The 72,089-nt window shown below is 43.4% G+C and overlaps 1 long non-coding RNA gene across 1 annotated transcript; it reads left to right on the top strand.

Moving 5' to 3' along the window:
• The first annotated feature begins 43,045 nt into the window (after window positions 1-43,045).
• LOC138258748 (uncharacterized) lies at window positions 43,046-55,310 on the top strand. Its single transcript, XR_011198546.1, has 3 exons — window positions 43,046-43,120; window positions 53,807-54,185; window positions 54,913-55,310. It is a non-coding gene; the product is annotated as an uncharacterized lncRNA (long non-coding RNA).
• Window positions 55,311-72,089: the final 16,779 nt, after the last annotated feature.

Raw genomic sequence — 72,089 nt, 5'->3', positions numbered from 1 at the left:
ATATTCACCACAAACATCTGCAAATTGGCTAAAGCTGTGCAAGCGCAATCATTCCACTCAATTCAACCAAACACCGCTAGAAACATACCCTTCAGCCTAGGGACTCTCCAAGAACCGGGGAAAGTCACTTAAGACAACTAGCAACTCATCTTGTTAAATCCGTATAACATTTTAGGAAAAAACAAAACCCAACATACCAAACAATTTTATTCTCACCGAAAGAACTTCACATTAACCTCACTATGACATCATCAAAACAATGACGTAACCGTAATCTGCTACCAAAAACTGCTGCAGCGCCATGGAATCCCAGCTATTATTTACACTGAATAGTGGATTCTGCGCTAGAGGACGATGAATCGAAGCGACATAGGTTTGAGGGGATGTCATCAATGAGTAATGTGAACATCAATAATAATCAACATAATCGACGATATTAAACCTCAGTCAATAACCACATGTGTTTATTAAGAAGAATTATAAAATTTATTTCCCTAGATTAACAATGCTAATGTTACGAAAATAACTCTCAAACACAAATGGTAAGCATGTAGGATTAATAACGGTTGATTAGAACATCTTATTTATCTCAATTTAATTAAGACAACCAAACAAATAATCTCCAAGAAAATTACACTTATTAAAAATACCAAGACTGGTAATAATGGCAAAGTATACATTAGTAAAACACTCACAAAATGTCCATGTCAGTCATGAGCATTTCAAGTTAATTCCCTCACTAACCACAAATTAGCTTCAACATGTTGGGCTTCATGTGAAAAACTCTTTAACTCGGGTTAATAAAAAAAAAACATTTATATGTAGCAATCAGATCATAAGTTGCAGCTGGTACCTGGAAAGCAAAAGAGACACATATAACATTACAATGACATACATTACCAAATCAATAGCAACAAGCAGTCTACTTCATTAAGGGGACACCATCAGTTATGTCTTCAGAAGAATTGGGCCTAACAACAGCTAAACCCACACTGCTACAGGAACTCTGAAAACTGCAATCTCATCTCGACTCTAATCATCGGAACTCTGATCATCTCTGATCTTTCTCTCTGGTCAATCTGATCTCTAGTCATCCTACCTAGGTTGTTGTACTAAATTCTAAAAAACTTATGATTGGTCAGTCTATGGGGTGGTTACGCTTTAGCCAATCAACAACTAAATTGATAACCTAAAATACGACAATACTACATTAACTAGAACATTTTCTTCAACTGTTTCTTTTCTTTTTCCTTCTTGTCTGTAGCTTCATTGTTCCATCTCTGTCCAAACACGTCTCTTCAGGAAGAAACTTTTACAGTAACGACTTTACTTCCATTCTCGAGGAACAATCACATATTAGTAACATTCTCAAACAATAGAGCATTCAACTTATGCAATGCTCGGTTAAAACGTAACCTTGTAAGACATAATGCAACAACCCACTAGGTGTAGCTGTGGACACATCTAGTAAAGCTCCGAATGCACTTTTGTGTAAGCATTGAATTATGGAAAATAACCACAACATTTAATTAGAGTTTTCTCAGTTAGGAACAGAAAATGAACTCTGTCAACCATTTTCAAATGTCACCCGTTTTACATGTTAATTCATCATACATTTAGTTACACCAAAATCATTAATAAACATATTAGAAAATTCACACTCTCACAGGAGTGACCCTCCAGAGAGGGCCAGTTCCAACAGTAATCTAATAGTTATACCAGGAAATAAGGAGGATCAAATATCACATTAGGATTTTGAAAAAAAATAGCTGAGTTTGATAAATATGTGGTCAGGGTTTTCCATAACATATCCTTTTTGATTGCTAATTGTGTTGACATGGAATATTCTCTATCTACCCGATGGTTATGACATAGTAGGTTCCATATTATCTGTATTGAAAGATCTATAAAGTGACCAAATCATACTTAATCCTCCAGAAAGACATATAAGCCAGCTGTCCAACTTGGGAGATGGTAAGCCCTTGCCTTTCCTTGCAGGACAGCACCCATGTGCACCAGACACTTGCAGCTACCAAGGGTTGTTTGTTCCTCCTCCAAGGGATCTTCAGGCTCTGTGTAGCCCCAGCCTCCAGCCCTCTTCCCTGCAAAGCACAGTCTCCTGCCTGCTGCTCCAGCGACGTGGGACTCCTCTTCAGGTGTGCTGAGTGGGCCTCACTGCGACTCCTGTACCTGCTGCCCGTGAGTCGCCTGTGGGAGCTGCTTCCTCTTCTCGTGGCTCTCCCAGTGGCTGAGGGTCACCTCAGACTCCCCTCCTTGGATTGAGTACCCTGGGCCTTGCTGGTCCTCTCAGCCTTGCAAAACCTTCTTCTCCGACTCTTGCATTTGCCAAGGCTTGTTGATGGATTTCCAGCACCACTGACTTACTGCATCACAACCGCCCAAGTGGGCCTATGTATTCCAAAGAAGCTCCTATGAATAAAAAAAAAAAATCGAAAATAAGCTTAATAATTTTGGCTAAAAAATGTTTTTATAAAAAAACTAAAAAAACAAACATTTTATTTGATTCATAGGAGCTTCTTTGGAATACTTAGGCCCACTTGGGCGTTATTAAGTCTGATGCAATCATGATAGGCTTATTTGATATATATATATGATTTAATCATATGATGAGTATTTGTGTATTTTACACTGTATAAGTTTTTTTAAAATTCAATGATTTATAAGATATGAATTTGATTTGACTCACTTGCATTATAATATTGTATGAATTGTCATCTATTTATGTTAAAATTGAACATCTTAAGATGGCTGCCGTTTTGAATTTCAAATGGTGTGGGAGCTGTAGTTTTGTCCGTTTTTTATGTTTATGGTTGATTTGGGCTATTTATTTGCACTGTTATAGCAACATTCTATCCGTGATAAAGGCTGTTGCCGAAATGCGTTGGATGATTTGCTGAATAAACTGGTTCTTTGTACATCGGAGGTGTCCTGGTTCTCCTGATATTTGAAGGGAGTGTTGGAAGATATATATATATATATATATATATATATACATATATATATATATATATATTTTTTCCGGAAGCCACAATTGGCCCCTCAGGGAAACCACACATATATAAAAGTGATATATATAAATATATATATATATATATATATATATATATGTATATATATATATATATATATATGTATGTATTTTGTCTAGTGGCAGTTTTGATGCCATAAAGTAGCACAGATGGTTTATTGTCCTGCTGCAAAGGATATACATTTATATGTATTTAGCTGAGTGGATTAGTAAAGGCAAGTGTTACCTGTGCTTTAAAACATATGAAATGTATGTGGAGGGGTACTATGGAGATATGAGGGCACTTTTGCTGGGTGGTACTGAGGGAATTAGAAGAGGAGGTCATGGGAGGTAGAGCACCAAAAAATGATTGTCGCACTTGGTGCCACCAGCGCTAAAGGCTGTGATGATGGGTATGTGGTAAGGTGAAGTAATACTGTTTTTTTGTTTTTTTCAGTGTCTTCAGAGACCCTGCCGAATCGGAGAAGAAGCGAAGGTCAGGTGACAACATTTCCTATTGGACACATCAAACATACCCTCGAGCAATTTTGTGATTCTATCTGCCTTCTACGTAGGCTAGTACTTTAGAGGGACAGTTTAGCCAGTAGCAGAGATGGCGTCTCGTTGGATGACTGCTGCTCAAGCACTAACTCGGGTTACAGAGGACAGCTCTGATGTAGGGTCAGAGACTGAGACAGCAGATACTGAGACAGCAGCTGAGAGAGAGGACAATGGGGCTGAATCTGGGAGTCCCATCCGACGACACCTCTTCCAGTGATTCTGAAGGAGACAATGATGAAAGCCGTGCTGTCCCTTCTCAAGCGTAGCCTGTGCAGGGGGACAACATCGGGTTAGCCGAACCCAGAGAGCAGGTGCATACGGCCACAAGCACAGACAGGGTGCTCTCTTGGCAGCCCCCCTGTTTAGTTCAGCCCCAAATTCCACCTTTTACTGGTGACGCTGGATGTAAAGTCGATACAGCTAACTTTTTGCCAGTCAACTACGTCCATCTATTTTTGGATGTTGACTTCCTTCAGGAAATTGTGCAGCAAACAAATTTGCGTGCAGACCAATTTCTGAGGGAGAGTGGAGGCACTCTAGTGCCCCGTTCTAGGGCACGCCAGTGGACTCCAACTTCGCTGGCGAAGTTGAAGAAATTTTTGGGCCTTACGCTCAAAATGGGGTTAGTGCAGAAACCCACCTTGCAGTCCTACTGGATGACTCGCACAGTTTGGGTAACCCCCATCTTCGAACCATACATGAGCAGAGATCGTTTTTTGCTATTGCAGCGCATGCTGCATTTCAATGACAATTCTGCTGCATTGCCCCTGGACCATCCAGACCATGACAGGTTGTTCAAAATTCAGCCTGTCGTAGAACATTTGTCTGCCAGGTTTCCAGATATCCATACTCCTGGAAAGAATATGGCAGTCCTTGATCCAGTACAAATAATGGCTGCTTTTCAGACAGTACATTGAGAGCAAAAGATCTTGCTATGCCCTAAAGCTGTACATGCTGTGTGAGAGCTTTTCTGGCTATGTGTACAGCTTGAGAGTGTATACAGGGAAGGACTCCACCCTAAACCGTGTAGGTTGCCCTTCCTCATTAGAGGTCACAGGTAAGATTGCATGGGAACTTGTCCAGCCACTTCTTCACAAAGGTTATAACCTTTATGTGGAAAATTTCCTTCCAGGAGTAGAGCTGTTCAGTGAGCTCTACAAAGCTGGCACTGTGGCCTGTGGTACAGTTCATTGTAACCACAAAGGATTCCCGCAGGAGCTTGTTTGCAAGAAGCTCCAGAAATCCCCGAGTAATGCATTGAGTTCCAATGAACTGCTCGCAGTCAAGTTCTTGGATAGATGTATATTTGCTCACTACAATTCATGATGAGATCACTTCCCCATCACGGTTTGGGGTCAGATGGCCAAAGTCCACAAGCCCATCTGCATACTTGATTACAATAAATACAAGGGTGGGGTGGACAAGAACGACCAGGTTCTTCAACCATACAATGCGTGTCGTAAAACTGGCACTTGGTACAAAAAACTGTTTACCCACCTGATCCATATGGCAACATACAATGCGTATGTTGTTTACCGTCAGACAACCACAGGAAGACTCATGACTTTCCTTGATTTCCAGTTGTCTGTAATTGAAGCATCACTGTTGTTACAGAAGCAGCAGCAGCCTCCACTTCATATGTTCTGGAGGATGGGGCAAGGCTGCAGGAGCGACACTTTTCTGATCGCATTCCTAAAACACCCAAAAAGGATCATCCATGTCGTCGCTGTAAAGTGTGCTCTAAGCATGGAAATCGGCAGGAGAGTCAGTATTACTGTCCCCAGTGCCCATCCTCTGTGTCCCTACTTGCTTTACATTGTATCATACTAAAGCAAAGTTCTGGGAAATCGACCGAGGTGGAGCTGCCATTGGGTAATCCTTTCAGTGGCAGTGCATGGATACCGAACGTCCATGGGCCACTGCTTCGTTAGGCAAGGAGCCACTGAATTTTACTTCATCTACTTCAGTAGATCATGGACTTCCTTTTGGCCTGCTTGAGACCTAAATCCACCGTCAGCACGTGGTAGGTATTCTGTTCAATAAACGTGCATTATATTCCCCATACTGCATATACTAGTGGACAGAACATATGCCACATTGTCACGGAGTACCCTGTGTGGCAGAATGTTGAAAGCATGACTGAATTTTGAAGTACTTGTTAGGTAACTTAGGTATACTATACAAGGACCACTGTGTTTCACAAAGAGAACCAGAGTAAGTGTAATAAGTCAAACAAATGTCCTGTCGGACATATTCACCAACATTTCTACTTGTTTGAAATTGTGCAAACTCAATTTGTAGCTTCACTTTCAAAGAAAAAGTAGAAGTGTTGGTGAATGAGTCCCACAGGATATTTCTTTGACTTTTTACTTTAGAGAGCTTAGGATTTCTTCAGCAGCATCTCTGCCTTAGTTTCAATGGTAAATATGCTCGCTCATTTTGAGGAATAGGCCTCCCAAGGCATACTTGGACACCCCCAACTTGCATCCACAAACTAGTAGAGGCTCACTTGGCAATTATACAGGATTAGTCAGGACTCTGATGAGAACAGAGACATGAATGAGTAAGGAAAGCTTACGGTAGGTGTGCCTTCACAGGGATATTGCACAAGTAGAAGGCAGATAGTAAAGGTAGTACAGATGTACATCATCTACTCCTATGGATTCAAACCCATTGGTGCCATCCCAGCACTGAAGGACAATGACATGTATAGGTCAGTGTTTGACCTGCTTTTCATGTTCATCTTCCATCAGAACTTAGTAGATGTTCAGTTTGCTATATGATAAGTGCATTCCAGTCACAGCACTGCACATATTGTTGGCTGGGACACATGCTACATTCTCATGGACTCCCCTGTGTACCAAACAATACCCTTCTTCGTAGCCTATGACCTTCTCTTTAGGGAACATCACAAGAATCCCCCCGCATGTCTCCCTTAGTTTCAAAGATAGATATGCTCACTCAGTTCGAGGAATCGCTTTGTACGCATACTCAGACACCCTCCAACTTGCATCCACAAACTGGAAGGAGTTGGATTTAGCACAGTGAGTGCATTAAAGGCGCATGAAAAACATGTCTTCCTGAGTCTCAGGTGGCTGTCATGGGAGTCATTAGTAAAGGTTCATTACTCATGCATTCGGTAATGTTAAGGAAGAAGGAGGCGGTTACTTGACAGGTGGTAAAATGTAGCCATCTTATTCCGTTCTGTGGCTTGTGAATGTGATGGGCCCTTGTCTGGCAGCGGTAAGTTAATGTGAGTACAGTGATTGGTTGGATTGGGCCCGTGGGCGGTGGTATGAAAGGGTTTGTTGTGCGTTAATGGTGTGTGAATGGAGCATAATCAGGTTGGCGTCTGGACGTGGCTTTAAGGCCCACCTTCAGAAGGCTTGGTTTCAATATTAATATAGTTTGATAAGTATTAATGCTTTGAAACCATAATTTCGGGAGGTGCTAAAACCAACCAGTGTGAGAGGTGGGTTAACTTTAACAAACTAGTACCAGGGGATTCCAAGGGTGCAGGGCTCGCGTGGCGCTCACCAGTTTTCCTTTACCCAGAATCCCCTTGAAATCACAAAATGTGCTTAAAAAACACATTTGTCTTGCATTTCAATGAGCAGAAGTCCAGGGACCTGCAGGCAGCCACAAATGTTCTACCACTCAGCGTTCCACTAAGTCTCCAGTGAAAAACTGCCTTGTTTTAGTGAGTGGACTAGCGACCACAACAGGGAAGTACCCAAAACGGATTGTGGAGACATCAAAATTACCTACCACAAAACAGCCTCGTTTTGTAAGACAGTCACCTGAGTATTTGTTCTGGGCTCGCCAGACATATAGGGAAACCTACCAAACCCAGACATTTCTGAAACTAGGTAGTCTACGGAAGTGTGGTGTGTTTGGATTTCACAAATTGTTCTTACCCAGAATACCCTGAAAAAGTGAAACGTTGATTAAAAAACTATTTTTCCTTTCTTTTTCATCACAGAAACTACAGGAATGTGCAGGGATCCTCAAAATTCCTACCACCCAGTATTTTTCCACTTGTCCTGATAAAAACACAACCCCACTTGTGTGCCTGCGCCAAGTGCCTGGGTCAGGAATGGATCACTCCAGGGTTAACAGTATCCTTCATGCAAGGACTACCATTGACCCTTGTGTGATTCTGGGTAACAGAACTTGGTGAGAGCCCCACAAGTCACCCCATCCTGGATTCCCCTAGGTTTCTAGTATTAAAAAATGCAAAGGTTTGGGGAGTTTCCTTAGGTGCCGGCTGAGCTAGAGGCCAAAATACACAGCTAGGCACTTCGCAAAAAACAGGTCAGTTTTCTTTCAGAAAATGTGATGTGTCCATGTTGTGTTTTGGGGCAATTCTTGTTGCGGGCACTAGGCCTACCCACACAAGTGGGATACCATTTTTATCGGGAGACTTGGAGGAATGCCGAGTAGGAGGATATTTGTGGCTACTCTCAGATTCCAGAACTTTCTTTCACTGAAATGTGAGGAAAACGTGTTTTTTTTGGCCAAAGTTTGAGGTTTGCAATGGATTCTAGGTAACAGAACCTGGCAGGAGCCCCACAAGTCACCCCATCTTGGATTCCCCTAGGTGTCTAGTTTTTCAAAAATGCACAGGTTTGGTATGTTTCCCTAGGTGGCGGCTGAGCTAGAGGCCAAACTCCACAGCTAGGCACTTTGCAAAAAACAGGTCAGTTTTCTTTCGGAAAATGTGATGTGTCCACATTGTGTTTCGGTGCCTTTCCTGTCGCGAGCACTAGGCCTACCCACACAAGTGGGATACCATTTTTATTTGGAGACTTGGGGGAACACTAGGCAGGAGGACATTTGTGGCTCCTCTCAGATTCCAGAACTTTCTGTCAACGAAATGTGATGAAAAAGTGTTTTGTGTTTCCAAATTTTAAGGTTTACAAAGGATTCTTGGTAACAGAACATGGTGAGAGCCCCACAAGTCACCCCATCTTGGATTCCCCTAGGTGCCTAGTTTTAAAAAATGCACAGGTTTGGTGGTTTCCGCAGGTGCTGGCCGAGGTAGAGGCCAAAATCCACAGCTAGGCTCTTTGCAAAAAACAGGTCAGTTTTCTTTCGTAAAATGCGGTGTGTCCACGTTGTGTTTTGGGGCATTTCCTGTCACGGGCACTAGGCCTACCCATACAAGTGAGGTACCATTTTTATCGGGAGACTTGGGGGAATGTTGGGTAGGAGGAAATGTGTGGCTCCACTAAGATTCCAAACTTTCTGCCAACGAAATATGAGGAAGAAAGTGTTTTTTTGGCCAAATTTTGAGGTTTTCATAGGATTCTGGGTAACAGAACCCTGTGAGAGCCCCACAAGTAACCTCATCTTGGATTATCCTATTTTCCATTCCATTCCATTTTCAAAAATGTCAGGTTTGGTAGGGTTCCCTAGGTGCCAGCTGAGTTAGATGCCAAAATCTACTGCTAGGCAACTTGCAAAAAACACGTCAGATTTCAACTTAAAAATGTGATGTGTCCAAGTTGCTTTTTGAGACGTTTCTTGTCGGGAACATTAGGCCTACCCACGCAAGTGAGGTACCATTTTTATAGGGAGACTTGGAGGAACACAGAATAGCAAAACAAATGTTATTGCCCCTTTTCTTTCTCTACATTTTTCCCTTCCAAATGTAAAACAGTGTGTAAAAAAATGCATCTATTTGAGAAATGCCCTGTAATTCACATGCTAGTATGGGCACTCCGGAATTCAGAGATGTGCAAATAACCACTGCTTCTCAACACCTTATCTTGTGCCCATTTTGATAATACAAAGGTTTCCTTGATACCTATTTTTCACTCTTTATATTTCAACAAATGAATTGCAGTATACCTGGTATAGACTGAAAACCCATTGCAAGGTGCAGCTCCTTTATTGGCTCTGGGTACCTAGGGCTCTTGATGAACCTACAAGCCCTATATATACCCGCAACCCGAAGAGTCCAGCAGACGTAATGGTATACTGCTTTCAAAAACTGACATCGCAGAAAAAAGTTACAGAGTAAAATGTGGAGAAAAATTGCTGTTTTTCTCACCTCAATGTCAATATTTTGTTATTTCAGCTGTTATTTTCTGTAGGAAAACCTTGTAGGATCTACACAAATGACCCCTTGCTGAATTCAGAATTTTGTTTATGTTTCCGAAATATTTAGCTTTCTGGGATCCAGCATTGGTTTCACACCCATTTCTGTCACTAACTGGAAGGAGGCTGCAAGCACAAAAAATAGTAAAAATGGGATATGTCCCAGTAAAATACCAAAATTGTGTTGAATAATGTGGTTTTCTGATTCAAGTCTGCCGGTTCCTGAAAGCCGGGAAGCTGGTAATTTTAGCACCACAAACCCTTTGGTGATGCCATTTTCAGGGGAAAAAACACAAGCCTTCTTCGGCAGCCCTTTTTTCCAATTTTGTTTTAAAAATGAACTTTTTGCTGTATTTTGGCTAATTTCTTTGTCTCTTCCAGGGGAACCCACAAACTCTGTGTACCTTTAGAATCCCTAGGATGTTGGAAAAAAGGATGCAAATTTGCGTGGATAGCTTTTGTGGACAAAAAGTTATGAAGGCCTAAGCGCAAACTACCCCAGATAGCCACAAAAGGGCTCAGCACTGGGGGAGGGAGGCCAGGCAGCTAAGAGGTTAAGGAGGCTTATGAGTCTGAGGCTTGCTTGACTTTGTAACTTTTGCTCTGCTCACCTGTTTCCAGTCAAGTCAAGTTCCTTGTCCTCCAGCCTGCCTCCAGTGTGCCTCATTCTCCGACCAGCTCCCAGTCGAGTTCCAGCATTTCCCCTCCTCCAGAGAGCCTTCAGTCGAGTTCTGCGATCCTCGTCCTCTGATTGGCTTTTTGCAGAGTTACAGCTCTCCTCTTCCATCTCCTGGTGACAATCCCATATTTTTTGTAAAAGAGAGAAAATAAGAAAGGTGAAAAAACCCAGTTTGGGTTCTTCTGAAATTTTCAAGCAAGTAACTTCATTTCAAGGTAAAGAAAGATTAAACACTTAAATGAAACAAAACAGAGCTCTGTCTTTTAAATAATTTATGACAATAAGAACAACGTGATTTATTCTTCAGGTGGGAATCCAAGGTACCGCTAAACAGACGTTAAGGAAAGATGTATTTCCCGTAACAAGCATTCCCCTGAGAATTAGGAAATAGAAAATAGAGCAAGTTTATCAAAACTATTATTGGCAAGAGATTACGCCAGAACACAAAGAAGCCCTTTAGTCATGTTGATTGTTTTTGAGGTTGGACATTGCTTCAGAGACTCTGAAAGTATTGTAAAAAGAGGAAGAGACTTGTACAGCCTTATAGAAATGTATGCACAGTGTGTCATCAATGCATACTTTTGCAATAGTTTATGCAAGTTCAATGTATTAATGAAGTAATTCTTTTGCAGCCCACAATCCTAAAAACCAATAACCCAGTATTTTGAGAAATCAGAAGTCCTGAGGCTCAACACGGCACGCAGTCCTTGGTCCAGCAGTCCAATTCTGCAGCCCACTAAGCAAAAGCTGGTATTTTCTCTTTTTTTCTTCCCAAAACCCCCTTCCCCTTGAGGACTTGCAAGAGGGCAATGTACTCTTTATCGTGGTCACGGTAGTCCTCACCGGGATTGGGGAATTGTCATTGCTCTATCTGAATGCCTGGAATTCAGGTGAGTGGCTCACAGAGAACAACCTTGAACCTGTGACAACGCCCTGGAACTGCTCAACTGCGTCCGGGTCTAGACCAAAGAACACTTCCCCCAGGAAGAGGGATCCTTTTGTGAGCCAAAGGCAAGGACAGGCTTCCTTGGACTAATGGCACTAGTCTTCTGCACACCGCAGGTACAGAGTACTCACCCAAAACCGAAGACACGCTGGCTATCAGTCCCTCTGAGGGACTGCCCAAAGGCAGGTGATCCAGTGCATTGTTGGAAGTGTAGTCCAGCTCACTGCCAAAGTACAGCTGGCTACCCGTTTCCACTGGACATCCGGAAGGGGAGATAGCTTCTATTCCAGCTTATCAGTACCAAGGCTTGTTGGTGGCCAGCCCGGTCATCACCACCTTTACTCTACACGGCAACTCATGGGCACACCAGAACAACTTCAACCAATGTCACTTGTGGCTCTGTTGTCAAAATTTTGCATCTGTTTCCTCACCCGCACTGTCTCAGTGGTAAAACCTGCAACTGCAGCTCCCGTTCAGCACCAAGGATAGCCAAGCGGACCTTTACACCTGAGATGCTGAGGCTAGATGGAGTTGTTCTGCCTGGTGAATACTGGTCCCACAGCCCCCCCAAATCTTAACCTCCAGTTGACTCTAAGACATTCGCCCTTCAAGTGACCTAGTTTCACAAGTAGCATATTTTAGCACCCGCGGCTCGCTTGTTCAGCACCAAGGACAGCCAAGACACCTCAGAATCTGGGCCACACGAGCCAGGTAAAATTGGTCCGACTGTCGTAGCTTGGACTTGGGACCTGCATAACCCTAACCATTAATGGGTTCCTCTGAACTCCCCTTGAAAGTCACTGAGTATCACTAATGACTTTTCCCATTGACTGCAATGGTGAGATTTGGCATCTTGTAAATGCACTGAATTTATTTCTACTTTAAAATCCATAACTCCGGTTATACATAACTGAATTGCTTAGTTTTGGTGTATAAGAATATATAAAGATTCGCTCTATTTTTATAAATTGGTGTTTGATTTCTTTTGAGCCCTGTCAATTACTTATCGCCCATGCTGGTACTCTGAAATGCTTAAGACACATGTTACTCTAATAAAGCCTGACTCTGTGCCACCTACCTGGACTGAGCTAAGGATTTCTTATTTTGAATCCGAGGGACCATCTTTTTGGTATCGTGAGAGTATTACATAGTGAGGCCTAACAAGCATCACTGCATAATACTCCACTTTCATGTATTCCTTATTCAAAATACCTCTCAGAAAGGGTGTTTGCTTTGTGGCTTATGTCTGCCTTTGGTGTTTCGGCAGCCTCTATCTTTACTAGTTTCTTTTAATACACTTTTATAGTCAATGCCTAAATGGCCTCATGCCATTTTTCATTCCTTATTGTTGTGAGTTTTATTTAAAAAATCCACTTTCTTGTTACCATCTCTCCTATTTTCTCTTGTCGTTTCCCAACCAATAAAGGATATTTCCTTTCCTTTGCCAGAAATTATAATTCATGCTGGGACTGAACTTAATATTTTATTTTTGCTATAATTCCTTATTCATCTGTCAACTATGTTAAGCAATGTGTGTGTTATTACATGAAATGTTAAAGGCCAACACAATCCTATTAAGAGGAAAAAGTTTCTTTAACAATTGTCTAAATTGAATTTTCATGTTGCACTTTGCAGAAGTGTTTGGTTGGGTCAGTTTGCTGTTCCTGTGCAACAGATGATAAAAGTAGAGTTGCCATCTTACTCCATAAAGCATTAAGCATAAGCATAAAGCATTCAATATGGAAATTGTTTCTATGGAATATGATGAAAATGCAAGACTATTGCCCATTGAAGAGATTCCTTTTTGTGCTATAAATGTGTATGGACCTAATGGGGTGAATGCATAGTTTTGGTTTTCTTTATCACAAATATTAATGTCCTTTTCAGCAGAAAATGTGATCTTGGGAGGAAATTGTAATCAGATCCTAGGTACTTAGACAGAAAATCCACTTCACAATATGTACACAATAAGCACAAAAGTCATTCCAGTAAGTGATTTCCCACAAAGGATAAGTTGATGTATGGAGTGTATTCAGCACTTATATTTTCGAATATATTTTTTTATCCTCCTTTTCATTTTTCTGTGTCCTGAATTGATGATCTATGTCTCATTCAAATTTTGGTTAACTCCTTAGTAAATGCCGAAATTGGAGCCATTTTAATTTCATACGTCTATGTTACTATGAATTTAGATCTTCCTACACAGACATCAAAGTTCAATGAGAGGAGATTTTATCATGTAATGCTTCAGGACAAAACTTTAATTGATACATTTTTGCCATTAGCACTACTAAACACTCAACTATGCATACAATATGGGATCCATTCAAGGCAATCACTAGGGGGTTCATTATTTATTACATTGCCTCTAAGGACAAGGAAGCTCTCAAAGATTATGGGGAGCCATTGAAGCAGATCAAACTATTAAAACATATGTATTATTCATCCAAACACAAAGATACTCACTCGCATCTTACTAAAGCTAAGAAAGCAATATTGTATATTTTCTGTATAACAAGCAAGTGGTTATTCACTCAAACATAATGCTAAATATTATGGGGAATCATAAATCAAGGAAACTGCTTGACAATATTTGAAAATCAAGAAACAAAAATCTAATAATTAATATTATTGATACTGCAGGAAATAATTATGATAAAGACTGTGATATGCCAGATTGCTTGGCTGTCTTTTATAAAGATCTATATACTCTTGAAGTAATCCATCAAATGAGTCTCTGGATCTTTATTTTATTCCATTTTTAGTAGTCCAGAACAGCTTTATCTATACTAGAATGGGATCTTCAATTAAATTACGTTTTTTTGTTGCAACCACTAAGCTTCAAAAAGAATAAGCTCCAGGCCCTGGTGGGTTCCCCACTGAATTTTACTTACAATTTTCTAAAATGGTTTTCATAACCTCTTTTACTTTGCTGTAAGATTTTTCCAAAAGGTCCTGGCTATTTGTAATAATTACTTCATGCCACAACTAATTGGCATGGAGCAACCTGGAGTTGTTAAAAAATGTTATATTACTCTGGTCAATCTGGTCTTAAGATTTGTGAAATTAAATACAGCTAACCAAAACACTGCTACAGGGACAAGACACCATCTACATGCTTTAAAATGTATGTCCAATCAACCATGGCAATTGTCACATAGGGGGTCATTATGACCCTGGCGTAAGGCGAAGAAGCGGCGGTAAGACCGCCAACAGGCTAGCGGTCTTTTTTGGGGAATTATGACCATGGCGGTTACCGCCATGGTCATCCGCCGGTTCTCCGTTCCGCCCGCTGGGCTGGAGACCCAGGTCTCCAGCCCAGCGGGCGGAACGGAGAACCGTCACTATACCGCCGGCGGTATTTGGACCCAGCTGACCGCCATGGATTTCATGCGGTTTGGATTCCTTCCCTGACACTCATAGGGGTCTCCAACACCCCCACCCTGACTCCCTCCCCTACACCCCCCACCACCCCTGCCACCCCCCAAAGGTGGCAGGACCCCCCTCCCCACCCCGACCCCCAACATCAGACATCACTCACTCACACACAACATGCACGCAGGCACCACCAACACACATACACGCACACACACCGACATACATGCCAACATCCACACACACAGTCAGACACGCACACCGACATTCAAACATACACGCACACATCCATAGAGACATACCCATAGACATACACGCACTCATTCCCAAACACACAACACCCCCGCAAGCATACACGCACTCACACACCCCCTCTAAATACACACACGCACACCCCCATGCACGCACACAACACACAACACCCCCCCCACCCCCCTCCCCTAACAGACGATCGACTTACCTGGTCCGTCGATCCTCCAGGAGGGGACGGGATCCATGGGGGCTGCTCCGCCGACACCACACCGTCAACAGAACACTGCCACGCCGGATCACAGGACGTGATTTTGTGGGCGGTGTTCTGTTGACGTGGTGGTGGAGGTGGAGCAACCTCCACTTCCCCGCCGCCCGCCAGTATGGCTGTTGGCGGCTCTCCGTCCGAAAAAGGACGGAGAGCTGCCAATAGTCATAATACGCCGAGCGGAAAACCACCACCACTGGCGGTCTTCAGCACGGCGGTCCCTCAGCGGTCTTTCAAAAAGACCGCCGAGGTCAAAATGACCCCATAATCTGCTTACAACTCTTATATATATTTACCAGACTCTTGATATGTCTGTGTGTTATGAATGTGCTTCAAATTTACAAATACGTTCACCTTGGGTCTCAGGTCTACTTTGGCCATGACATATTACTTATCCATTTACTTTGTGCTCTGTAGCTGAATTTTTTAGATTGCTTTCCTTTAAATACCTTTTGACACACCTGTCCTGATGATGGCCCTGGTCAGTTTAACCATAGGTGTTGAAACGTCAATTTATTTATTCTAATTTGGACTGCCCCAATACTTTTTTCATATTTGAATATTTTCAGTTGATTGATACATTTCTATAATTATTGTTATTTAATTGCAGCATATTATCCTTTATCTCATGTTATCCCTTATTGCACCTGAATTTCACCAATTCCTCACTCCATAGTTACACTTTTTTGTACTGCAGCATTGTAATTTATTGTGATTTGTTTATTTACACATATTTCTTGAACCATTCACTGTGTACATCTATTCGTTTAATTATAGCATTTGCTTACTTATTTCTTTCAATTTCTTTTCTTTTTCTTCATTTTCTCCATAGTGAACCGATTATTTGATATGTTTCTACTCTGTAGGGGCATTAGAGGGAGTTTTCTGTCGATGGAGCCAACGAGGACTGCATCAGCAGAAAACGTATGGTTCACACGTCTCTAGTTGAGGTTTTGTGAAACAGTACTTTAATATGTTTGCGATGGAGTAGCACGTCTTTCAACCACTAAATTGGGCCTTGGTAACCATGCAAACGTTGAGATTTCCAAGGTAGACTATGCCAAGAGTTTACACATAGAGACCATTTACTTCCTTACATGCAAACTACAACAAATTCAGAATGCCAACACTTCTTTACCACCTACACCTGGAAGAGCACATGATGCCAGTCCTTCAAGCCCTTTGCTGACTACTTACAACTGGACAATCAATGTACAATGCACTCTCCTTGACCCAAAGAGTCTCTCATGGAAAGAACCTCTATTGAAGCAGCGGAAGCTTAAACAGTACTCACAAAACAGATGTTACATTTGAGATTAGCCTCAAGGATTGTTCTACCCCCTTATAAAAAGACATTTGTAGATGGTGCTGCAGTTTAAGTCCAAGCAGAAACATTTCAGGTTCACCTCAAGGATTGTTCTACCCTCTAAGAAAAATACATTTGTAGATGGCGCTGCAGTTTAAGTCCAATCAGAAACGTCTGGAATTAAAAACTATCAAGTATGTAATGTTACAAGAAATTCAGAAAAGAAGTGAAAACTTTAGACTACCACACACCACAAAACAGCATGGAACAACTACCTACCACCAGCATATGCACAGTCTACAGCTATCAACGTCTGAACCAGAGGCCAATGATGTGATCACAGAAACAGATAACTCCCTATTACCTGACACTACATGGTTAGGAACATATACATTAATGTGATGGATCAGTGTAACTCCCTTACATTTTAGCAGATCTTTGTCCCTCGTCTCACCGTTTTGTTACAGGTTTCCCATCAGATCCATGACATCTCAAAGTGGGTGTTGTTCTGTTACAGTAAGCAACTCAAGTAGGGCTCAGAACATAAAGAAATAATAAACGTATTGATAGGACCAACGCAGCTAATCCCAAAGGCTTGCAAAATACAAATCATGAAAAGTGTACTCTACCTCTCAAGCACCTTTCTTGATCACATCGCTGAGCTCAGTTGCCAAGGGAATTATAAGAGCACCTATGTGGTCACTCACACAGTTCTTAACTTGAGCTGGTGGGTGTCGGTGGGGAACAGTACTTATTTTTATTCATAGGACATTTTCTGAGAGCAAGAGATGGGAAACACACAAAGGGGCAAGAAGGAGTAAGAGAAAGATGGACAAACCATCACAAAAGGAGAAAGCAGTGACCTGCAAGAGTGAGATAAGGGCCAGGAAGAGGCTGGTAGGATTAAGGAGGCAAGAGGTGGATTCCAGGCAGGGGTGTAACTTTTGAGGTGGTGTCTGGGGTGCTACACCACCCCCAACAAATGCATTTTCTGATAAATAGTTGGGTACAGATGATTTCACCAGGAATTTTTAATACATCCAAACAAAAACACAAACACACTCTCTCCCTCTCAGTTTTTAATGTCATTAAAAATATCAGTAGTTTTACAAAATATTTTGTTTTCCCTCACTAGGGGCCACATGTTCAAAAATCAGGTTTTGCGAGTCCCAAAACCTGATGTACAACAGTGTCAATAACATATTCATGGGGTAGGTCGCAATTTGCGACCCCATTGGGAATGGCCGCCCTCACAGGGATGGTGGCCTGCTGGAGACAGCAGACCACCATGTCTGTGACTGCTTTTAAATAAAGCTGTTTTTTTAAAAAAATTTTATTGCAGCCCGTTTTCCTTAAAGGAAAACGAGATGCATTTTAAAATCAAAAATGAAAAGTTTTCTTTTCATTTTTTTCAGAGCAGGCAGTGGTCTGTGAGACCACTGCCTGCTCTAAAAAAATATTTTCGCTCCCATTCACAAAGGGGAAGGGGTCCCATGGGGACCCCTTCCCGTTTGCCAATGGGTTGGTGCTAACTGCGATTGTTTAGCAACCGCATTCGCGGTCACAAAACAATCATACATACCATCTGGATTCGGTATTAGGAAGGGACACCCTTGTCACTCCCCTTCCCAATACCGAATCGCAAAACCCAAACTGCGATTCGGTAACAAGTTGCCGAATCGCTGTTTGGGCTTTGTACATCCCAACTAGCATTTTTCAAGTCGCAAATGGCCCGATTCGCCGTTTGCGACTTGAAAACTGCTTCGTACATCTGGCCCTTAGTACCTCTACCACCCCACATTTCTCTAGTTTTTCACTGCCCCTTAGGCCCCTTCCATGTACCCTGCTTGTGCTATAATGTATTTAAGCATTTTATGCCAGCCTGATTGTCAGAAAATCTGAAGCTCACACCCCCTCAATCTTACTGACAAAGCTATGCCCCTGATTCCAGGCTACACAGCCTTAGTATTCGGCACGCGGGCTTCCAAGCAGAGCTTTGCGCACCTGCACCTGTTTTACAAATTAAGCTCCGCTCACGCACGACATAAAAACGCTTCCCCACCGGCTCAAACCAGACAACTAACTTCCCACTCAAGCACTCCAGGGACCCACACAGGAGAAGTAAAAGCTATAGAAATTTTACAGCATAACAATGTGATGAATGAGCAACACCTGTGCATTGCTTAATTATTTTTGATTTCACCATGTTTAGTGTATTGTCAACTCAGTTCTATGATATTAAACACGTTTTACTGATTTGCTATAGGGCACTTCCATCCATTTAAGCTATATTCGCTCTCAATCAGTACTTAACATAAAAAAATGATTAGGGCCACAGCGTGCATTTTCTCACATAAATTCGATCGTTAGTGATGTTCGTAAGTGGACAGAAAGAAATATAAACATACTGACCACCGCATCTTACCAAAGAGTCTTTGCAGAAATTCAGCTTCAGTAAATCTGCAGGTCATTTTTAACTTTTCAGGGTAAGTTTATTAGTGTTTTTTAAATAAGTTGGTGCAAACATAATTACCTTAGCGGGGTCTTATGGTTAACTTAATTTTAAATTGGCCAAAAATGAGAGAGCAGGCCACGTTTCCATTGGCGGCAGAGACAATTAAAACAGGGCCTGTCTAATAGACTGGCTGGCTACAAATGACTGCCCATGTTTAGAAGCCATAACAGTTAAGTCAATTTCTCCCTTGAGATTGCTCACATGTGCCTTTGCTGTGTAATGAGAACAGGCGGGGCTGCATTTATTGCCGACCTAGAAACTCACTGAGGCCCTGAGCTTTCCACTTTCATCACACACGCCTGCCTCCTGTAAAAATAAAGCACTGATCCCCTCTCCCAGATGTTCAGTTTGAAAAGGTGAAACCTAGACTGAGTACGAGTAGCTGGGCAAAATAATGGCTGATTTTCCATGAATCAACTATCCAACTGTAAAGCAGGCACGTGTGCTTACAACGAAGAATGGCTGGCAACATGGCATAGGTAGCGCACTGGTCAGTCACCGTGCAGGTTGTTCCTGGACACTGTGTGGTGAATGGTCAACCATAGTTCTGTTAGTCATACATGCGCTGAGATCAGGTGACCCAAGTGCATGTGCAAATTATAGTCTGTTCGCGCCAGATTTGCGTAATTTTTGTTACGCAAACCTAACTCCATATTTATATTTTGATGCTAGACATGTCTAGCACCAAAATATTGGAGTTAAGGTTCTTTTTTGCCTGCAGAAAACTACCTTGTGTCAATAAGAAGCAAGGTAGGCATTCCCGGGCAAAAAATGACTGAAAGGCCCTAGCGCCTTATTTATCCTCCCATGCAATAATTATGCACAGGAGGAGGAGGGCCTTAAATAATGGCTCTAAGCCTGCTTAGCACCATTATTTAATGCCTGGGTCAGGGCAGGCATTAGGGGACCTGTGGGCCTTTTTCTATGGTCAGAGACCATGGAAACAGCACACAGGTACTCTTCCCTGCCCCCAGGGGCACCCCCACCCACCCCCACCCACACCTGGAGAGCACCTAAGGATGGGGGACCCATCCCAGGTAAGTCCAGGTAAGTATTTTTATTTTTTTTGCAAAGTGCCATGGGGGGGGGGGGGGGCCTAACGTGGGCGCCCCTACATGGCACTGTGCCCAATGGCCATGCCCAGGGGACTTAAGGGTGGCCCTTGGGGTGGGGGGCATGACTTCTGTCTTTACTTAGACAGAAGTCATGTCCATAGGGGTTGTGTGGAAATAACGCTAATCAGGTTAGAGTAATTTTTTTTACTCTAACCTGACTAGCGCCATTCTTTAACACACAACCTCCAGTTTCCCCTACGCCTCCCCCACCCGGTTAGCGTCAATAATTTTGACACTAACTGGGCCTTACCGCTGGCTAGAGTCATAGCTTAAATATGACACCCGGCTGGTGTCCAGGAATGGCGCTAGCCGGTGGTATACTTTTTGACACAAACCTGCGCTAACGCAGGTTTGCGTCAAAAAGTATAAATCAGGGCCTAGGTGTGAGCGAAATCTGTGTAATGGCCCTTTGTGTAATTTCATTAAATCTCCTAAAAATGACATGAAATTATGCAAACTGCAAATCTAGCATTTAATGCTATAATTTAGCGTAAAATGCGTCTTTGCTTACTAAAAAATACAGCGTTGAGACGCACGTGAACAGCATCTTCCCACTTTTTCTTTGTTCACGTTCTTCCTGTGTGCCTGTAATAGGATTCGGGTGGGAACGCTCTTAATAAGACTCTTGAGACTTGCTTGTCATGGCAAAGGCTGTTTAAATGAGGGAGGTATAACTATTCTGTAACAACCTTGGCAACTCGCCATACATGATAATATAAACCTGTCCTCACTAATACAATGTATAACCTATTCATCCACCTCTGCCCTCCCCTCATAAATCATTTTAACCTTCCGTTGCCACTCAACCTTCACCATTCAGTGTTCACACCAGAAACTTCAGCAATTTAACTTTCATAAGTCAATCACCGCTTGTCTCGCTATATCCTACAGATTGCCCCTCCCTCCTCAGCCCTGTTATCTCTGTAATCGATTAACCTGTCCAATTTTCATACCATAAACATTTCAAACTTTACCAACTACCCACCACCAGAAAAACTCCCTGGAGTTTTTGTGCCACCCCCTCTCATCCACCACTCTGGATCTTTCAACAAAGCAAACAACATTGACCTCCACTGCAACAAGTACAAATCCATCCCTAAGGTGGACAAATGAACTCCATCATCCCGAAAAAATAGCATAGCTTCAAATGGTATACCAGAATGCTCCAAAACCTGGATCTTTTGTGTGTGACAAAACCTCTGAATATCCCTGTTACGCTTCTTCCTGGCCCTGTCAATTGCTCCTGGCTTCCAGGAGCCCCTCCAACATCTCTTGGGTACAACCTTCATCCAAACAATTGTCCTGCCCTACCGCATCCTTTTAATTCCTGCTAAATCTTCTTTAACACTCAGTGTTAGAGCCAATCCTTTTGTCTTCACAATGTCATTCTCACCTAAAGGCAAGGCTAATACATGAGGGCAATGAAAATTCCTTCTCAACTTCTCAAGCCTAGGCAGCAGTTCACTCCATCTCATCCCTCTCGTCCCAAATCATTTTATCTGTAGTCGTGACTCTTTGAAACCCAGGCGTTTTCCAAATGCAGATTTCAATGTATTCCCGTTGTGGCCCATCAATGCAACCTATAACAAACAGAAAGATTACATTAGGAGGATCCTTCTAATGCAAGGACTGCTCTTAAGCAGCATTTATAACAATCAGAGTTCCACCCTCCTACCGATTGAATGTCCTGTTATCTCCAGCCCCTCACCTCCGCATCTGTAACTATTCCTATCTCAAATGAATATTTGCCAAATTCTTGTGCAGGCAACCCCTCATATCCTTCTTTTGAATGCCTCCCACATTTTTGGTCCCAATCACTTCCCTCACTCTGAATGCACCAAAAGACAGCCAATCCATCACTACAGCAAACAATACACTCTCCCGCTCCCTCACACACACCTGCAGAGGCGCCAACTATTTGCTTCAGCAACTGAAGTGTTATCAGCCTCCTTACCCTGTCTGTTGGACCCCGCTGTCTCACCCAAACTTCTAACAGCCTCTTCTCCAATTCACCTGCTGATGGTTCATAGCCCTAATATAATTTCCCCAAAAATGCCAGGCCTGCTAACTTGCCTGCAATTATCACATGCAATAAACTTTTTTCAATCATGGTCATAATGAAGTTCACCACGTCCTCCATGTGCTCTCCATCTTTAAGCTCCTTTTTCGAGCCTCACACTCCCTGAACTCCTTCCATGCTTGTTTGTAAGCTTGCCATGTGGACTCAGCTACCGAACCCTTGATCAGCAGCATCAACCTAGCTTCCCGATGGTCCACAGTTACCGTGGCATCTCCGTCTTCTGTGTATCAGCCCTAGGCACTATTCCACGGAATCTCTGCTACTGAGAACAAGAATGAGCATTGGCAATGCTGTTGCTAACTCCAATGATATGCTTAGTCCTAAAAAACACATTCAGGTGCAAACATTGCAAAACAAAAACTCGCAACAGCTTCAGAACCTGTAAATGTCTCGTGGACTGTCTGTTCATAACATGCATCACTGACATATTGTCCACTTGGAACAACACTTTCTTGCTAAAAAACTCTCTGCCCCATATACACACTGCCACCAATAATGGAAAAAACTCAATACTGTGACCTCCATTCTTCCAATGTTCTGGTGAGTCCTCTGCACACCACTTACAATTCCAAAACAAACCAAAACTGGCACCACCTGCTGAGTCAGAAAAGAGCTCTAAAGACCACTCAACTGTTTCTCCCATACCTTCCGAGCAGACTCTGTTAAATTCTTGCAAAAATGTCTTCTACGCCCTCTTTTACACCTACTTTCATTAAGCTCCTATGATGCGCAAGGGAAGACCAAGCTAAGGACAGGCCCAATCTGCACAAGAAGTGCGCCCTGCTGAAACCGCCTTACAAGCAAAATTGAGATGCTCCAGCAGTGCTTGTATGTCTTTCACTTTAGCTTTCTCTTTTGCCAACATTTCATCAATCACTTTCAACATCACTCTCTTGTCTTCAGGTTATCTCCCCTCCATCTTCACCCCATCCAGCTCAATCCCCAAGTAAGTCAAGACTTCAACTGGTCCACATGTATTTTTTCCCGTTGCCATGGGGATCCCCATATCTTGTAACAGAGCTTGAAATCTTTCCAACATATCTGTGCACTCCAATGAATTTGGTGACCCAATCAAGAAAAAATCATCCAGATAATGTATCATAACATTCCCATCTGTGATACCCACTGTGACCGTGAAGCCAGCAGCGGGCGAATAGTCGAGGATGAAGCAGCAAGCCTGAAGCCTTCCAAGCCGGTCCTCAGGGGCACACCAGAGAGCATCTGACCCGGAAGTTGCTATAACTTCAGGGACGAGATCAGAGAAAAGGACGCCGAAGGAGAAGAGGATGTACTGTAAGCCAGGAGGAGAGCAGAAAGTGGAGAGGACGAGACAAGAGACAAGCAGATGAGCGAAGGAGAGAAGAACCCAGAATAAACTTGCAAGGAGAGGAGGAGAGAAGAAAAAGGATACGGCAGCCGGAGAACAGAGGAGAAGGGCATGAGAAAGGGAGTACCGACCCAAAGGGGACTACAGCCACCAGATCCCAGCCACGTTCCGGGAGGAACGTGGCTACACAAGGTATGCTTCCTTTTCGGGACTGGAAAGAAAAGGGGAGGACCCGAAGCAGGGGCAAAAGGAACAGAGATGGGGGGGGGGAGCGGCAAGGCGGAATACAGAGTATGATTAGTCAAGCCCCGTAAGACAAAAGCCCAAACCAAGAGAGAGCACCAGCATCTATCCCTCCCTTTTTCTTGTGAGCACTATATTGGTGGCCTGGTTGGTGGTTCCTCACTACCCTACCACATTATAAGAAAACAGGAAGAGAACTTACCTGACAGTTCCCCGTCTGTTTATTTTCTTGAGGTGACGTTCTCTAACACACCCTGGGAGACAAGAAAGGGAAACTAGCTATCTCTCAAGAAGTGGTCCAAGGAAGACATGATATTTAGAAGGTTGTGTAAAATGCCATACAAAGAATAACTAAGTGACTCTTACAAGAAGACGTGTTAAGACAGATAAAAGTGTGGAGTCATCTATAGTCGTCACCATTTGAAACCCTGAATCTTACACCCACAAACACTTTCTGTAACATGGTAATGAACACTTCAAACAGTGGACACTGAAAATCCAATTGGCAAAGCTTTGTCTACAAATATACATCCAGCAAACTGAATCCCCAGGAGTTAAAAATCCTCTGGGTGAACGAGCAACAGCCATAAAGCTGATTTGATGTCACACTTTGGCCATCATATCACCTCTGCCAACATTTAACACCAAGGCTATTGCCGAATCCACTGGGGCATAATACAGTCTGCTCCGTTCTGCAGGAATGAAATCATTAATTGAGGAGCCTTCTGGACAGGAAAGATGCTGAATCATCCTGAACTCACCTGGCTCTTTCTTGGGGACCACGCCAATAGCAGATATCACCAATGGTGGCAAAGGCCAATCATAAAAAGGACCAGACATCTGTTCTTTGTCCACCTCCTTCATAAATTTTTTTCTACACAAGCTCTTCCTGCCCCTGGATGGACCACAAATTCTCAGCCCAGCGACGCTCTCTGTCACCCTCATCACCCAACCTAAAGCCAAAGTCGAAACCTCTCAACAAGTCTATCTTCTTCTTTCGGAATTATGGATATATCAATCAGAGATGCTAGAGAAAAGAGAGAACGATTACTTGTAGACATTGAGGCTCTAGAAAAAGAGATTCAGGACACAAATCTCAAGGAAGCAATAGACAAAAATTATAACATCTTAAAAGATGTACTCCAGAAACATCAGGAATATATCAAGGAGAAGAAAATGCGCAAATTAAGACGTGATGCCAATGATTACGTCACAGGCAGGGTTTTTACGTATGCCCATAAATTCGACAATATGAATATGGAGAGACAGGATAATAGGGCATCATTACCAGCAGCATCAACTGCGTCTAACATCACCACTAGTGACACTGATCTATCCAGTTGCTCTAGCATCACCAGCGAGGAAGCTAGTAGCTCCCTACGAGAACAAAGAGCTACCATTAACAACAAATCTACTTTTTTGTTGGAAATGGAAAGGTTCTGCAGAGGCCAAAAACACAACAGAATGGCGCAGACTACACATCTAAGAGAACCAGAAGGGGGAAGAGAAAGAGTGCCAGAACCGGTAACAAACAAGACTGGAGTAACCACAAGATCAGTTACATGCAATAAGAAGAACTAGGTAACCACACAACATACAGTGATGATCTATGTGTAATGAATTTAGCGGATAAAGTACTCGATGACGGACAAATAAACGTCCTCAAGAAGGGTTTGGGCTTTGTACCAATGTCATTTCCGGACTTTACAGGGATGCACATTGATCTCTTTAAATTTGTACGCAAATGCAAATTACATAAACATTTCAATTTTAAACAACAACCCAACCTAGACAACAGGGAGGATTCAGTCCCATTTTCCATTGGGGACGTGAGAGATATACAGACCCTACTCTCCCTGAAGGACTTAGACAACAGCAATGATGTACCTACTTGTGACAACATCCTAGCGGATTTAGGGATCACAACCTTAGCAACATGCAATAGTGGCTCAAACCTCGTTCTAGGTACACACCAATTCTTTCATCAGAAAATTAAATTGATGTTTTTTACAAACTAGTAACCAAAGATCTCTACCAACTGGAAAATCAATATGCACTTGAACGCAAAACATGGTCACACAATATGAGCCCACAAGAGCACAAGGCTTTGCGTTCCTTTGACCACAATAGAGACTTGGTAATAAAAGAGGCTGACAAAGGTGGAAACATCGTTATTATGAACCGAAAAGATTACATTGGGGAAATAGATAGGCAACTTCGAGATCAACAAGCCTATTGTAAGCTTTATAGCTTTATAGCAATCCCATGGAAAAAAGCACCAGGGATATAGAGACCAAACTGGGCCTTTGGAGAGACAGAGGTCTTCTAACAGATCTAGAATATAAATATCTTTTTAATCCTACACCCAGTTTTCCATGTATTTACACTCTCCCTAAGGTACACAAACCTGTGGCTTTTCCGCCTGGTAGACCTATAATTTCTGGCATCAATTCTCCTACTGAAACTTTCTGAATTCATAGATCTTCATTTACAACCCTTTGTTTGTAACCTACCCTCATATATGAAAGACACCACACACCTCCTTAGTCTCATTGCCGACTATGAATGGACTGAAGGGCACATCTTAGCAACACTGGATGTCACTTCCCTGTATACCTGCATACCTAAAGAAGAAGGTATGGTTGCGATACAATACTTTTTGGACAAAAGAAAAGCAAGATTTCTGCAACACTCCAATATGCTAATTTACCTGATTAATCTGGTCATGGATAACAATGTCTATTTACATGAAGGTTCTTGGTACAGACATAAACAAGGGGTTGACATGGGGGCCAAATTTTCACCTTCTTTTGCCAACATGTATATGGGGTACTATGAACATCATCGTATGTGGACTAAAGGTCCTCCAGAGCTCATACAGTACATTCTATATTGGGGCCGGTATATTGACGATGTTCTCCTTTTTTGGTCAGGCTACTCTACCACACTAGAGTTGTTCATTAAATATTTGAATGCCAACTGTTACAACATAGACTTTACTAGCAACTTCAGCACAGAAAGTGTAGACTTTCTAGACCTGACACTGTATACCAAACGGAACCGTATTTGTTCTAAGCTATTCAGAAAACCAACGGCTTCCAACTCGATTCTACATGCCAGTAGTGCACACCCATATTCTCAGATTAAAGCCATCCCCTCTGGGGAAGCGGTCAGGATCAGATACAATTGCCAAGAAGACCAAGAATTTTGCAAACAGCTAGAATCATTAGAACAACGTTTTCTAAATAGAGGTTATCCTAAGAAGCTGTTGAGCAATACACATGAAAGAATAATGAACACTAATAGAGCGTCTTTATTTGTCAAAAAAAACACAGACAGGTTGACAAAAAGAAATCCTTATCGTTTATCACAACATATAGCTGTGCCAGTTCTGATGTGTTTAAGATCCTTAAGAACAACTGGCACATACTATTATCAGACGAGACACTTAGGAAAGGTCTCAGAAACAAACCTGATAAGATTCACCGCAGGGGACGTACTCTGAGGGACCAGTTGTGCCACCGTTTTTTACCAACAGTCACAAACAACAGTTGGTTACCCTCACCACCCTTTGCTTTTTACAAATGCGGCCACTTTAATGTATGCGAATTCGCTTTGGACAAAACAAAGGAATTTTGCTACAACACTAATATGACACACACCATTAAACATTTCATGAACTGCAACACCAAGTTTGTGGTATACTGCATCATTTGTACCTGCAAAAAAATCTATGTTGGTAGTACCATCGGACCGTTTAAAGAAAGACTACAGGAACACATTAGGGCAATCAAAAATAAGAATAACGATTATCCCTTTGCGGTACATTATAACTTGGAACATCCGTTGCAAGAAAGACTAGACATACATACACATGGTATTGCCACTGTGGGCAGCTGACCAAGGGGGGTAACAAGACTCTCCGGCTCAAACAACTTGAAAGTAGATGGATCATTAGATCACGGACATTTGAGGAGGGTCTTAATTCTGATAAAGACCTACACGTTTTTCTGTAGTCCATCTACCCCTAACTGTATAACCTTCCCAGAACTGTTATTATCATTACAACATATGTTTCCCATGTATACAACTTTGAACCTTTTTGCTGCAATTTATTATACGTTATACTGTAACCTCTGTGGCATTCAAATAATATTGTCCATGCCACTTCCATGTTCTATTCTACAGATGTGACCGTTTTTGTTTTGTTTGTCCTTTTTAATTGATCATGAAAATCTTTGTCAATTTACATATTCTGATTTTTACATCAGTATATACTTGATGTGATGCCTTATCCTCTGTCTTCCATTTGTATGGTATTGTCTCTTTTCTTGTAAACACATGCACTACTTTTCTTCTATACTTTTCCACTTTGGGTTTCCTCCCTAAGATAGCGGACATCGGCACCGGCCACTCCTGAGTCCGCTTTCTATCACCACCTTTAATTAAACATAAATAGCAGCTGTTCATCGGCGCACATTTCAGATGCGACGCCGCTAGCAGCTCGAAAAAACATCTTTCGTTTCATAACAAGGTGAGATGTGTTTAGCTTTATCTTTTTTTAACCTTTTTAGAGATACGCTTCATTATATTCAGATATACCGGCATGGCACACATGCGGATAAGCAGCCGTGTGTTTTTTTTGTTGCTTTTTTGATGTTCTTGCCAGTTCTATGCCCCCATTATCTTTTGTTTGCTAATAAGATGCGGTGTTCTTAGTCTAATTTCATTTCCAATATTTGAGAGACATGCTCTACCATGGCAGCGGTCCCCGTTTGCACCAGCACGACACACGCGCATATAAGCGGCCGAGTGTTTTGCCTATCATTATTACTGCCAGTCTCGTTTCATTACTTTCCGTAACGGACTACGCTTTCCTTGCGGGCCGTATATTATTTGTTTCATAAAATTTCTACGTAACATTTTTCCATCTTAGAAGAGTACAAGAACCATGAGGTACACCAAAGGTCGTTCGGATTGAAAGTATACCTAATATGTCTGTCACTTGGAACTCTCTGATTCTAAAAACAAAAAGGGAAAATAATTTGTGTTTGGTTCATCTCCATTTTTCCCTTTGTTATGGCCCATTGTGGAATTGACAGTAGTTGAAGAACTGTCTACAATGGGGACAAACAAACCTATCCCTTTCTTTATTTATAATTACAATTATAGTTTTATTTATTTAATCAGTCTTGACTCTGATATTTTAGTTTTCAGAGCCTAGCCCATAAAATTACATCTTGTTTTATCTTCCTTCCTTCCTATGGCCTATTTTCCTTTTTACAGCTCAGACTTATCACGGTCTTCGGTTACTTTTCTTAATTCATGCCATGTTATCTCGTAAACATCATTGACCATTGGAGTTCAACAACGCAACTTGATACTTCCACAAGTTGGAGGTATGTTTACTTCCCTCTTTTGCATGTATATGTGTCTTCCTTTTTGGACACAATTTTTCATTTACTATTATAACTGTACGCAGAACGTGGTTGAGGAAAAAAAAGTTTTTCTAACATGAGATATGAATCATGGTTTCTTTTTCTTTCTTCTTGTCTCTTTTGATTTTACACTTTCACTGTTTTCTGCCTGCCAACACACATTTTCTTATATTGGCACTGACACTTCTGTAGTTAACTCCATTCACACACGAGTCATTGGAATGTTTTCACTCTCACTGGGGCTATAGAAGAGTTATACTTTTATTCGTGGTCTAACAAAGTACACCATCAAGCTGCGGCATCTGGCCTCTCTCTTTATTCACAATACTTGTTTCTATCTCGGCTCATATTTGGCATTGTAGTATTTGATGATACCAGCAATACGTGTGCCTGATGTATTCCATCCGTATATGTTCACAGCCTTGAAAAAGTCAATTCTGACGAAACACGTGTCGGATGTTGTTTTCCGAACATGAGAATTGTATTGGCCTTTTGACGAGAAACATCCTGAACAACTAGGTCTAAACTACTACTTGCCTGAACCACTACTGCTAAACAACTAAACAGTCTCTACAACTAAGTACTGAACAACTACTGTCTAAACAACAATTGTGTCTGAAGAACAATTGACTGAACAACTAATTTTATGGTAAGGTTTTCTTTTTGGTTTTTATGGTTTATTAGTTGTTTAGAATATATATATATATATATATATATATATATATATATATATATATATATATATATATTAGTTGTTCAGGCAATTGTTATTCAGGCACAATCTTTGTTTAGACAGTAGTTGTTCAGTACTTAGTTTTAGAGACTTTTTAGTTGTTTAGCAGTAGTGGTTTAGGCTATAGTTGTTTAGGACCTAGTTGTTCTGTCACATATTCAAAACTCTACATACCTGTGATGTGCCGTGGTTTTTCTTTGCTTGACCTCTCAACAAGTGTTCACCTACATCTGCCAATGCACAGCAGACCATCCAGTGTCTCAGCCTATTGAATATAACTGCTGTAGGAGCCCTTTCCCAGATTGTTCTGACCACCCCTATCTCTTCCCCTATTGCTGCCTGCCACTGTCCTCCTTCGTTGTTCTGCCACTGACCCCATTGCTGCAATCCTGAAGCACTCCCTCTGTGAGGACCACATTGCAAAACTGTATGCCTCCCTCTGCTTTGTGAACATTCATGCTTAAAGCGGCAATACTCCTTGTTGTATGACCCTTTATTAAAGGCCAACACGTGTTGGCTAAGTTTTCCTGTCTTCTCCCTGTTGTCCCACTTCCACTGTGGGGGGCCCTCTCAAAGGGCTTGTAAAACACCAGCTAACCACTTGCCATGTATGTTGTCGGTGCCTCGCTGGGGTCATTGTTTGCAAGAAATGTTTGTTAACCAACTTTCCCCACACACCCTCTGCATCATCAGCTATGCATGCTCTAAATTCCTCATCATATCTTACCCATGCCCAACCACAAAATGTTACCTGTGCATTGCATAACACATCCAGGTACTTAAATAGGGCAACACACTGTTCTGGGAATATTTCCCACTACAAACTTGCATGTATAGAAAATGCTGCAGTCCCATTTTCTAGATTTATTGGCACTTTCAGTTGCCTTGATAACTCATACTCCTCCTCTTTGGACCCCTCCTTCACCTTTACTTCCCTATTCAAAAGTTTAAACATTTCAATGTACTCCCCTTTCCAAATTCTCTCATTCATCGCCATGGTAAGGTGTGCCCCCTGCAACTTCATAATGCCTATGCACGCTAGATATTTATGCCAGACCTCTTTACTCTCCTTCTTCTTCTCCTGTACTGTTCTCACCTTCTTAACACTCGTGTCCATCCCTGACTCTTTCAACCCTTTGTCCAGCAGTACATCCCTACCTTCCTCACCTGTACCTTGATCTTAGATGTAATTTCTTTTTGCCAACTGTATCCCAGTCTCTCTCCTATACCTACACCTACAGATTGGCACCTAAAGGCTGCATCCAACCTGTCTATACCTGATAGCAACACTATGTGTCTTCCTTCTTTCTATGGTGGTGCATGCATGCCACGACCTATTTGAGCCACGCCTCCATCAATCTCGTATTCCTCTTGGGAGCCTGAAAAACACTAGCTAGTGCATCATTAATCACAATATTTTGGTGCCCATGACACGAATCATTGGGCGCTGACCACCAAGCTGCCTCATCTTCTGCAGTCTCACATAGCTCACCATTTTTCAGCTCCTCCTCATTGTAATCAAAAACTTTCCCAATGCTTTCTTCCATATCACCATTGCCATACCGATCACAACACGTACCTGGTATCACACCAACATCCTCCTCATCCACTTTATTAAGAACTTTGGCACAGATTTATACTTTTTTTTGCACAGCATGTGCGTCATTTTTTGATGCAGAAGTGGGCAAACGTACAAAATACAATTATATTTTGTAAGTTTGAGCTGTTTTTGCATCAAAAATGGCGCAAATGCGGCGCAAAAAAGAATAAATATGGACCTTTGTGTGCACTATCCCGCCGCTCTGCATGCCACAAGGAGGAGCGTTGGAAGTCTACCCCTCACTCCCATGTTGTGGTCCCTCAACAAGCTAGAGAGGACCACATAGGCCAATGCTCTGACTTCGGTGCGGGGCCCTTGAGCCCCAACCAGCTCTCCTTGATCTCCTCTTGCCACAGACAATAAGCCATCAATTTCATCTACCAAAACGGCCCAGTCAGGAGCTACAAACTCTGTCCCTGTCCTGTCCCAGGTACTGACCTCCTCATCTGGAACCCACTGCCACCTACCACCTGTTGACATCCCTGCACCATGTGGGGGCTCCCTCATGTAAACTGTCTGCAAAGTACTAGTCGAACCCAACCCCACCACATTAGCACTCACATTGTCTGCCTAATGACTACTACCATGCCTCACTAGGCCAGACCCTCTGTGCAGACTGGTGTGTCCCAGCCCTAAGGACAGTTCATCAAACTGTGTGGACCTTCCCTTTGCACCCCTTGCCACAAAACCTCGAGCATTATCCTCAACAAAGGCACCTAGCCTAAAGGAAAACCCAGCAGCCCCCCTCAGCACTGTTCTAATCCCTCATGAGCCATACTAAATGCGTCCACACCTGCTCCAATGCCGCTCACTGAGCTAGCCTTGAATTTCCCATCTGTCAAAAGGGGCCTGCGGTCCCCATTCTCCTGCCTCAAGTCAACCTTTTCACTTGTGCCACTTTAGGAATTGCTATTCCCATCATGATGTGAGACCTTAGGGCCTAGTTCGCCCCTCCTCGACAAATGTAGAAGCATGCTCATGTTTTGCACTGCTCCTCCCCCAATCTGCAGGGGCACCGTATTCTGAGGCCGTGCATTTTCCAAAGCTTCTGCTGGAATCCCGGTTGCCACTCTCATCCCCCCCCCGTCAGCAGCCTGTCTGCCCCTTTTTCTTGTGCACCACCTCCTTACCGTCTGAGAGGGGCCCACGCCCCCAAATTTAGGCGGCCCATCCACAGCATCAAAGTGACTCAGTACGCATTGTACGCACTTTATCACTCCCCACCACTGCCGCAGGCTGACAAAGCTTGTCTGACCGCAGTTGCTGCTTTACCACGGGAGCCCCACCGCCCTTGGCTGCCCCGCTCACCTCCATTGCCACAGGTGCCGCCTTCTTCACTTTGTCCTTGGACGCTAACAAGCCATGACACCTGCTGCTGTTATGTAACCATTTTAGCTATAATTTTATACACGTTATTTTAGCATACTAGGCCTTCCAATGTGCACTTTAACCTAGATGTATTTTATTCACCTTTGTTTTTATTATTTTAACAGTAGCCACATTTGTGGTCTTGTTTTATTTTCTCTATCTAGCTGTTTTTTTGCTTGCTCAGCACTACGTTCTTAAACAAGACATTTCTTTTCACTCTGTGCTTTTCTCAAGGCTGCAGTAAGATATGTTGCCGGCAAAAGTGGTATGCTTTGTCTCCGATGTTCACAGAAACATACCCACTCTTACGTGGGGATCCTTTCTTGGAACATTGGCTGTTTTATTACAAAAACACTACTTAGAACCATGTAGGTTAGAGGGAGATTCCAGCCAGATGACCACGACTGTATGCTGATTGCTGATTGCTTCGCTACAGATGTTTATGTAGACTACAGGCCTCTTGCTCAGGTGTGAGGGATGATGTCTTCCCAGGGGGAACCTGAAGGGGAAAATTAGAGCTTAACATGCTGTGCTCTAACATACCTTAGGTAGGAACTATCACCAAAAACCTTCGTGATAACATGGTAGCGTTATTCTTGTGCTTTACTCTCCTTGTCACAATTTTAATCCTGTTATGCTTCATTGTCCTAGTTATTGCAATTCATACGTTATTCTCTAAGATGCAATTACTTCAATAAGACGTTATTGAACTTTACTCTGCCTCTGATTGTCCCTGCATATGTGAGACTCATGTTACTGAGAGAAACGGATGAGATCTGAGTAACCATGATTCCCCTGAGGAGTCATTTATGTCATGCGCCCAGTTGCCCCAATCATCCCTGCTCTTGGGTAGAGATGAGGCACTGCTAGGTAGCCGGAACAAACCTGGATTGGGCCAACAGGTGTCACATGGTGCGGGATCAGACTAAGTCACCAGCAGTACAGGTGATTCTGCCGCCTGAATCCAGTAGTCTCATTAGGAAAATGAGAACCTACGCGACACTGTCACCCCTTTGGATGCTCGTCGCAGTGGCTGTGGCCTCTGCGGCACCCAAGCCTGGTCCAGAAACCACGCTGCAGCAGATTGGCACAGCCCTCCATCTCCAATGTAAGGAGGACCTCAATAACATGCTTACTCTGCACGCTCATATCGCACCCTAAAAGGGGGGCAATTACTTAATGTTTCATCAAACTAGCCTAACTAGAAAACTTCCCCTGCTCTTGAAAAACTTTCCCTGTCCTGCTGTTGTTTCACCAAAAGTGCCCCTCCTTAACTGCTCACCGCCTAATCTAACCCAAAAACCCACCCCCTAGCTAAACTCTCCAATCCTCTCTCTTTCCTTTCTCTGGGGCACACCATTCGCCCGAAACTCCCTGGGATGTCAACCTAAGCCTAACACCCCCAAGACCCCATTTTGCCTCAACAGAGAGAAAAAAAAGAGATGCATAGTAATGGTGTAATTTTGGGCATTCCACATTAAAAAGGATGATGCAAAGTTCTGAATATTAAGGACATTTCACTGGCATTAAGAAAATGTCATTGAGGCCTAATGCAAGTATGTATGTGCAGGCCCATGGATGATGAAAGACTGTAGGTTGCAGCTCTAGCCTCAACAAGCATTGGCAGAGCCAATAGTTCTCGCCTATGCAAGAGCTATTGTCTTTGCCAATGTGTTTTACCCATATTGTATACCAGCATGGCTGCTGTTCTGAATGTCTAAAAGTCAGTGGCATAGAGGATAGAAGCATGGAGTGGTGTAGAGTGGAATTTCGAACAGTGAAGTAGAGTACTGTAGAGTGGAGTGGCAGAGAATGTTGTGTATTGGAGTGGCATAGTGTGGAGTCGCGTAGAGTGGGATACACTGGAGCGGCATGGAGTACAGTGGACTGGTGTAGATTGCATTGCCGTAGAGTGTTGCAGAGTATAGTGGCAAAGAGTGCAGTGGTATAGAGTGCAATGCCATTTAGTGCGGTGGCATTTAATTCAACAGAGTACAATGCAGCATTGTAGAATGCAGTGGTGTAGATTAGAGTGGTGCATAGTAGAGTGCAGTGGTGCAACGTGGAGTGGCACAGAGTGGAGTGGTGCAGAGTATGTTACAGCAGAGTGGCATAGAGTGCAGTGGCATAAAAGGCAGTGGCATAGAGTGTAGTGGCATAGAGTGAGGAAGAGTGGAGTGGTGTAGAGTTGAGTGATACAGATGGCAGTGGTGCAGAATAGAGTCAAGCGGCATAGAGTGGAACGGCATAGAGTGGTGTAGAGAAGAGTATCGTAGAGTGGTGCAGAGTAGAGTATAGAGCCATAGAGTGCAGTGGCACAGAGTGCAGTGTTGTGGAGTGTTGTAAAGTGGAGTAGTGCAGTGTAGAGTGCAGTGGTGTGGAATGGTGCAGGGTAGAGTGGATTGGCATGCAGTGGCATTTAATTCAGCAGTGTACAATGCAGCATTGTAGAATGCAGTGGTGTAGATTAGAGTGGTGCATAGTAGAGTGCAGTGGTGCAACGTGGAGTGGCACAGAGTGGAGTGGTGCAGAGTAGGTTACAGTAGAGTGGCATAGAGTGCAGTGGCATAAAGGGCAGTGGCATAGAGTGTAGTGGCATAGAGTGAGGAAGAGTGGAGTGGTGTAGAGTTGAGTGATACAGATGGAAGTGGTGCAGAATAGAGTCAAGCAGCATAGAGTGGAACGGCATAGAGTGGTGTAGAGAAGAGTATCGTAGAGTGGTGCAGAGTAGAGTATAGAGCCATAGAGTGCAGTGGCATAGAGTGCAGTGTTGTGGAGTGTTGTAAAGTGGAGTAGTGCAGAGTAGAGTGCAGTGGTGTGGAATGGTGCAGGGTAGAGTGGATTGGCATGCTGTGGCATTTAATTCAGCAGTGTACAATGCAGCATTGTAGAATGTAGTGGTGTAGATTAGAGTTGTGCATAGTAGAGTGCAGTGGTGCAACGTGGAGTGGTGCCAGACTGGAGTAGTGTAGAGTGGAGTGGAGTGGTGCAGAGTAGGTTAGAGTAGAGTGGCATAGAGTGCAGTGGCATAAAGTGCAGTGGCATAGAGTAGAGTAGCATGGAATGAGGCAGAGTGGAGTGGTGTAGAGTTGAATGATACAGATGGCAGTGGTGCAGAGTAAAGTCAAGCGGCTTAGAGTTCAACGGCACAGAGTGGAGTAGAGAAGAGTATCATAGAGTGGTGCAGAGTAGAGTACAGAGCCATAGAGTGCTGTGGCATAGAGTGCAGTGTTGTGGAGTGGTGTAAAGTGGAGTGATGCAGAGTAGAGTGCATTGGTGTGGTGGAATGGTGCCGGGTAGAGTGGATTGGCAGAGAGCGGAGTATTCATGGTGTGGTAGCACATTGCCATGACAGACAACACATTTTCAATTGAAATTAACGTTACCTTTGCACAGACTTACAGTTTTACTAATAAAACTATACAGTGCACAGACGAAAGTGTATGGAACTTGCATCACCTACTGTTATTATTTATTTTGATGATAATAAAGTATTTGTTTCCAACATACTTCAGATATAACCAAATATGTGCTTAATTGTGTTCCTAATTCTCCTATATTCTGAAATACTTGCACAGTTCATTTAAATGCTGCTGTGAGCTAGAAGAACACTCTTTCCTACCCTCAGTATCCAGCAACATTGTCATATAAATCCTGTCTTTTTTGTGTCAGAGAAAGAAAAGTAAACAATGGCCCTTGGAAGGCAGTGCCTGACATTTGATTTCAGTCTTTGAATGCACAGTAAATGTGATGAGATAAGAACAAGATTTACAGGCCTGGTTACAGAAAGGGAGCACTCAGAAGAATACTGTAAATAAGGTTTTGGCAAGGGAAGGTACAAACTCAAGCTAGACAGCTTAAAGCAAATAAAGCAAGCAAATGGAAAGCAAGGAAATGTGTTTTACAAATCACAAAGCCAATTGCAATCAATGGGCAGAATGCATCCCTAGGTCAGCTTTCTGTCTGTTTCCAAGCTGTCTTTCGCAAACTAGACAGCTGTGCTGTTTGGTAGTCTGCAACCTAAAAAGAAGCTTAGCAGATAGGTGAGGGTCTTTTTATCTACCAAAAAGGGGTGTTTTTATGTCAAGAGTAGGCAGTAAAAACTAAATTAAAAGTTTGCAGTTGTCTGCTAAGCTTTTTTGTGATGCATAATATGTGAATTGCCCACCAGTGAGACAAATGGTGCGAAAGTGTAATGAATGATGGATTCCAGTTCCGTTCATGCACATCCCAAGTCTATGTTCGCGCCTCCATAAACCAATTCAGTAGTAAAGCAGCAAATACAACATGGAGGCCACTGCTCACCTACAGGACCGTTAACTTTGAACAGTATCACGTGGGGAAAAAACGGGAAAGTGAAACACATGGTAGGTGATGCAGTGTTGAATAATCTATTGGCAAAGATTAATCTGGTAGTTAAGAGACCAGGAACAGGTCCGTCAGATTTGTCCATCTGCTAAAAGCAAGCCATTTCAATAGAAATGCTGCAAATGTAAGGGGGACTTCCAAAAGATCACAAGTACTACTGAGCTACAAAACTGACTACATCTAAAACCAAATTTAGAACAATCTTCTATTATAGTTTAGCACCTACAACATATTTATTGGACTTCAGGGAAAAACAGAAACTTACCTGTTTCCAATTTACCTCTAAGTGTGTGCCATATGTAACTTGTGATGCCGTTCCCTGGCTTTGTGAAAGGGCCATTTCACAGTTTTAAGTGTTAGAGCTTCTTTGTTCCCTACTGACTATAATGATAGGTACTTGGCAATATGGTAGGTGCCGCTACCTACCAAGTTGCCATCTGACATACCAAAGTTTCTTTACATTATGTATGTTCTAGATTGCAGTTTATTTTTTCTAACGGAGAAAATCCAATAACAGTAGAGTCTGGCAGTCTGGCAGCCAAGCCACTGCTTTCATCATACATGTGTGTCCTGTGAACAGGCCCCATCACCCCAGTACTGGCTAAGAAGACAGAGCATGCAAAGTGATATCGGGAAATATAGGTCTGGATAGCAGTTACTTTGTTTTGGTGGTTGATAGTAGGTGACACCAGCATTTATTGGGGGGGTCAGGGTCTTTTAAAAGATAGTCCTTTGGGCAGTCTCTGAGTAAAATGCTCCTGGCTGCCTGGTCTACCCCCAAAGGATGGCCAGCCATGGCCCACGTGTTAATGTTGCCTGAGAGTCTGTTGGCCAGCACTGGCATCAGGGTGATTGTTTGACAGTAATGTCATGCCGCACAGTTACTTTAATAGTCAGGCAGTTACTCTAACACTCCGTACAAAGGCAGCAGAGGAGAGCAGCCCGTCACTGTGCTCCTCTAGTTCATGATTTCTATCTAGGTCAGTTTGCGTAGGGTGGTACATGTGAACCATAGTAGGGACACACTTGGTTTGCAATGTTTGCCTGCAAGCTGTCAAGGGCTGCTGGGTGCTGACCTCTCACAGTCCATCTCACAGAATGCTGTGTGTGCCTCTTGCCCCGGGTATTTGTTAGGTAAACATGTAATAGACTGACGAGTGCATCTGCATGGCACTGTGCATGGACATCAACTAGAATTTCTCCCACCAAAGCTTTCTGCTGCAGCATCTGGTGTCCACCGACCCTTCATTCTACTACCCTATGCCAACTTCAATCTGGCAACTGTAATCCTATGTCTTAATGCATCTTCTGCTGAGACACAGTACAGATACCTCCCATTGTTTAAATGTCTGCCTGTAGAGGGGATTTTACACCTCAGTCTTGGTACCAGAGACAATAGTTCACATTAGCACAAGCGAGGGACTCCGAGAGGTTGAGTGGGAATGATATCTGGGAAATACACTAAACCAGCTTCATTCTGCATAAAGCAATGAAGTAGCCTGGGGCCATAAAATTTGATTTTGAGAATTAAACATTCTCCGGCCTTATTTGTTTTCATAAAGACACAGATAACATTTATTGGTATTGACACACCAAAATAGTTATGATGTATATTGAACATCCATTTCAATACAAGGCTAGACATAAAATTCTCGCCCTGAAATTCTCAAAATCATGGTTACCCACTGGGCTGGCCCTTCAAGCACCACCCCCACGAAAATGTGATTTGGTACCCTGAGATTTCTACTATGACCCCTACTTAGTGCTCGACAAGGTGAACTCAGTCACTCCCTCATACCATGGGACCCCCCTTGGGTCAACCAGTAAGTCAGACCCTAAACCATTCCAGAGCAACACAAAATTGGATACCCCTTCACCCTTTGGAAGATGGACCTGGGTATCCTGGCTATATCATGGGCTCCTTGGTGCTAGACCATCTCCTAAATCACCCCTGGGCATTGTTAAAGAAGCACCTATTGGCAGCCAAAACATTGTTACTGTAGCGCTGAACTGCAGCCGTGTGCAGACCACTGCTCCACTACTCCTCCATGGGATAATAACTAGAGCATAATCTGGAATTCACCTGACCTTATACTGCTGTTGCACGTTCTCTAGATCCTGCTGAAAGTTTGAATTTTCACAGACAATGGCAAGAACTGTCATTGGGCACCAATTCCCTTCTCCCACTAGACCCTGCATAAATGATGGTGGCTCCAAAATAGAGCCCCTTTTGTTCATATTAGTTTTTTGTCCTTCACTTTTCTGCCCAGGTCACTTTTTCTTTCTCATGCACTGTAGTGCATTTTGACTTCTACTACAACATTCATAGACAGTCACTGGCTTCAGCACTGTTTATTCTTTCACACTCCTCTCTGTCCCTGTAGTCACGCTACAACATATACTGTTTAATTTTTAACTGTTCCCAAGAACCTAAAACTGTAGGTGGTTGCACTTCTAGAGGTGCCCAGGAATATCTAGAAAACATAAGTGAACTCCTGCATAGATAAAATTAGTTCCTTCACATGAGAGTAGGACTCTGCCATAAACAGACCCCCTCCTATTGAAGAGTGGAGCTCTTTCATAGATAGTTGACCTTTTTTCATAGTTTCATATAGCACATACTTGATCTGAAGGAAATGGACCACTTTACAGGAACACTAGTGACGTTACACAATCTCATATTTATTTTTCCAGCACATGCAGATAAAGGGACTTGCCCAGAATCAGAGTGTGTTGAGCCAGCACCAAGACTCATCAGTATCTATTCAGGTGAAGCAACATGAGCTCCTTACTGTCTGTTGGTGCAGGTGGTGCCTACCAGCTGGAGCTACAGCTTCCCAGTGTGAGAAGGCCACAGGTTCATGGGCATGCTCGCACCATCTTACATATATGGGTCTTTGCTCAGGTCTTCATCTGGTTATCCTCAAATCTCTCAAGCTAATCTAATATTATTGATGCTCACCATAACCATAACAAAATTAAATCTATTTTTCTACACAGCTTCAGCTCCCTCATAAGCATGTCTGACAAAGTTATTTTTCTTAAAGCATTTCTGGTGCAGCATATGCACATTTAAATATAGGCCTCTTTCGTTCTGAGAAAAAGAAAACGTGACCTAGTGTAAATGTGGCATTGTAAGGTACCTGTATTTTTGTGAAAGATATTTAACCTGAAACTCTCAAACAGAAACTGGCTTTAAAGCTGTAATATGCAATCTTGGTCCTTTTCTATCACCTCAGCACAAAGCTTTTTAAAGAAAGGATTGTAATGCCAAAACCTGAAAAATAATTCATCAACCATTTGTATACTATTTTAAATAATAGAAAATACCCCAATAAAAAAGTGTACTCCTATTTTGGGCCATGATCTGTGTTCCACCCTGATGGGTACAAAGAAGATGCATCACTATTAAGAAATCATTACTTTATTTAAAACTATATAAATATTTATGTGATACATCACATTGTACTTTAACCTATAGTAAATATGCACATAGACAAACCTGAACTTTAAATGAGAGATAACGTAATCAAGGTGTGACCCTATTAAATACCTGCATACCACAATAATTTGCATTCGGCCTACTCATGAGACATCACAAGGAACACAGCATAACGCCTATTGGGAATTATCAAAAGAATATAAGTGTTCACAAGGATTGGTAAATGTGAACTTTGAGCATTTTCAATTGTTAACCTTTTTTTGATTGTTTTATTATATTAACTAAGGAAGAATATGTGGTGTAGTGACGAAGTAAACAAGGGAACCTGGTTTTGAATCCAGCTTGGCATTTGACCTAAAATTGTGCAGCGCTGTGTAAATCACCTAATCTCTGATGATGCTTTAAATGTGTGTAACTGTGTGCAACTCAAAGATTTAACCACTCACTTGATGTATGTAAGCTTGCTTCGCCTACCATTACTTCTCATAATATACAACACTCCATTGCTCCACACCTAAGAATGTGCTTTAACAATATAAACACATATGTGTTACATCGTGATGTTATCCTGCTTTCTTCACTTTATGAATGTTCCTCCCATTTGAGCTCTTTGTGACCCCCTCTTAACTTTGTGACATTCAGGTAGAAGTCCCATATAATTTTCTTTATCCCAGTACACATGTCATACTTTTATTAGGGTTCATGTAAGTTTACCTCTTGATGTCCGTATGAGCACTTTCTTGTGTTTTTTGGGAAATTCCCCATTCACATCTTCTTGTTACATGGAAATATTTGTTTATTATGAGTATTTAGATGCTTTTGGTAAGAGAATACATCTTTCCATTAAGGCTTCAAACCTTTCTTTACGGTGTGTCAGACATGCACACATGCACAAGACTTGCTTGGTACAAACCATTTTACAGACATCCGATGCTCGCAGGTGTAGTGAATACACTTGAAGATCCAGCAGTGCTTAATGTCTGAGTGGAAATTACAGGCAAAGCCAATAGATTTCGCTATAATGTCCTGAAGCATGAAAATACAGACATGCACAATTGCTGTTTGCATGCATTTGCACATTATACCCAGACATATTGGCATGTCTGCTCTCTTATTGGCTCTGATGATGTGTTCACGCACATTGCATGACATCGTAGCCCAACACTGTGGCTTGAAGTACTAGCCCACCCCGAAGTTCAGGTCTAGTTGTACCCCTGGCCCTTTTGTCTTCATATTTTAATATTAGAAATAACTATTTTCAGCAATTTAGAAACTATGGAAGACCGAGTAAACTCTTTTCTTACGTGTCTCCTGAAATTAACTAGCAGCACCTGATATTTACAGCCCTTACACAGAGCAAATGTATGGTATGAAGTAGTATATAAATACTATTATTATTTGTATACCTATTACTGGTAGTAGTAATTATTATTATTACTGCAGAGTAGCCAGAAGATATCCAACCTTATGTGCTAGGCTGCATATTATGCCTTCTACGGCTTGATAAAGGCAAAATATGTTACATTTGAAATTATATTACTTATTTCCTCACAACATGGTCACAGAAACTTGCTCTTTAAACTATTGCATGATTTACTGGACTAGTTCCATTTCCCCCCTTGACACCTTCATGCAGCACTCACAAGGACGATGTGTGCAAAGGGTGGGGCTTGTGCTGGGAGCAAGCAATGGCACCTGTGGTCAGTGCACAATTGCTCTGGGCTCAGTCTACCATGAAATGGCCAGATGCAATGCTGTGAAATAATTACAGCCTGTACGTGTATACTTACAGAATTATTACACCCACAAACAATGTTCGCCACCGTCTGCATGTTCCACTGTTTTCGCACAGGCTGCAGGCATTATGAAGAACATGTGAATTTAAAATGTCAATATTTCACTTTTTTATCTCTTCTGATTTATTATAAATTTCTTTATAGTGGTTCTTATTCTAGAGTGGGAACCAGCGTCGGCTCCTACGCTAAGGCGCAGGAACGTTGCCCCACTGCGTGCAGCACAAAGAAAAATAAAATGATAATAATGTATCGTTATTATCATTTTCTTTTTTGCTGAGCCAGGTTAGGGCGTGCGGGGCTAGAAGGGGGCTGTAGGAGGAGTGGTTCGTGCACCATAAGTACGCATGCTGCATTCCCACATGCACACTTTGCATTTCTCCTGCCGGCTATATTGTACAGCCTGGAGGAGAAAGTGCACAGGCGTTCACTCCCTCTGTGAGCTCCAAAGCAGGCCGCTCACACCAATCATGAGGCTGCTGTCATAGTGGTGAAAGCAGCTTCGTCATTGGCTGGGGTGAGTTTGGGAGCCTCTGTGCTTCCTGCGAGGACGGATGATAGAAACCCATCTCCCGATGGGCAAGGTAAAGGGTTTTCACAATGTTTTTGTAATAATTTTTTTTATCCCCACCTTGACACCCCCATTCTGTGACAGCCACCACTGGTGGGAACTTTAGGAAGCTTTACAGGACTACAGATGGTGGTCACGTGCGTGCACACACACATTCATAGACGGGCAGTGTGTGTAAATAAGGCTGACAGTTTGTCATAGCTCAGCTGTAATGGCTGCCATGTGCAAGAAAGAAATTTGCGTGTGCAAAGCCTGCCCTTTGCAGAGTAGCACACTCTCCCCACCCTCCACAATTAAAGCCCACTTTGCAATGTGTCGAAAGCAACAATGTACTGCATTACACTGCAATCGAAAATGGAAATGAATATTGAAGTGATCACATTGCAACATCTTTTGAGTCACGAGGCAAAGAAATGGAAACTGGACCCGTGCCCATCTTTCTAATGTGCAAATATGCGTATCAATTGTGTGTAATGCTAAAGCTGCTAGTAGGTATTGCTTTGATGTGGCCTTCCTTGATCATGCAATAACTATTCCTAAAGTAAAGTGGTTTAAGTCTAGCCTTAAAGGGTAGCCGCTGCCAGAGCATTTGTCATGAACGTGTTCAATGCGCAGTGGGCTTTAAAGGCGTACACATCTCTCACATCATCTTATTGGCTTTTAGAGGTATCATTCCTCCTCCTAGGATGTAGCTCCATTGCACTGCATGGCTTACATCATTTTTTAGAAATCGAAAACACTATTAGGGAAAATAACTCAAACCAAACATTGGCAAAGATAATAGGTCTGTGTTAATTGGCTAATGCATTTAAAAACAGGTGCCATTTGAGAACGTTCACACATTAATGGAAGACCTGTTGACTTTGCCTATGCTTGTTTATTGAGCAGTTCTTACCACAAATTTACTTTTGTTAAGTGCTGTACATAATATTACAACGGAACACACTACACAACTTATGACCTTTGAGGAATGGAGGTCTGAGTTGATCTTGCTAGGATTGATTCAAAGTCCTGTTCTGCAGGTAACATCAGATATAAGCAGTGAGATTTTTGCTCACTGGGCAGTTTTGAGAGTTTTCAGCAGTGTTAATATATTTCTGTATTTCCCTATATAAAGCCTTTCTGTAGCCAAACCTAAAAGGCACTGTAGAATAATCATATTCAATATAATACAATATACTAGTAATTTTATGTGGCTGTTCATGTCAAATGTGTTTTTCATATGTTGTTAAAGAATTATGTGTGAAATTCCTAATGATAACACAAAATTTCGGTGTCTTCACAATCTGCATTCTCTAATACATTTAGAAGTACTGCAATAATACCACTAACATACTCCAAAATGCTATTCACATGCATACATGCAGAGGTCTCTGTCCCCACTTTTCCTTTCCTTTACGTGTAGGGATCCTTGCCCTTGTGGCAGAGATCTCCACACACATATGCCTGAATTTAATAATAAATGTGGGAGGAACGGGGGGACCAGCTGGCAAATGGGCAATACTTACTTCTAAAGGGGGGCTAGGGGCAAATGAGAGGCTAAAGGAGAGCTAGGTGGGTAATAGCTTTAGGGTGGGACATATTCCCACTCACAAAGGAATAAGTCCCTTCCTCGTTACAAAGCGCACTTCTGTCTGTAGTTACTACAGACAATAAGGACCCAAAACAGCAGTAAATGTACTCCCGCTCAGTGCTAGAGGAAGTCCAGAATAACCCATAGCTACTCAAAGATACCGAAGACTCTCCCATAGAAAATGATGGAGGTAGAGTTTATTATAAAATAAAAATTGGAAATAATGTTAAAATACATTATTTATTAAAACATTAGTAAAAATATTTATATATGTTTATTTTATTGTTAAAAAAATAAAATGTAAATTGTAAATACATTTTAGTTTATTCAACCTACTTTAATTAAAAAAATAAATGTAAAAATAAATGCAACTTTAAACAAATAATTGCAATTAATTTTACACATGACTTCCTGTAAATAGTAATACACATTAAATAAATATAAACATTTTATTCTAGGTGAGTGGCATTTTTAAAAAATAAATACCTAAAAAATCGATGTAATTCAATGAAATATTCCTAAATAATTCCACATTTAAAATACTTACACATAATTATTTAGCCTTAACATTTAACTCACAAAGATTTCAAATAATTGCTTTTAACTTTAGTGAACTTTGTAAAATATCTCTATACTTTACCATAAGGAGATCCCTTGCCCCGAATGCTGAGGTGTCCACTAAGAGTGTGGAACCTAAAATGTAGTCATAAAATCACTTTTAGTAGTAACTTTGCAGTCATATATAACATTTCTATGGACTCTATCGCCTATTTCAGAAGGTGGTATCATGTAAGTCTCCACTTTTGAGTAACTTTACACTCCTAAGTGGTGCGTAGCCAAATGTTACTCAAAAGTGTAAGAGTAAACTTACATATAGATGTACTCAGGTCTAAGCTTACATTTGTGAATAAGTCCCTAAGTCTTCTATTTTATATCACCTCTCGAGTCCAAGAGTAACGAGGATTCAGGATATTCAGCGAGGCTCAGCAAAGGCCCTTACATATCATTTATTGCCTCTTTTTATGCTCAGCAACATCACCTGACCGAAATGTAAAATTAACAAGATAGAAGCAGTTTCTGAAAATGCATAACCTTGCACCCAGTCTGAAACTTCACATGGTCTGTGAGTGAACCCAGCGATGAGAACACATTGGCTCCTGTTGCAGGTAGCCCTACATAGCTGGTGTCGCAGCATGGTGAGGACACGGAGAGCAAAATGGTACGCACTGGCTATGCTGGTGGTGGGACCGCTGCATGGAATCCCAGTCAGCTGCATCACTGCTGCCCAGCTTCAAGCTTGGACTGCGGCGCGAGTAACAACAGTGGGAGGTTGCTTTTAGATGGGTGTTCTTATCCCACTGGAGGCGCTAGTAGAGCAACATGAGTTACCTAGCAGCCAGCTTTTGACTTATGTAGCGCTGGTGCGATCATTTATTGGGTTATGCGGAATGGAAAGGGAGGAGCCCACATAGCACTCTGTGCTTTAACTATTACTTGCCCTAGGCTTGATGCAAGATCAGGTGACATGGCTATTTAATGTGTTGAATGATAGGAGACAGAGACCATTGGCAACTCTTAAGGCCAAATGGGAGGGTATCCCGGGCCGTGAATTCACTAATAGTGTGCTGGACAAGATGCTCGCCTACCATAAGAAAATCTTTTGTAAAACACAAGATTGAAACAAACCCAATTAAACTTCTTACATAAAACATACCTTACCCCACACTTGTTACACGTGATATACGGTGGGGAAGCCTGTGAGTGTTTTGAGATGTCAGACACTAGATGTTGAGTTTAGCCACATGACATTGGAATGCCCAACACTCCAGATTTATTGGAATGTGGTTCTAAACCATCCTCATGCGGCACTTGGACGCACCTTGTCCTGCAAAATAGAAACCTGCCTCTTGGGACACTTTTCTCAACCCAAAGCACTCAGGGTGGGCACTAGATTTTTAGATCTGGCTCTCACATTAGCTAGGTGCAGGATTTCACTGGCGTGGAAGTCAAGGACTGGTCTGGTAGTAAAGCATGGGGGAGAGATGTCCCTACATGGGCTAGGGCTGAAGACAATACACTTCATTAGAGGTTGTCCAGGGAGTCCGGAGGTGTCCTATAGCAGGGCTGTGGGGAGAGATACTGGAGAGCTGGAAACATCTGGACAGACACAGGTACCGAACAGAATGACTTAGAGGACGATGAAGTGGTGAGCAGAAGAGGGAATGCAGGGTTAGATGAAGTCCGTGAGGGTATCCCGCATATGTAATGCTAAGTATCAATGGGGTAGACCCACCTAACTCCATGAAGAGATATGTGCATGGCACATTGAGCCCTGACAAGCGAAAGATTATTGTATAGGTTACACCACTACTCCCTTCACTTGGACATAATACATAAATGTCTGGGTTGGCTGGGCACATTTTAGCTGCGTAGAGACAGCCGGCTAGTGTGTATTGGTCAGTTATAATTAGATCAAACACCATATACATTTAAAGGCAGAGCACTAGCTCTGGGCCTGGTAAGCAGGGCCCAGGGCACTTTCAAAGTCAGTAACCATCACTCAGTCAAACAATGGGGGTGATCAGGGTAAACGGGATAACTTTCCTACACATGCTTTACTTTGGGTTACAATCCAATGCAAATTTCAGTAGTATTATAAATACCAACCCAACATTTTGCATGTTAAAAGAGTAACCCAAACATGATGCAAGGTGTTTGTAAACCAATATCCCTATCTCGTGGTTCACACCCTTTTAGTACATCAATAAAAAGAAAGAAAAATAGTGTACACATCACTGTGTAGGAGTGTGCATGTCCTTATTATAGAAGCATGTTCACATGGACACTTCTGAGAGAATGAATAGCTTCCAGATTGTGGGGGACAGACATTTAACATCCACCCCTCCAAGTCAGGGTTTATGAGAAGGTCGGGTGGGTGTCAATAGGCTTTTCCTATATACCTCCCCTCGCCAGTGGGGGGTGCAACCACCAAAGGCAACATGAGGATTGAGGCAACTTCAGGATTTCATGTTAGTGGAGCAAAGGCTGTGACTATGGTGTCTGCCAACGTGGGTCTCACTCTCGGCACTTAAAGGAGATCTAAATCACCCATTTCAGGGTTGATCAAGTCTGGCACCCCAATGGACACCCTCTAACCCACACAGGAGCTGGGTGGACATGTTCACCTCTTTCTGGAGAAGGAGGTGAGGTTGCAGATCCATGCAGGTCTGTTGCCAAGATTTCCACCTGCACCACCTAACAGCACCGGTTTGCGCACTGCACTGGTATTTGCAGTTGGCTGGTGTGCAAACCTTCTCCATACTCTAGCTGATTCGGTAGGATCCTCCTGTTGCAATTCAGTCAGCTCGCCCCAGGCACTGAAATGGTTACTCTTTCATGCCTCAGTTCTGTTGTAGATGAGTAGCTGGCGCAAAGGAAAAAATATCATCAGGACACAGCGTTTAGTGACAGTTGAGGCAGCTACCGATTTAAATAACACATTTTAACACTGAAAAAAATACTGAGCGTCCTACAAGACAATGCATGCTGCACTTCATTTCATCAGTGCACCGGCTGGTAATTCGAAGCTTTGCAGGCGGTAAAATTAGGCAGTTTAATTACGGGGGTATTAAAATTAAAGACGCAATGTTCTCCGACAAGTTAAGGAATTAGGCATCTGTGTATAGATTTGATTGCGCTTAATTTTGTTTCTGCTTTTACCAGTCTTTTCTCAGAGAAGTTTATAAATAAGAAGCACAGACAGACACAGGTACCGAACAGAATGATTTAGAGGACGATGAAGACCCTCCACCTTCTTTATGCCCCTTCTCTTTGGATCGTTTGCAGATTTTTAGCCAAATTATTTGCGAGTGAAAATTTAACCGCAATGTAAAGGACTGTGAATGATCTTCTTATTACATGAAAGTTATGACATTGAATTACATTTGTAACAAAAAGTATTGTCACTAATTGCGAGTAATATTTTATTACATGTGAGTAAAGATGTCAAGATTATAGCTCCCGGAGCAAGTGTTGTAGATGGTATATCCATTTGAGCACCTTTGTATCTCCTTACCTTCCATACGCGGCTATTGGTATATCCTTCCTCTCAACTCTCACTCTCAGCTCGCAAGGAGACTAAAACCATGACACTGCTAATACGCATGCGTGCCTTTTTCAGCATGCTTGGACCTTGAAGCACCATGATAACACAAATAATGCTGCTTTCCAGTTTCTTTGTCTGCCTTCATGAAGCTGCACAAGGATATGGCATGACTCATATTAAAGTGAAGAAAAAAAATAGATGTAGGTTGTCCAGTTGGCCTTAGCTGTTTATTCCCTCATCAGCATCCTCGCTTTCCTCACAAAAGCAGCACAGCCCGCCTTCCAACCCTCAGCCTTCCGGAAAACATTGCTTATGATGGTGCGTTTCTCAGGAATGTGCAAAAAGTCAAATATGCGTTTGTGAGGTGCCACAGACTCAAAGTGATCCTGGAGCCAGCAGAGAAGACTTCTAAAAAAACTCGACTCAAACAACCTAAAATATTTGTAGCCACTTTTTAAAATTGGTTAAGTGATAGGGGTCCCTTAAAACCAGGCCTGGGTAAAATTTAAATTACATGGGTGTCATTAGCGCAATTTCGCGAATTTTGTGTTTTACTTGGCCAATTGCCTGAAATGATGACATTACACCACTTCACGCAGTTCTCGCCATTCTCGGTAACAGTTAAAACAATTACGTAATTTGTGGCCAAGATACAGGAACAGAACACAAGCTGTTGATCGCGATGGTTTTGTTTTTGCACTATTTTTATTTAGGATGAAATACACCCTTGTGTTAGAATTTAACATAAGGACTCCTTCCACTCTAAAATATAGCACAAAAAAGGAATATTTGCATTTCACGGAATTTCCCAAAACTTTGCAGAAATTTTAGTAATTACACAAAAGCAAATAACGTGAATTCGGCACCACAACCATACTTAAAATAAGAGGGAATTTATTACACCTGTGCAAATCTGAGCCTGCATTATCCTATTTCCCATAGTCTTTAACCACCTCATATCTTATAATTGTAGCATCTACCCTAATTTAAAGGTTTCAAACACCTTTCCTCATTTGTCAAAGCCTTCATCTTGTTTAATTTTATGAACCAAAAACAGAGGTCAAAATTTCAGTCAAAGCTGGGAAGCTAGTACAGCTTCTGAAGGGTAGGACTGATGTTTCCAATGAGGAGGAACATATACTGGCCAAACCGAAGTATTCTGTGTTTTCTATAAGAGCTGCAACCCTTTCTAAGAGGCAACTATGAGGTCTGAAACTTAAACCTATGATGTGAGCTTAGGCTGATCCCTCGCATAACCCAGTACTGTAACAGTCACCATAACCATAGCCCTTTCCGTTCCCATTACTGGGGCCTATTTTAACGAAACATTATAATTTGAGAGTCCTTTACCTTTTGACACTTTTTACAGGCTTGTGGTTAGTTTCTAAACTTTTTTGACTTTCAAATCACATGATGCAAACTTAAGGACATTCAGACCCATCCATTCAAACTTTTGACTTAATACCATTGTTTGCCCTGTAGCATTTACAAGCTGAATATAGCTGTATGTTTGTCCATTTTGTAAATGTGCTTTACTAGCAGGTTAGGGGTTAGTAGCCCAGTGATGAAAGCGATGGAATCGGGGCAACAAGAGTTTGGTCATTTTGATGGGCATTCTTATAAAGGTGTGACTTAGTTGGCAAGTAAAAAAGTTAATACCTTGACCTTGCACGTCTGTGGTGATGTTATGGCCAGTGTGGAATAGGGGGCATGCTTAAAGGGCATGGGCTCATTGGGGACATGGCACCCTGCTCTGTCTCCCACCTATGCCACTGATGCTGCTTACCTGCCCTCCTTGTAAACCAGAGGTGGGCGAGATAACAAATTAACAGGGATGGCTGAGACAGAGCAGAGCCAAGGATCAGGCTCGGATCTTAGGCTCGGATCTTAGAGCCCAGGCAAGAGCAGACCCATGAAAATATTTTCTTTGTAAATCATACAACAAACATCACATAATATATGATAAAGTCTCTTCATGATTTAAAAAAGAACATTTCTTTAACATGTGGAGGCTTTGACAACAACAGGGCACATTATAGGATTGCACTGAGAACTACTAAATAAAAGTGATAGTTTTTTACAACTGCAAGTCTGAACTGACATAGTTGAAAATCCCTTCATGTGCAAAAATGAGGTGAAAAGCATTTGTGTGAAATAACAATTTTGCCTACAATCACACATTTTAAGCAGGGAAGTTGTGATCTATCCAGGGTTTCTGGTTTCACTTTGTAAAAATCAGCCAGTAGATGGGTATTTATGCGTCTTTCCTTTTGTTAAGGCTTTGTTTTTAGTGCATTTTAAAAAATATAGCACAAACTCGTCCCAAAGGTATAGGAGGGCTTTATATAAGCACCAGTGACACTGCACAAAGTCACATGCATGGTTTACAGGCATGGGGGGATTAAGTGATTTGCCCAGAATCACAGGATGTTGAGATGACACCAAGACTTGAATCTGGTTCCCAGTTCTATGATTTGCCCCTCTGACTGTATGTAAAGCCACATCCTAGATAGAGGGAGGGAACAGGGCAGGCAGAAGCCAAACGAAAGGCCAGCTTGTTATGGGCTCCAAGTTCCAACACAAATTCGAGCAGAGCCAATGCCAGGCTTGAACTTTCAGTTTGCTTGCCTACCTCTATTGAAACCCTGTGCTTGCTCCTTTAATCTGCAAGTGCAACTGACAGAAATTATGAGGTAGTAAGAGAGGTACAAGAGTCCTCAGGATGAGAAAGAGGGAAAGTCTCATCCACCCTTACCCTAAAAGTTTTGTCAGGTAAGCTAACTGCAGCTCTGAGACCACTTTGAACAGGAGGAATGGGGAGAGGATGATAAAGGGGCTCAGAGGAGGAATAGAAGGCAAACAAAAAACTGGGTGTTGGCAAGTGGCAGGCTGAAAAGAGGGTCTTTCTGAGTAAAAGGCTTTAACCTCAGAGGCTCAAAGGGTAGCATAAAGCTAGCTGTTGAGCATTGGAAGAGGTCGACTCATGGCTTAGAGAGGCAGGTTACATTTGAGATTTCAGAAGTGGTGGGGTCAGGCTCAAGATATGTTAGATAGAAAGATGAAGGAGGCGGGGTGGAATGACTAAAATACTAGGATGGGAGGGACTAGGGCTGTAGATCTACCAGAAGAGATGGAGACATGCATTTATGTTGCAGCCATTTGTTCTGGATTAGTCCTGTAAAGAGCCCACCATGTGTACCCTCATTTATTGAGAATGACTACTCTAGTTTACTGAGCTATGGAGGACTATCAGTGGGACAGCAATAGATTACAGTGAAGGAGAGGCCTTTTTACTTGCCACTTGCCAGGGGGATTTGCCTACTGACCTCTCCTGTTTTAAATTGGTCTTTTAGTACCCAGTGAGTGGGTCTTTCTCTCCCTCATTCGAGGGCATGGATAGCGCAAGTATGATGGTCAGCTGCTTATGGAGTACAATATATGTGCTGTCATTACTGTGGCAGCCCATAAATCCATTTTGATTTCTTGTGAAACAGTGGTACTTAGGGTGGAGATGAGAAAGAGCTTGCCAGATAACAATGTGAGTTGCATGGCTTTTCCAGCACACTCTCAGTGGTCCTTTATAGTGGGACAGATTCCATGATGGGGAGGGACAGAGTCAGATGATCCCTCTCAAGTGTAGGGACAGCCTTTGAGCCCTTCCTTAGCCATTTTCCTAGGCAGGTATTACCCCCAGTGTGATGAGAGATAGCTTTGTGGGTAAGCTTCTGTCTAATGCCTTTTAGATTTGTTTTCCTTGACAAGAAGATCCGCTGATGGGTGTCAGACTCACTCTAGTTAGCCTGTCACTCATGCTAATGTGTCAACCCCATCTATCTAGATCACAAGGCATGGAGACACAAAAGGAACTAGGGGCTAGTCTTCTCTCCAGTGCTATGCCTTGTGATTGAGACCCTTCAAAGATTGGACTCATCTCAAATTAAGGACTAGGGGCCAGATGTACAAAAGATTTGTGAGTCGCAAATCGGTCACAGCGCAATTTGCGACCTCGAAATAGCGATGCAACCCATTACCGACTTGCAAAAATTCTGACTTGAAATTGCGACTCGCAAGTGAGGAGTCGCAAATTACGAGTCGCAAACCGAATGCACAAGGCAGTCGCAAATTGCGACTAGTCGCAAAAAGGCAGTTTTGCACACCCAGATTAGCCCTGATTCCAAACAGGTGGTAACCAGAACCAAAGTATAAAAGGAGACCCAGAAGGCATCTGGGTTTTTCAAAATGGCTGCACTCTATGTGATTTCATGGAGGAGGAGAGTCCAGGCTGCCCAGCTGAGGAGGAAGACGCAGAGACAAGAGAGGATATACCGAACCAGGCAGACACTATTTCAACAAACTGAGGATGAGATTTATGATAAATACAGACTGAGCAGCTCAGTTATCCTAGAGATCATTGAACTGCTGAAACCTCAACTTGAACGCCAGACAATGCACAGCTGCTCCATCCCCACACATGTGCAAATGCTCTGCTCACTGCACCTCTTGGCCTCGGGTAGCTATCAGGGGGTGATTGCTGTTGCAGGTGGGGTATCCCAAAGTGCCCTCTCACGATTCTTCAGACGGTTCCTAGATGCCATACTCGCACACATGTCCAGATATATATACCTTCCCAGGAATGAGGAGGAACTTAACAGCACCAAGTTGGACTTCTACAGAATTGCCAACTTCCCCCATGTAATAGGGTGTGTGGACGGGACACATATACCAATTTGCCCACCAGCAAATCTAGAATATGTGTTCCGCAATAGGAAATGTGCCCACTCACTAAACATCCAGGTGGTATGTGATGCCCATAATGTCATTACTGACATAGTGGCTAAATTTCCAGGGAGTACACATTATGCATACATATTCAGTCACAGTGGGATACACCGACGCCTAGAACGTGGAGAGTTTGGCGAAGGATATTTATTAGGTACTGTCTAGTACACTGTGAAGTCTTAAATACATGTCACTGCATAACCATGTGATGCCCTGCTAATTTTGGCTCTTTTGTCACACAGGTGGTGCATATGCTCTGAGACCATGGATACTCACCCCATACCTAACATCTGGCAATCAGAATGAGAGGCGATACAACATAGGACATCGGCGGACCAGAGCTGTCATTGAGAGGACCTTCGGCTTGTTGAAGTCACGTTTCCAATGCCTGCACAAAAGTGGAGAGGCACTCCAGTATGCCCCCGAGACTGCATGCAAGATCGTTGCAGCATGTGCCATCCTCCACTACATTGCCACCAGACGTGGGCTATATCTCACCCTTGACGACACAGATTTGGAGGATGAGGAGCAAGAGCTACCTCACCGACAGCCTTGGGATGGTAGAATCGCATTGGAGGGCAGACAGGGATGGGACCACATTGCAACTCACTACTTTGACAGGTACCTGGCAACCGTGACAACACTCACAAATGTAAGACACACATAGCCAGGTTGTGTAGTACAAAAAAATAATCCCTTTTAATGTTAGGAATGTAATGATGAACTTTTGGCATCTCAACTGCAAGAAAAAAGCAAAATGTAATGTCTGACACATTAACATCATGTGCCTCTGGCAAAACACAGAATAGGTAGTTCACACCCTCCTGTGACTAAGGCCACCATGGCACGATCCTGATTCGTCCCCTGATCCTTGGCGGGCACTGCTACTCCGCAGGATGCGTGCATCTGAGGCAGATACACTGCTGGCGCTGGAGATGTCCTCACTATCCTTAGGGGTATCGCCAATGCCCCTTGCTGCCTGGGTGGTCTCTATTAGGTCCACTGCATGGCTGATGCACCCTAGTCCCCTTGCCACATCACCAGCAAAATGGCCAAGTTCTACCTGCAGCTTTACAGTGCGCTTTGACAGGCAGGTCGTAGTGGTTGCAAGGCGCCTAATTGATTGACTCAGGCTGTCCAAACAGGCAGCAGTGTTGCGTTCTCTGCGCCTTGCATGGGCCCTATCTGCCACCATTTCCCTGACCAAGTCATTGATGGAGCTGGTGAGGTTTGCCATGTTGTTGTTCATGGCAGTGAATTGGTTGTCCACATTGGTAAAACCCTGGGAGAGGGTCTGTTGCAGTCTGTGCAGATTCCTGTTCATAACCCGCATGTGTTTATTTTGCAGCCGGTGACTGCTCAGTAAGGATGCCTCCAGTCCTAGGAATTGTTCACCGGTGACATCCTCCTAACTGGCTGACTGTGTTGGACGTTGCCGTCTCCGCCCAAACCCAGCTGACCTATGCGGCCGACTCTCACTCATCAGTGGCCCCGGTGTCATGTTGCCTACCTCAAGATCAATATCTGTGTCGTTGGTGGTCTCTCGTGCATGGTGGACAAGTGGTGTAGTCATGCACTCCCCTGCTGTTACACTGGCTGCATCATCTGCTGTGTTGGTGGCAGGATCTTTTCCCTGCACAGTAGGGTTGTTGGTGGGTCCTTGTGAGAGACCTGTGGGACACAGGGGATACACTGTCAGTGCCTCACATATGCTTGGTGTATCACAATAAATATTTCTCAAAAGTTGGACTACTGTACTACATTGCCCAGAATGCATTGTTTTGTAGGTTGCAATATGGGAATGGAGCATATCTGGAGAATGCATGCTTCTATGTACTGTGGGTGTGTGCATGGTGCATTGAGTGGTGTAAATAAGTGATTTTTGGTACTTTCTTTTGGATGTTCCCGGTGCCAAACTGTCCAGGTCTCCGATTCCTACCACAGCCTCCGGCTCCAGAGTGGTCTCCACCCTGCTCTCAATGGCTGTAGGGGGTGGTACTGTTGATGGTCCTCCTCCAGTTCCATGCATCTCCCTCATCTGCCCTGCCACCCTTTTCTTGGTCCTGGACCTGAGGTCGTACCACCTTTTGCGGACCTCATCAATGGTGCGATGGCTGACTCCGATCGCATTGATCTTACTAAGGATGTCCTGTCAGATCTTCTTCTTTTGGGTGTCAGGGACACTCATTGATGCCTTGCCAAACAAGACATCATGGTGCAGGCAGCACTCCTCAGTCAGGACCCCCTGCTCCTTTTCAGAAAACGTAAGTTTCCTCTTCCTACCAGCAGTGGGTGTCTCCTTGTCCTGAGCTGACTTGGCTGTAGTTGCTCCTCTCAGCTGGGTGTGCCTCTGCTGTCTGTGCTAGGTAGGCTCCTCCCTGTTCCATGGGGGTACTTCCTGGTTCTGATGTCATCACTCAGAAGCAGGAAGTGTGTTTTCACCTATTTTCTTTGCACCTGCATGCAATTTGCGAGTCAGTCGCAATTTGCAACTCTGGACCACACTCTTGTGCAATTTGCGACCTCGCAAATTGCGATTTCGCAAGTAGCGATTTCGCAAATTGCGAGATCGCAAATTACGGTGCGACTCCGCACCGAATCGCAAATTGGTATTGTGATTTTTGCCTGCATCCTGTTTTGCGAGTCGGAAATAGCGATTCGCAAGGAGTTGCTATTTCCGACTCGCAATTCGTTTGCTTCGCACATGTGGCCCCAAATTTGTTTGTAAAGTTGGCCAGATGTTTCCTGAGTGGGATGCAAGGTTTCTTTACCTTAAGTGACCAGGATCGCTGAGACTGGGGTAAAGGTAATCCAGAGTTGGGCAGGGTTGAACAGATCTTATTATGGCCATCTCTTGTGCAGAGACTGGAGTAAGGGTCTTCCAGAGTTGGGCAGGGTCGTACAAACCTTATTATGGCCACCTCTTGTGTGATGAGGGTTTGGAAGGATTATAAGCATTGGCGAAATTTAAGAAGGAAAGCATTCTACATTCTCAGCCATATATGGTGGTTAGGAGGCTGATGAAACATGAGAGATGTGTGTGATATGACTGGAGCAGCAAAAATACATTGGGAGGCCCAGCTCAAAAGCGAGCGGACAGGCACACTCGTTTCATGGAGAAAGTGTGGAGTTGCTCCCTGTGCCACACACTCCTCCTGCAGCTTCTCCTTACATGCAAGTAGTTTTGGGAATGGGCAGGTGATGAGAACTATCTGGATCCAACAGTGATGGGCCATGAAATAAAGTGAAGGCTGGCAGTGAGATAAGATGCCCCTTGCTAACTTGTTAGATTTAAAGAAGAGGGAGCACCTTCTCTGTCTGTCTCTGTCTATCTATACTTCTATCTCTTTCACACATACATTTCTTCTCACCTTCTCTCACTTCAAGATGGATGGCCACTAGGGAGGCTCCACCAGCCGGAACGATAATCCAGGATGAAACTTGCCATCCTGCTGCGGCAATAGGCAGGCCAAGGTGGGGACTACCCACTGAGGCATGGGGTGTCCAATAAGGTCCAACAGTTTCGCCCTGCGATGGACAGACTGCACAAACCCGCTCTGTGGCCTATAGGGAGACGACCATGAGGGATGGTCTGCCGGAGGTGTGACTGAGTGGCTGGCCAGTGAAGGGCCACCAACAGAACCACCAGCGGGTGAGAGGACCAGGAGAAGAGGCACACTTAGACAAGGACTATGCTGCGGCACCCCAGGGGTGAACAACTTGGCCTTCCCCTATGGCCTGGCTGTCCTGTATCATGGCATGGTGCACTATACACTGTGGCTGCGTGCATGGGTCACCGCTGATTGATCACAGGTGGACAGCAGAGTGCTCTCTGTCAACCATATGCCATATGGAGGGGCATTTCACCTCCAGCTGCTACTCTGCTAATGACTGTTTCTAGCCTGTCTGGGCCCACAATATTGAAGGCAGGCATGGTTTGTTTACATACATGCCAACATTTTAGAAGAGTTAAGTGTGAGACTTTAACATAATAATCAGGAGAATGTATTTCCTCCATTTACTTCTATTCCAGCAGAGGCAATTTCAGACTGGAGACAGCTAAAATAAAGGCATTTGTGGCTTCAAAAATTGTTAGTCTCTGGCCTGAATTGAGCCTATTTTGGATGCATGGGTTTCAGAGTGTCACCAGGAGGCACAGGAGTGGGAGAGGTTGCACCCTTCGTTCGAACATCCCCCTGCAAGCCTGGCTGCCCTGGCACCCTGAGGGGCTAGGACTACTTACATTGATTGCAGCGACTGGCACACAGGTTTATGACATTCCCAGCTGACTCTACGCTGCATGGAAGGTACTCAGCCCATTGGATAACCTGCATTTTCAGTGACCGCCGCCTGCTAGCCTGGGCCGATAGAGACTAAGGACTGGCCTCATTGTGGGCTTCATGACTGGCTCAGGCCCAATTCTGCCAGTGGGGTGCAGCCCCTGATTACCCCTGCAGCATTTGGAAGCATTGGGAAAGTCCACACCTGAGGACCTTGGTCTGATCATGCCTCCTTCCCCCGAAAGGTGAACGGGGGACTTTTGGCTCCAAAAGGGCAGCTCCTCTTGGGTATACCACTCTGCACTCGCTACACTCTCCCTCACCCTAAAGCTACATGCTCTTGTTTTATTATCCAGAGACTTTTAGAGCCCTGACACCTATGACCCCCCTGTGAAATGCCTATGGGGCAGCACTGAGCCTTTACTTTATTAGACTGGAGAATCTTAACCACCTGATGGCAGGGGGAAGATAGTAGTCATAGTGAAGCAAGAGTGAAGCCAGCCTAAGATTATGCCCTCTAGGTGGGTGGAGGTGGGGAATGCCCTTCTAGCTGGGGATCTCCCAGGTGCTGACTCAGACCCCAATATGAAATCTCTGCTGGCTGAGGTGTGACAGGGCCTGTGCACAATAGACTCAAAAATAGATTCCTTTACAATCAGGCTCAATCGCATGAATGACAAGCTGAATATACACAACAGTCACCTGGGCCATGATTTAGCAGCAAGTCTCTGAAGCAGAAGACACTGGTGCAGCAGATAATCAACAACTGCTGTGAATGGAAAAGGTCCTGGATGTCTCAGAGGTAAAGAATGAAGATTTATAGGTCTGTTCCCATAGAAACAATTTACAGATTCTAGACCTGCCAGACTCTGCCACCATGGGGAATATTGAACTCTACATTGAGGATATGCTCAAGCCCCTATTTGGTGAGCAATTGCCAGGCCACTTCTCAGTGGGACATGCCCACAATTCGCTAGGCCCTCAGCCCCTGCCAGGGATGCTGGCATGTCCGGTTATCACTCACCTCTTGCACTACGGGATAGGAATACAGTCCAATGCCTCTAAAGGGAGACCACCAATCTAAACTACCAAGGAAGCTAGATCGCCATCTATCCTGATTTTACACTGGCTGTGCAAAATGCACACAAGATTTCCTGCAGACCAGGAAACTGCACATGAAGGCAAGCCTGCCACATGCACTCAAGTACACGGCTAAGTTAAGACAGACTATGCATAAGAAGACCCATTTGTTCACTGACCCTAAGATGGAGCTGAAATTCAGCTGTAAGCACGTAAAAAAAAACGCAAGCAGTGATAAGTCCACCATTGATGGCCCCAGATGCCATCTCAGTGATAATGATCGAACTGCCTTGCCGGTACTACCCTATGCCTCTCTGTCTGTCCTCCCTGTGTTTGATACACATCTACTAGATGCCCCTCCTCCATTGAAACTGAAACCCTGACTTGTGACTCCCTATAGGGGGATACCATGAACCGCTTGATCTATTCCACATTCTGGGTTGCAGAGTCCTACCCTCTTCATGTGAGCTTGCATTGAACATCCCCCTTGGATCCGCTGCAACTGAATATAAGCCTTGGACTTTAGAGAACCCATGCTGTGGGGATGGCTATATTCAGGGGCAGGCTGACGGGCAACATGATGACTACACTGGCAGGCCGGTCATGTACACTACTCTTTTGATTATCCTGACCACCCATCTTCCAATGTGATTGAAGACCCGCCTGGCTTTTGAGGTGCCCCAGGGATGAATCCCATTTGTTACACAAGTTACACCTTGTGGGACCTGTATTGTTTTTTGTTGGGAATCACGGAAAGATATGTCTCTTCACTGAGGTTGGTTCATTGAAGTAGGAGGGGGAGAGAGAGGATGCTGTTTTTTTTATTCTTATCGCACAATTCCTTACTCATTTACATTTCAGGCACTGCACTCTTGATTGTTGCTATTGCCCCGCTGACTATTTAGTGCAGATAGAAGTATATGGCATAACCCTGCTACACTTATTCCATAGGCGCAGAGTACTGTGAGACATCCATGGCTAGCGTAATATTGATGTCGATGGAACATATGGGGTGTTGGTGACCCATGCAAAGTTCTCAGTTATTTGCCTATTTTTGGGGCCATTAAGTAGACATTGCCTTCCTGCAAGAGCTGCACGTTACTGAGCTATCATGCAATAGGCTGAGTACAGGCTGGATCAAGGAAGCTCACCTAGCTATGTACTCAGCTTATTCCAGAGGATTGGCAATAGTGCTTAAGAAAGGGCTGTAATGGCACACACTTGGAGAGAAGGGGGATGTGGGGGATCATTATTTAATTTTGCACAGTATGTTGGAGGGCAAAGTGATCACCCTGGTATGAGTGTACGGTCAAAACATGGGCTTTTTCCTGTTCCCGTGGCATCAGATGATTGGACTGTGCCACTCAATGATAATATGGGGTAGTGATTTCAATGTGATGCAATGTCCAGACAAGGAGAGGTCTCAAGTAGACAGACGTCCTTATCCATGCATGGTTTCACACTATAATCTCTATTGATGACCTGGTCAACATATGGCAGGCTGCGACACGTGTAATGCCTTCAGGGCACATGCATCACAACCTCCGACAATAACTGGTCATGACCTGATTACTGGTTAATATTTAAAGACTTTGCATCTCTGGCCCACAGGGCAGATCACCTACCATGAACATTCTCCAACCATGGCTCAATAGTGCTGAGGTTGCGGCTGGCTGAGGCCAGGGACCTGACCTTCTCATGAAGCCACCGAACAAATTCCCTGGGAGACGAGGTCTTCTGTTTTGAGCTCAGGGACGCCACTGTGGAGTGCTTCATGCATAATGCACACTCAATGCAATCCTTAGGGCATGTAAAGCATATGTCAGGGGATCTGTATGTCTGACCATATGTGAGTAGTGCATGCCCCAAGAGCACCACTGGTATTCCTTGATGCAATCTTTGTGATTTGGAAGATAGCTATTACACAACAAACGACCCACAACTGCTTGCACAAATACAGATTAAGATCTCTGAGTATCAGGATAATATTAAGAGAGGCTTGTTCTTTTCACAAAGAGGCTCCAGCTCAAAGATGTGGAGAAGGCGCTAGAGGTGGAAAAACTCTTGTGTCTCTGCTCCGGGCCTCACATAGTGGCCCGATATTACTGACATCTTAGACGCCGAAGGTTAGCACTGCTACGCCACTAGAAATATAATGCAAATGATGATGCAATATTACACTACTCTGTACCAATCTTTCCTAACATTGGCCCCGGAGGTCATGCAAGAATACTTTGGCACAATACAATTCTTATGGCTTGATGACACACACCAACAGTACCAAGAAGTCTTGTTTGACATGGAAAATTTTGTCTGCATCGTTATAAGCATGCCCAGTGGCAATGCCCTGGGATTGTACAGTCTTACTGTCCAGTTCTACAAAGTACACACAGGGCTTTGGCTCAGTGCCTTTAGGCCATGTACTAGAAAGCCAAAGCCAACGGAGTGTTACCCCAATGGGCTAAGAGGCACTCCTGGTCACGATGCTCAAGCCTGGAAAAGCATCTGACATTTCCAACTTGTATTGAAGCATATCGTTGAATAATGTTGATGATAAGATACTGGCTAAATTTCTTGACGACAGCAAATTACCACTCCTCCCGTACATTGTGCATCCTGATCAGTCTGGATTTGTCCCTCTTCTGTCTACTGTGCACAATATACACATGCTGTTTGTAGTGCTTCACTCTGCGGCACCTGACCTACCTTCTGTGGCTGTTTTCTTATATGCCACCAAGGATTTTGATTCCTTAGAGTGGACTTACCCCTTCTCATTTTTGCAATGCATAAGGACCAGTCTGAGCTTTCTGATGTGGATTAACCTAATCTAAGCATTCTCCACAGCTTGGATTCAGGTAAACAGCTTTGTCTCACCTGCTTTCTCGATCAGCAGAGGCACACTTCAGGGCTGTACATCAGGGCGATTGCCATGAAGTCCCCAGCAGCCTGACTTTTGCAGCACCATGCAAAGCACAAGCTGCATTTTATGCCCAGAAGCTCATCGTCTTTATGTATGCTGATGATGTCTCGATCTATTTCCAAGATCCTACCCACAATAGAACTGCTGTCTTGCAGGAATTCATTTGTTTCGGGTGACTAACCAACATCATGGTCAAGTGACCCAAGTCTGTGATCTTCCCCGACTCCTGTAACCTCTAGCTTTGTCATGGACTTCCCTCTGATGTTTAAGGACTTTGTTGTCCGATACCTGGGTGCTTAGGTAAGCAGAGATGCTATGGCAAGACAATTATGGTAGGACCATCACATGGATGGAAGACAGGCTCCCACACTGGTCCAGGCTTTCTATCTCACTGGTCGGGTAAGTTGCCATAACCAAAATGGTGGGTTTGCCCTAATTCCCTTACCTCTTTGTGAATATCTCAAAGCCACTGACAAGAGCATTTCTTGATTGTCTCAGATCCCTCTAAATAACACTAGTTTGGAGTGGAAAGCAGCTCAGACTGGCATGGGAAGTGCTGCCACTTTCATTTGAACAAGGATGCATCGCCTCTGCTGAACCTCAGATGTAATACCAGTGATCACAAACACAGTTTGCATACTCGTAGATCCACCTGTGCCCACACGCCCCACACACACCTATAGTATCTGATAGCACAGCCCCTTTCCCCTTAGCAGCATTTTATACATGCCTGTAAGATGGTCGAGGGCCTATTTGGACACCATCTCACAATGAGCTTGTAGGGTGGACAACGCTGTAGGGCACGTCTGCCTCTCCTTTAGTCAGTGGAGATGCCTCTGGCCAGAAACCCGGATTTAGCCCCCCACCATGGATGGATGTGGCTGCGAACAGTTGAACCACATGCAGATATGGGTGATGGGGGGCCTCTACCCTGATGGCTCCTTCACCCAGCTGCAAGACATACAAGCACCCACCCCATGCACTCCTCTAGATGTTTTCCTATACCATAGGTCGCATAGCGCCTGCAGACAAGCGCACCCCACCTTTTACTTGGAGCTTGGCAGCCACCAGTCTCTTGATCTGATCCTCACATCCTTTATCCCTAGGTGACTAATCACTTGGCTATATGCTACTATGCAGACTATAGCCCCATTCACTGTGCCTCAGGGTGGGAGAACTGGCAATGAGAGCTCGGTTTAGGCATCACTAATCAGCATTGGTGATCCTGCTGTTCACAGATGAGAGTGCTCTTTTCCAACTACAAGCTTAACTACCTACACCGGTTCTACTGCTCACCTCTCCATTTACACTGGTTGGGCATCCACGAGAACACTAAAAGTACACATTGCATGGAGGAGGCCAGTTTTTTACACCTAGCCAGGCGATGCCCACGTATAGCAAAGTACTGGGACCGAGTGTATGAAGTATTTGCAGATGTCACAGCGCATGTGTGATACCAGGACTACAAATAGTGGCTCTGCTTGACTTTGTGAAAGATATCTCCTCTGCTGTCTGCAAACTCACTACAATGTTACTATTGATATCAAAGAGGCGGGTTGCCATGAGTTGGGGCCGCCACGCTGCTGTACTCACCACTCGAAACTAGCTTGGTGACACTGCCTTCTACAAGGAGCGTCTTGAAGCCTTTTGGTCCTCATACTGGCAACTAGCAATCCAAAGGACATATGGACTACATTTACACTGTGCATGGCAGCCAGGGTCTGAGGGTGAGGGCAGAATGGGGGATCAAGCACTGCAGCATGACGTAGTGGGGAACTCTCCTGTACATCACTCCACCCAGATTAAGCATTGCTATTTTCTAACATATTAAGACCCACTACCTGAACCTGCTCTCTACCAACAAGTGCACACTGCATTCACTCCGCAGTGCTCCTGAATGTCTTCTCTGAAATTATATCTGTATTTCCTATTGCAATTTATATGTGCAATGTGCATATTTTCTCTTCTGATGTACTTGAAATACCAATTTAAAAACCTTTCTGTTGTGTTCTCCTCTGCTTCTCTCTTTATCCATTTCCCTTCTTCTTCTCCACTTTGGTTAGCTCCTGCTCCAACTCTCTAGCTGTCTCTCCATCTTGATTTTCCTCTAATTAACTCACTTTCCACTTGACTCAGTGTTTTTCCATATATATATGCATTTGTTTAGGATATTTAAATAAATGACTTGCTATGTTAGTAGGAGTCTGTTGCATTCATACATCCCCATGTCTTTTTACTCACCTATGTTCCGTTCTTGTACAGGGTTGGACTGGTCTATAAGGCAATCAGGCAGTGCCCAAGGGGCTGGTCTGATAGATCAGTGGGTGGGTTTATTTTTTAGCAATTTGTGGGCCTGTTCTACGGCCAGGTGGAGCTTTTTTACAGTGGATTACCCTGATATTACCAGAAGCATTACCTGCAACAAACACATACCTTGCAAAATACCCATACAGCGTCTCTTCACAAGTCTGAAACTGGTCTAATTTGCGAACTCAGGGGCATATTTACGAGCCTCTTGGGCTGCTAATGCATCACTTTTTGTGATGCAATGGCGGTGCAACCCACCAAATCATATTTATGAAGTCACCTAAAGCCACTTTGCGTGGCTTTGCATGGCCTCATAAATATGAAGTAAGGCAAAACAGCGCAAATCACTGTGTTGCCTTACTCTGCGACAGGGAAGCGTTCTATGGACATTGCGATAGATATTCCAATGCAATATCCATGGTTTTTCACGCATCTCCACATTAACACAAGCTTGTAAACCTGGGGATGTGCCAAAAGTTTACAAGGCGCAATGAGGAGAAATATGTTTTTTCCTCCTCATTTTTTGGTCGAGTGCACAAGTGCTCTGGCCTGTTGTATTCTCTCTGTGGGCTTTCAGCCACTCCCACTGCATGACCATTACTATCACTCGTTCATTGGCTTGCCTTTCAAAACTCCTTTGTTATCATTGATAAATGCTTTACCTTTGTCCCTGCTTGGGGAAGTTTTGTTACCTCCTTGGCCATAGACCCTGTTACATAAAAAATTGCATTTTTGCAGATATGTCTGGCTGCGAGCAAACTTATTTTTCCTTTTGTGTCTCTCCTTCGTGCTCATGCTCATGTCGTCCTTGGCTGTTTGAATCGGCTTGCTTTTGCCAACTGTTTTACTTTTCATTTTCAATTTAAGTGCCAAGAAAAGTCCAGTTAGGAATTTACAACGCCAATACCTCTAACTCGAGCAAATGAGAGACCCATTTCATTGCAAATGCTTGTTTCCTCTTTCTATGTGCGCTGTATTCTGCGGCACACATAGAAAGAGGAAAAAGTCTCCCAGGATTGTTTTTGTGCAGGAAGGTCCCCCTTCCTGCACAAAACAATCCTGCATGCAATGCAGACACCCTTGCACCATAGTGCAAGGGTGTGTTCGTTAGCGCTAGACAGACAAAAGGGCGGCAGCGCAGGGGGAAAGGGCTGGAATGCTCCATATTACTTAAATACAGCACATTCCTGCCCTTTCCATTTGATGCAGGGCAGCTCAGGAAGGTGACTTTCTGCGCTTCCCTTCACCAAAATTTCTTAAACACGCCCCTTAGTTCACTTTTTTAGCTACCTGGTTCGCAAATGAGGCCACTTTTATTTTGCAGCCAGGCCTGGTTTTGGTCCCATTCCGCCCCAGGTCTTACACATCACACTCTCCTTCCCTTGCCCCTGTTAAACCTCCATCTGCAGCTGCCTTTTCTTTTATCTCAGCACCTTACATCTCGAGTTCCCATTGCTAGGCGATGACAGATTTGTCATTGCAGTGTGCATGGCACCTTACCAATGACTGCACATTGACAGAAGTCCCGAGGAAGAATCTGACACTTGGCCGGTAAATCTCTTCCACAGTAATTTACTTTTTGAAACCTGGAAACATATTAAAAATATGCATTCTGATGACAGTGGTCTTCAAATTAATTGGATTTATGGATTGTGGAGATGGTGGAATGTATAATTCGGGAAGTTTGAGTATTTGTGAATTTATCCAAACAAGTTGGAGATTACTGTTAACTTTTATAAAGACTATTAATATTTAGATCCATCAGCGTTTAAAACAAAGAGAGTTACACATTTTCGATTTCCCTCAGACACTTTGATTCAGCAGCCTAAAAAGTATGTGGCTGGAGTTTTACCACATGTGACTTTCACTGACCTACATACTACTACATTAGTCAAAGTTGTTATATTACTCTCCTTGAAAGCCTCTGACGATATTATTAAAGTGCCCGAAGGAGCGTTAGCTGAGTGCAGACATGAACTCTTCGTCTGGCACATTCAGCACCAATACATCTAAAGGGCGTCCTGCAGTCCCTTCCCCAACCTTTAATGCCCCCTTCAAGGGCACGTAAAGCAGATGATTGAATCGCCTAACTACTTCTCTTAGCGTCTCTCCAGAGCAGGGACTTTCTTGGAGAGTGCTCGAGATAAAGCTTGTTTTGTTAATGGAATGCATGGCTCTAGTGTGTGCAGTGCTTAATTTGTAAATAAAAAGGTGCCGGTGCCCAAAGCCCTCCTCTTAAACACGCGGCTGCTGCAATTAAATGTGTGAGCACAGAATACTGAGGCAGCGTACTCGTGAAGCCATCTCGGGCCTCTTCAATCCATATAAAGCCAATGCCTGCCCCTTCAGCTCACTCTTGCAGCTAATTTCTCGCTTTGTGATGCTTTTTCATTTTTTCCTTCCTCCGTCTTTCCCATGTGTGTCTTTTGCTCGCAGCAAATGCTTGAAGCAGAAGACTAAGCACTGGCCCTCAAAAATAAGCACCGGTGCTCAGCACCGGAAACAACAAGCACAAATTAAGCACTTAGGGCCAGATGTAGGAAAATCCAATTTTGCGACTTGCAAATTGCAAGTCTGACCGACTCACAATTTGCAAGTCGCAAAATTGGATGCAGAATGGTGTCTCAGACACCTTCTGCGACTCAATATGGGGTCGCAAAGACCCACCTCATCAATATTCATGAGGTGGGTCGCATTTTGCGACCCCATAGCGAGTCCCTGCACTCACAGGGATGGTGGCCTGCTGTAGTCAGCAGACCTCCATGTCTGTGACTGCTTTATAAATAAAGCAGTTTTTTTTTTTCATTTTGCAGCCCGTTTTCCTTAAAGGAAAACGAGTTGCAAAATGAAAAATAAACCGAAACGATTTGGTTTCGTTTTTTTCAGAGTAGGCAGTGGTCCATAGGACCACTGCCAGCTCTGAAAAAATATTTTTGCCGACATTTTCCCTTTTGCGAATGAGTTACCACCAGTGTGACACTGGTGGTAACTGCGAGTTGGTTTGCGACCGCATTCGCGGTCACAAAGCAACTCTGAATTGCGATGCGAGTCGCAAATAGGAAGGGAACACCCCTTCCTATTTGCGAGTCGCATTCCCAAATTGCGAGTCGGTACCGACTCGCAATTTGGGAATGAGCATCGCGTTCGGCCGTTTGCATGTCGCAAACTGCGATTTTTGCAGTTTGCGACATGCAAACGGCTTACTACATCTGGCCCTAAGTGTGTGTTGGCTATATATGAAAGCGACGCCCTGAAGCCGTGTGTCCGCCTAAAAATTCAGATGGTAACCTTGGATGCAGATTCACCAAAATGCCAAGGGTTGCTGCCGAAGAAGGAACATCATGCACCTTTTGCCTCTAATGTCACGTTAAAGGAAGTGAAGCATTATTTTTGACATAGCTGAAATCACAAGAAGTGATGTGTAACTTTTAACCTTAATGTCTTACAATAAGGGACTTCGTACAGCCTTTGGAAAAAAAGATACCTTTTTAAAAAATAAAGATACAATTCTTGAATATTACATAAGAGACGCTATGAGGAAATTGTGAGTGATTTCTGTGGGAGAACGGATTTTCGTCGAGGCCTCACTGTCTCTGCATGTGATCCTGACGTGTGTATGCTTTTGCCTTGGTATAACAGTTCTTAACAACTTGAAATGAAATACAATATGAAAACATATATTCTTTGATTATGGTAAGACAGCCTTCCCAATACTTCTTCTGGAAGTTGGTGCACATGTGTAGTAGGAAAGCACTTTGTTTGGAAGAAAGTTAGACCTGACCCTGACTGTGTCAGAATTTGCTGCACATATGCAGTATAATTGCACCTTAAACAAAAAGACACATTGCTATTCGGCACAATGAAATTACCCATGATGGACTGCAGCAGAATGGTCATTATACACCACAAGGCCTTTCTTAACTTCATCCACTTGAGTATAAGGAGGATTACTAAAATCCTACAAAAAGTTCTGCTGTAAACTTAGTAATAGATTGTACATGTGTATGGATCTCGTATAACTAACTTTTGATGGACTTTAATGCAAGCGGAAGAGCAACAATGAAATGTCACAAAAAGTGAAAATTGAAAATTGGAAATTCGAAGATGTCTTCAACCTAAGATGTGTAAAATCTGCTATTTTCTAACAAAAATTGTTCTTCATTTTTGATTTGCGACTTTAAAAAGATCCATGCACGCTATCCTGATGATCATATTCAGTGTAAACCATTCACTTCTATGTTTTATTGACCTTGGGTCACAAGAGAGGCACCACAGGCACCAAGGATAATGTATGGGAATCAGCTATTACCTCGAATTGACATCCATGACCGTAACCTGGAAAGTCATCTCACAAATAGCACAATACTAAACACCTAAGCCTGCCTTTGCCTCAGGCTTATCCATGATTCTTTAGTGCCCAGAAACATCTGCCAACCGTTAGGCTCACCTTTCCATGTCAAAATGTTAAAATAAATACTAACCCTCAAAGTTAAAAAAGTAACAATTAAGATGACTGCCACCTTGGAGTCTTACTCCTCCTCAGTGAGGAACAATGCTTCTGAAGATCTTAGACGTGCTTCATCGTATTTGGGGCACAAGTGTTTTGACATCACTGATGTGGCCAGCAGCGTAAAAAAGAAGGGCAGGCTCTTGATCATGGAGGTGGAGAGTGAATTGAGAAAAACACCTCTGCAATGGCATCGCTGCCACCTATTACCTCTATGAAGTGGTTGTGGGACGGGTTAAGCATAGCACTTATTACCTCTGAGTCCCTCTACTTAACCACAATTAATGACAATATGAGATGGTCTCACCTTCAAGACATCAAATTTAAATACCACTGCTAAGATTGCAAGCCCCTTCTATTTACTAGAGCCTGGTATTCCCAATAATTTTGACCTCACTCTTGTGAATTTGTTTTCCACAGTATGGTGCCACTGCTGGACAATTTGAGTCCACCACCACCCTGGGGACACCATCATCCTCCTCTGTGGGGTGTTCAGAAGTGAAACATTGTAGTTGCAGCTAGAGGGATTGCCGGAACTGATCCCTTCATTAAAGGACAGTCCCTTTGGTTTAGGCAGTGACTGGATGGATGGTGACTCAAGTCTTTGAACTTCTATTGGTTGGAATTTAGTAGCTTCTCTATCCAGGCCACGTCTTTGGTGGAGACTCATGTAAGAATCCAGCCAGTTGCAGGGCCAATGAGAGGAATGGTACTTTCAGATGCCTGACTATGATTAGTGTGTGCATGGCAGCATGTGCACAACAAGGCTAGGGTTTGCAGTGTCAGATGATGTTGCACACGTGCAGCCTATGGGTTTCGGTGTGGTCTGTACAGAGACTTTTTGGAGCAACGGCAGTGGGCATGCTCACTTCCCCATTTTGCAGTGTTTGAATTCAGTGCTCTTCTTAGGGAAATTCTCAGTAAGCATGGTCAAAACTCCAAGCACCAGGCATGAGGATAATGCTGCATCTCCCTCAGAGACCATGATCTGATGGATTGTGTCTTGGGTATTAGCAAACCCTCCCTCATTGGTCTGGCTTAATTTGAGTGATTTAGAGCCTTCCTTGATGGATGGAATTGCCACGGTGGAGAAGGTATAGGTTACTGGCAAAGAAGCCCGGCCCTCCGCAGTATTTAATTTGAGACGGTGTTATCAGGTGCTCAGCACCGGCACTTAATTGTCTACACGAGCACCTATGACAGTTGCCACATGGGGGACTGTTTGTGTAATTTATAGGTGAGCAGAACAATAGTTGTTTATTAAATTGATATTTAAAAAAAACACCTGCAGCCCCAGCCATTCTTAAAGCTTTGGGGGCCTCAAATAGTTTGAACTGTCACATTTGTAGCAGTCAACACCAGCACTTATGACAGTTGCCACATGGTAGCACTGTTTGTGTAATTTAGAGGTGAGCAGAACAACAGTTGTTTATTAACTTGATATTAAAAAACAACAAATACCTGGTGCCCAAGCCATTCTTAAAGCTTTGGGACCCTCAATTATTCTGAACTGTCACATTTGTAGTAGTGCAATGGTTAGTAGTTTTGTAAAACACTGGCAGAGTCTGCAGTGCCAATTGATGGTGCAAGCTGCAAACTGCCGATCTGCTTCTAGGAAGAGAAGCCAGGGCTAGCCATTAGTCTTACTGCTAATCATGTTTTTTCAGACATTCAGTGGCATGCAGCAGTTGAATGTTCACCATGAAGAAATCACATACAGCTGCCAAAATCTTGGAATAATTTAATACCAAAGTCTATAAATAAGCTTCAACCCAGAGGTCTCAGCATTGGATTTATTGTAACTGACAATGGCAGTAATATTGTGAAAGCCAGGGCCGACACACAGGGCTTCAGATTCCTGTGTTTAGGTCATTGCATCAATTTAATTGTGCAGAACGTCCCAAAAAAAGTAGTCAACAGCATACTTGTTACCTATCACAGATTTTGCAATCATTTTTGTCATTTGGAAGCAGTTGAGTATCATTCAGCGCGCTAATACATTCCGGGTGAAAAAACTTATACAGGACGTGCTCGCACGCTGGAATCACTACATGTGGTGCCTCATATATATATATATATATATATGTATATATATATATATATATATATATATATATATATATATATATATGTGTGAAGGCTGGAAAGGTTTTTAAAGGTAAATTAAACTTGATATGTTATGTTGAAGTGATCGTTCTGGATTATAAATGTTTTGTCTTGTGGCTGGGTTTGTTACTTTAATTGGCTGTTCTTTTGTTAACTTAAGTCCATAATCTCTATGTTCTGCGGAGTGCACTCAGTTTACCTAGACTATACAAAGACTTAGGGCCTGATTTAGAGTTTAGCGGAGTGGGTTCCTCCAGCATAAACATGACGGATATTCTGTCCTCCATATTAAAATTCCATTATAGCCTATGGAACTTGTAATACGGTGGACAGGATAGCCGTTACGTTTGTGATGGAGAAACACCTCCAAACTCTAAATCAGGCCCTTAATTTCTTTTAATTTTCTTGTTCAACAGCTTCATCTCTTTTTGGGTGAATTAAAATATGCAAGTACTGTTGAGAACAGCTAGAAGGACCAATGACTATCTACGTCTATGGCAAACAAGAGGACTCAAAAATGCATACTCCTGTGGACTCGAGAGAGGTGCATTGATTAGGATAATGCAGAAAAGTGGCACAGGCGGCAAACTCTAATTAGGTGGTGGTTGTCTCGACATGTTAAATGGGTGGTCATTATGACCCTGGCAGTCTTGTGACCGCCTTGGCAAAGGTGGCGGTTTCACTGCCAAAAGGCTGGCGGTGAAGACTGCCACATTATGAGTGTGGTGGATTGGCCTTTGCCAACCCACCACATCTTCACTCATACCACCATGGCGGTCGGACCCTCTGGGCCAGAGATGAGCATCTCTGACCCAGCGGTCCACAGAAGACAGCCAGCAGTATTAGGAGCTGCCTTTCCACCTGGGTTTCTGCTGCAGTAGCACCGCCACGAAAACCCTGGAGAAAAGGCTACCGGTGACAGGGAATTTCTTCCCTGTCACTGAAAGATGACTCCCTACCCCCCGCAAGCACAAACCCCCACTCCCCCTTACCTACACTTACATGCACACATTCAGTCACAAGCATCCATACTCACATTCATCTCAGCAATCATACACGCATTCAAACACACATGCACACACCCATCCAAACACACATGCACACACCCATCCAAACACGCATACACACACCCATACAAACACGTATACACACAAGCAGACAAACACACACTCACACATGCACACACAACACCCCCCCACCCTCCCAACCCCATACCCTGTCGGACGATCAACTTAACTGGTCTGGGGAGGAGGTTGTCCGTCAGGGAACGGGAAGGGGCGCTTCCACCTCCGTCAGCGCCCCACCATCACAACACCCACACGTCT

This window comes from Pleurodeles waltl, chromosome 9 (assembly GCF_031143425.1).
Source record: "Pleurodeles waltl isolate 20211129_DDA chromosome 9, aPleWal1.hap1.20221129, whole genome shotgun sequence".
NCBI lineage: Eukaryota > Metazoa > Chordata > Amphibia > Caudata > Salamandridae > Pleurodeles > Pleurodeles waltl.
Note: the sequence above shows the minus strand (reverse complement) of the source record. Positions and strands in the feature narration are given on the sequence as shown.